This window comes from Silene latifolia, chromosome X (genome assembly GCF_048544455.1).
Source record: "Silene latifolia isolate original U9 population chromosome X, ASM4854445v1, whole genome shotgun sequence".
In the NCBI taxonomy this organism is placed as follows: Eukaryota; Viridiplantae; Streptophyta; class Magnoliopsida; order Caryophyllales; family Caryophyllaceae; genus Silene; species Silene latifolia.
Genome location: NC_133537.1, coordinates 114,840,701 through 114,912,789, shown reverse-complemented (window position 1 = coordinate 114,912,789; position 72,089 = coordinate 114,840,701). Strand labels below are relative to the sequence as shown.

At 39.1% G+C, this 72,089-nt stretch overlaps 2 protein-coding genes and 2 long non-coding RNA genes across 4 annotated transcripts; all 4 read left to right on the top strand.

Annotated features, from left to right (window-relative positions):
* The first annotated feature begins 18,206 nt into the window (after window positions 1-18,206).
* On the top strand, window positions 18,207-21,260 carry LOC141621557 (uncharacterized). Its single transcript, XR_012532441.1, has 4 exons — window positions 18,207-18,432; window positions 18,532-18,599; window positions 19,546-19,632; window positions 21,063-21,260. It is a non-coding gene; the product is annotated as an uncharacterized LOC141621557 (long non-coding RNA).
* A 2,923-nt stretch (window positions 21,261-24,183) lies between these two features.
* On the top strand, window positions 24,184-27,140 carry LOC141621556 (uncharacterized). The gene is made up of 4 exons (XR_012532440.1): window positions 24,184-24,303; window positions 24,403-24,470; window positions 25,417-25,503; window positions 26,943-27,140. It is a non-coding gene; the product is annotated as an uncharacterized LOC141621556 (long non-coding RNA).
* Window positions 27,141-31,015: 3,875 nt separating this feature from the next.
* Window positions 31,016-32,317, top strand: LOC141623545 (transcription factor TCP20-like). The gene has a single exon (XM_074439644.1). It carries the CDS (start codon window positions 31,225-31,227, stop codon window positions 31,975-31,977), a length of 753 nt encoding a protein of 250 aa, XP_074295745.1. The 5' UTR covers window positions 31,016-31,224; the 3' UTR covers window positions 31,978-32,317.
* A 27,982-nt stretch (window positions 32,318-60,299) lies between these two features.
* Window positions 60,300-60,965, top strand: LOC141618143 (uncharacterized). The gene is made up of 2 exons (XM_074435251.1): window positions 60,300-60,511; window positions 60,602-60,965. The coding sequence occupies exons 1-2, from the start codon at window positions 60,300-60,302 to the stop codon at window positions 60,963-60,965; spliced, it is 576 nt and encodes a 191-aa protein (XP_074291352.1).
* Window positions 60,966-72,089: the final 11,124 nt, after the last annotated feature.

Genomic DNA, 72,089 nt, shown 5'->3' with positions numbered 1-72,089 from the left:
TCTCCCTGTGGTGATTTAAGTACTAGTCCTAACCCTGTCCCCCTGGCGTTGGATGCCCCATCTATGAATAGGGTCCATTCTTAGTCTAGGGTTTTATTTTCTAGTTGGTTGACCTCTTTTATTAGGTCTGGTTCCAGGTTAGGGCTAAAATCAGCCACAAAGTCTGCTAGGGCCTGCGATTTGATCGCTGCCCTGGGTTCAAAAGAGATGTCATATGTGCTAATCTGTACTGACCATTTGGCCATCCTGCCTGAAAGTTCAGGCTTACGCAGGACAGATTTTATGGGTAGGTTGGTCTTGACTATAATGGGGTGACTTTCAAAATAGGGTCTCAACTTAGTACATGACATAATTAAAGCTAGAACGTATTTTTCAAGTAGTCCATACCTTAACTCAGCATCTAGCAGGCTTTTACTTACATAGTAGATTGGATGTTGCTGCCCGTCTTGTTCTTTCACCAGGATTGCGCTGACTGCTGTGTCAGTGATAGATAGGTATACTGATATAGGTTCTTCCTTTTCTGGCTTAGCCAGTAAGGGTGGAGATGACAAATAGGATTTTAGATCCTGAAAAGCTGCCTCATGCTCATCCGTCCACTGGAATTGTTTATTTTTCCTGAGGAGGTTATAGAATATTTTGCATCTCTCAGAGGATCTCGATATGAAGCGGTTCAGGGCAGCTACCCGGCCTGTCAATTTTTGGATATCCTTGACAGACTTGGGTGACTGTAGTTCCAAGATAGCCTTTATCTGTTCAGGGCTAGCCTCTATGCCTCTCTTTGTGACCATATATCCAAGAAATTTGCCTGCAGAGACTCCAAAGTGGCACTTTGTAGGGTTTAGCTTCATGTTATATTTTTCTAATATCTCAAATGCTATTTCTAGATGTTTCACATGATCTTCTGCATTCTTGGATTTCACCACCATGTCATCTATGTATACTTCCATGATGTCACCTATCTGGTCTTTAAACATCATGTTGACCAGGCGCTGGTACGTTGCCCCTGCATTCTTCAGGCCGAAAGGCATGGCGGTGTAACAGTATATGCCTCGGACTGTAATGAATGCAGTACTCTCCTGGTCAGTAGGGTGCATCTTTATCTGATTGAATCCGCTGGAAGCATCCATGAATGTTAGCATTTCGTGGCCTGCTGTGGCGTCTACCATGGCATCAATATGAGACAGGGGGAATGGATCTTTAGGGCAGACTTTGTTCAGGTTAGTGTAGTCTACACAGACTCTCCACTTCCCGTTCTTTTTCTGCACAACAACTACGTTAGCCAGCCATTCAGGGTACATTAATTCCCTGATCATCCCCATATCCAAGAGTTTTTCTACTTCCTCATTTATTATGGTGTTTCTTTCAGCTACAAACTTGCGCCTTTCTGCTGTACAGGCTTAAAAGATGGGTCAACATTGAGCTTATGAGTAATTATATCAGCACTAATTCCAGTCATATCAAAATGTGACCAAGCAAACCAAGATGATTTATTTTTAAGGAATTTTACCAGTTCAGGTCTGACACTATCCGGTGCGTCAGATCCTATCAAAACATACCTGTCAGGGTACTCAGGGTCTAGGATTACCTGATTTGTTTCCATTTCTGGCGGTGCCACATAAGTGCTCCTGACAGGGTACTGTAATTACTATGCCAGAGACTTACCTGCCTTGGAAGGTTTCAAGGCTGCTGTGTAGCATTCCTGGGTTGTCTTGTGATCCCCTTTGATTGTGGCTATGCCCCAGTCAGTTGGTATCTTGATACACTGGTGATAGGTTGAAGGTACGGCCTTGACATTGTGAATCCAGGGTCTGCCCAGGATAGCATTGTAGGATGACAGGCAGTCAAGGACTCCAAATTTCTCATAGGATGGGTTGGGAGGTGGATTTCTCCTAAGGTGCTCCTGGTTTCACCGCTGAATCCTACTAGGACGTTGGATTTCTTGATGATTTGATCCTCGTTTATCTTCATGGCTTTCAGTACATCAAGCATGATCAGGTTCATTGAGCTGCCTCCATCTACCAGGATCCTTCTTACCGTGGCTGTTCCAATCTGCATAGAAATGACCAGGCCATCATGATGAACATCAGGAATGCCCACCAGGTCACAATCATTGAAAGTGATTGTTGGGACAAGATCCGGCTTGCAGGGTGACACAGTCCTTGGTGTCCTGGCTATCTTCTTTGCTTCTGAACTTGTCGGCCGCAAATCTCCGAACCGCCGGATATGAATTTTACTTCATAGATTGGTGGTGGTGGAGGGAGACTACGATCCTGCTTGTGCTCCTGATTTTCCTTATCCTGGTTTGCGTTCCTGCCCTTCGTCTTGATCAGGTCTTTTAAGTACCCTGATTTTAACAGGTAGGCTACTTCCTTCCTCAGGGTGAAACAATCATCCGTGGTGTGTCCAATATCCATGTGAAATTCGCACCATTTTGAATTGTCTCTCCTAAGATTTGGATTTTCTGACTTCCTGGGCCATCTAACAGCTGATCCCATTTTGTCGAGTCTCTGGATCAATCCTGCAATATCAACACTGAAGTTATGTTCAGAGATAGGTGGATAAACTTTAACCTTACCTTGATACTCATGGGTCAGGTTAACTTCTGACTGATCTGGCCTGGAATATGGGGAAGGTCTATAATTATTCCCCTTGTTGCTTTTCATGTTGCTTCTTTCATGATCCTTTGGTCTACTGGGTGATCCGAGTTTGTAGCTTTTATCTTCTTCCAGCCTGATGAAAGCAAGAGTCTTGGCCTGAACATCTTCGAAAGTGTGGCAGGGATACTTAGTGAGTTCGTTGTATAAGTCACTGTATGGTAGTAACCCCTGTCTGAATGCCTCCACTGCTGTCCCAACGTCACACCTGGGTATAGACACTTTCTCTTTGTTGAATCTTGCAAGAAATGTCCTGAGAGTTTCATCAGGCTTCTGTGTAACTCGGTAAAGGTCACTGGATCGTTTCTCCAACTCCCCGCCGCTTGCAAAACTGGTTGAAACTATTGATCGAGGTTGGCAAAGGAATGGATCTTGCCAGGTTGGCGGGTTGATGTACCATTGCGGGCGGGGCCGGTCGGTCGTCCCAAATCCCTTGCACATGCATACTTGTCTGAACTCGCTGGGAATAGATGCAGCCAGCATTTTCTGCTTGTAAAGAGCCACGTGATTCTGTGGATCTGTGGTTCCATCATAGACTCTCATGGATGGAATTGTGAACTTTTTTGGTAGGTCTACTTTTGTTATTTCGTCTATGAAAGGCGAATCTGCATAGCTATCAGGGGCAGCTTCTTCCATGCTGGCAGGTACTCCTGGTATCTTATAGAATTTTTCGTTGAGTTTCTTGATCTCCTGAACTACTGCCATCATGATGGCTGCTGCAGATTCATCAGGTTTTTCTTTATCATCATCTTTTGGTTCATCATCACCATCTACGCTAATGACTTTAGGAATACTTGGGCTCCCAAAACTGGAAAAATCAATGTTCTTAATGATTGATGAAAACGAGGTTCCTGGTTGGAATCTAGAGCCTGCCCCTTGGGTTTTTTCCAATTTTTGCTTTAGGGCTGACTCAGATTCTTTCAATTGCAGAATTTCTGCTTCAGTTTGAGCCACTTTTTTCTTTTAGGCTTTCCAACTCAGCGATTTTTTTGAGAGCTGCATTCAATTGTTCTTCAACGGTGGGTTGGGCCATTTTTGTAGGTTTTTGAGTTTTTGTAAGATAAGAAAAAGGGATTTAAAGAGCTAGATGCCCCACGGTGGGCGCCAATTATTTTGTGTGGATTTTGCACAAGGCGAAATCAGGTCAGGGTAGAGTTGTGTAAGGTTAACTAGCTCTAGGTAGTCTGTTGGTCAGGTCGTCAGGGTACAATAATAAGCTGTAAATGAAATAACAACAATAATAATAAGACAAGTAATTTTGTACGTGGAAAACCCTTAAATGGGAAAAAACCAGGGGCACCAAGCCAGGAGAGGATTTCACTATGTAATTTGGGAGAATAATTATATGATAATAACAATCTTTGTATTTCTCTAAGTATGGTGTATGCTTCTTCTTGCGTATGAATGATATATCTTCTAAAATCTTCAAAGTGTTCCTTATATAGTCTCCTTCCCTGAACGGCTGCTTGATCCGGTATTAAAGGCGGAATATTCTCCATAATTGCCAGTAATAATTACTAATTATTCCTCCCTTAATTACTGCATTTACTGCACAATCTTCACACTTAATGCTGCGTATATAATTCCTTTATTATACGCGGATATGGTTTAATATCGTCCTGATATTTTGACCGTTGTCATTTCCATGGCCTGGCGCATATCTTCATGTGTCCTGATAGCCTGACACCTTGACAGCCTGGCAGTCAGGTTCAGGTGAGACACTCATCAGGAAGGTCTGCGGATTTCCAGGCCTAACAAGTACCTATGTCAAACACCGCTTTTTTGCCTTGGTTGACCTAGGTATAAAGTGGATTCGAACATTTTCCAAGCATCCCACAATTGTTTGGTGGCGACTCCGAACATCTCTAATATCGTTTCGAGACCCTTGCCGAGACGAAACTGGCCAATCTAAAACGATCCGGTCTAAAGCATTTAATATGCCACAGAGCGTGGCTTTCAAGACAGTTATACGTCCATAGATTGGCTTGGCGTATAGGTAGGCTCATGTCCACACATTAACATTTCAAAGAACCCAATACAACACTTAAGGACTAAGCATATTGACATAAGACATCATTTCTTACGTGATCATGTGGAACAAGGTCAAATTCGTCTTAAATTTTGTAGAACGGAAAATCAAATAGCCGACATTTTTACAAAACCGGTTGAAAGAGAACAATCGTAAAACTTCGGTTAGAAATTGGTTTGTTGGATTCCGCGTAAAAATTTCATGACGACTTGCCCTATATGATTGACTAGAGTAGATGTTTACATGTTTTTTATAAGTGATTATGTGTTAATTTTACTCAATGAATTAGATGATTAATTTGCATGTAAATCTAATGGGTAAGTATATTGTTCACATGGAGCCACTCAATTACCATCATTATCCATCATATCACACTTTACCTATTTCCCATGCAAAGAGCCGCCCAAACCTACCCTTAGCCGGCTACACTACACCTCCACCTCAACCAATCCAATAAATGAAAACACTATTCACCTCCACCTCATTTACTACATGTAAAATTTTTAATATTTAAATGATGAATCCACTTTTTACTTTCCAAATTTTCAAAAAACTCCATCTTTCCCAAATATTTACCAAAACCGTCAAAAGCCTACCCCTCCCAACCGTTACTTTTACCTTCACTATAAAAGTAATTCCTCCAAAATCAAATAAACCTAAAGCCTTGAAGGAAATCCGAGACTCTTGTAAATCGAAAGCTTCATCGATTGAATCACATACCGAAAGTCTTTGTTCCCAATTTGTTCAAAATCAAAAACCACCAAAGAAACCTAGAGTCTTTGTACCAAAAGCCCAAATGCCGAGAAGGAAATCAGTTGCTAATCGCCCTAAAACAGCTTCCGAAGCTAGGAGATTTTCAAGTCGGGTTTTCAATCAGAAATTCGATTTGAATATGCCACATGCAACCGAAACCAAGGGTGAAGACGGTAGCTCAAGGGTTGTTGATGAAGTTAATGATGATGGTACTCCAATATTTCAAGAAGTTGAGGAAGTTGATGTTGTTGTTGATAAGGAAAAAGAAAAAGAAAAGGAGGATGTTGGTGAGGATGTCGAAATTGAAGAAGAGAAAAATGAAAAAGAAGGAGAGGAAAATGAGAAAAGCATGGAAAAATAAAAAGAAAAGATTGTTGAAAAATCAATTGAAAAAGGTGAAGAAAAAGAAAAGAGTGTTGAGAAATCGGTTGAGAAGAGTGATGGGAAATCAAAATCAAAATCAAAATCAAAATCAAAAGAAAGTGTGAGTAGTGATGTGATGTTGAAGGATATGGTAGTATCTCGAAGGAGAAAGGGAAAAGGGAAAACCGTGTGTGAGGCAAAGGTTGTGGAAACGGAGGTTGATAAGGAAAAATTGAATGCCGTCTTTGAGGATTACGAGTTGTTCAAAGAAGAATCCGTTACCAAACCGAAAGGCAACGCTAAGAGATTTCTCACTCGGTTGACCTCAAGAAAGACAAAAGTGGAGGAAATGGCAAAGGAAGTTGATGATGAATCTAATATTGCTATGATTTCTATTGAGCAACCTCTCGATGAGAACAAGACCAAGGCACTCGAGATTCTTCGTGATTATCGCTTTCCAAAGGTGATCTTTGATTGTTGCAAGCATGTCATTCAAGGAAACTTTAAGTCGGGCCGCCGCTATGAATTCGAATGGTATGATTCCTCCTTTGCTTTTAAGTTCTTTAAAGATACAATTCATACACAAAAGTGAGAGAGTCTTCTTATCTCTATAATCGAGTTTATTTAACGGAGATTGTTCAATTCTATACTACGGTCAAAGTCGATGTCCAATCGGGTAGTCTTACCGTCGTAATCAGTAACAAACCCTTGTTTCTAAATGTTGAGAATGTCGGGAATATGCTCGGTATCCCTATAACTGGGTTGTCTTCTTTCCCAAAGGGTGGTTGGCCGACTATAGATGGTATAATTTCCTTGACCGTCAAAAAGTTCTTATGTCCCAAAGCCTCATCCCCCATCACACTTAAGGCTAGAGAAATCAAAATAAACCATCGGTTCTTTTTAAATTTCATATATATAACCTTGATCTCATGCAATGAGAGCCGGGGAGTGTGTGGTGTGCTAGACATGTGGTTGATCTTTCATCTTGCTAAACACCGTCAAATTAACCTACCCACTTTGATGTTCTTTCACATTGATCATCTTGCTAAGATAGTAGAAAAGCGTAAGGTTGATAGTACCACCGTGTTGGCGTATGGGATGTGGTTATCGGATATTCTTGAAAGAATGGACTTTGTTTACTCGACAAGTTTCGGTGTTGATCACATGTGTGACACTATGACCTCGGGAGTTTTGTCGCAAATGTACTTGAAAATTGAAGATGATAAACTTGCTCGTATTTGGTCGGGTATGAAGGCTACGGATGTTGCCTCCTCCTCCTCTATGAACTCGTCTTCTTTGACACGTCTCACCAAGGATGTAAGAGCTTGGTGGATTTCCAACATGCTCAAATGGGTGAGATTGCGGGTCTTCGTTTGGAAGTGACGGGTTTGCGTAAAGAACTCAAGAAGGTAAAGGGCCAAAATGACGAACTTATTGAAATGGTTCACAGGTTGGTGGGCGAAGAAGAAACCGAAGAAGTGGATGATTAATTTCTTGCTCAAAACCGTGCCAAGCCTATCTTTCGCCAAGCCTTTTGCCATAACCATGCCTAATGCCTAATCAAAACAAAGCCTTTCTAATCTCCTTTTTGCCTTGGCTTTATGTTTGTGATATTATTTGCTAATGTTGGTTATGTTGTTAATTGTTGAACAATTTGTTTTGTATAACTCTAATCCTTGTTTAAACTATGTGTTCTTCCTACTTGATGATGTCAAGAGGGGGAAGTTGTTTAAAATTGCAGGTGGTGATTCAACAACTCTTAGGCTTGCGTTCACCGTAATTATGTTAACTTGGCGATTAAATGTTCTACTTAGGCTAATTAAAAATTTGACCAAATTTAAACGACCATGTATACATGCATCTTATTTTGATCATGTTTTGACTTGTTAACCTTGACCATGGATTAAGGGGGAATGACACACTCAATTTTATTTGTCTTGTCATTGTCAAAGGGAGAAATTGAAGAAACCCAATTTGATTAGTTAATGTTGATGATGCCTTAAGACAAATTAATCTTATTGTTTATTTAATTGTGTGCCTGTTAAGTTTTAACCATGTAGCATGAAGTTTCAATTATCAATTCAAGGTTATCAAGAAAGTCATCAAGAAGATCAAAGATGAAGGTTGTCAATAGTGTTAAAGTCATGTGTTGTAAGGAGATCTTTAACTCGAATTTATGCCTAGGTGCAAAAACAACAGTTCAGTCAACTGTTACTTATGACTCGCCCTTCAAAGAATTATTTCGAAAATATTTGAACTATTATTAAAATGCTTTCAATGTTCACAAATAGTTTTCAGAAAATGCTTTGATGTCTTTGAAGAAATAGAGCTTACAATGTCTTGCTAAAGAGTTTGCTTGCACAATAAGACACTTTCTATAAATGGGTTGTTTGCTTTTTACATTTATGGAAATGTTTATGGTTCCCATAAACACAACCATTTATGCTTGTTTCTTGATGGAAAACCCAACCCATATTTGTGTCTTCACTAACCTGATTTTTTACTTGAGTATACACCCGTTTCTTGAGGAAGAATACTCGGTTTACTTGGAGAAGAATTTCGGTGACTTGTGCATGTTGCCCAAGCAAACTATTTACATTATTTTTATCACTTGGACTAATGGTGTGTGAGGTATTTTAATGTGTAAAGTATACTACTTGGACATTATAAATACCTTGCTTAATTCATTTTTACAAGTGTGCAACAAACGAGTTTTAAACCGAAAAAGACTTAAGCTTTATCGAGTAAATTACCTTTGTAAAATCGTTTATCATTTTCAAATCATTGAGTCACATTTTGCAAGTTTGTTTTTCTTTGAGTCTTTTATTGAGTTTGTTGTGTTGCACCTAGTCATTTAATCGAGTTTGAGGATCCCCTGTTTGTACTTAAACTTTATCTCCTCCGGTCAATTGTACGAACAACATTGAGATAAGTGGAGTCTTGTAACAACCGGGTAGAACCAAACCAAAGTCTTAGGATAGAGTTATCTTAAGCACGAAGTCTTCGAAGCGGAGTAGCTTTTGAGCATGGAGTCTTTCGATGGAGTAGCCCAAAACAAAAGTCTTATTGTGGAGTAGCTTTAAGCATGGAGTCCTTCGGCGGAGTAGCCCAAATCAAAAGTCTTGGAAGCGGAGTAGCTTTTAAGCAATAGCAACCGGATTAGGTTGGGGAGTTGTTTTATTATTCGGGGTGGTCTTAGTTTGTATGATTTTACTTCTAAGACGTTTAATAAAATAGCGCTGGATGTAGGTCGCGGAGTAGTGACTGAACCAGTTTTAAAAACATCGTTTGTCGTGTCTATTTCGTTTTATTTCCGCTGCCACATAAACTCACGTTTTAACTTCAGAAACAACAGTTGAGTACACTGTGACTTCTGTTTTCTGAATCGTTGTTGATTACTTCTAACTCTATAGTTCTTAGTATCAAATTCTCCTTTCATCTAAGTGTTGTCTAAAGTGTTTAAGAGTTTTAAAAGAAGCTTTCATTAAGCTTAAATTTTTAAATAGACACCTAATTCACCCCCTCCTCCACTTAGGTGTTCTCGCCCTTGACTCTTCACACTAATTACTAATTAATTACCCAACCCAAAACCCTCAAAAGTTAGGGTTCATACTAAACATAAAAGGGAGGTTTTAGAGAGAAGGGAGAGGATTTGGAGTGAGAATGAAGAAGATAGAATGAATGAGGATAAGGGTTTAAGATTTCCTTATCTCGTATTCTGACCCAACGTCACTCGATCGAGTGACGAGTCCACTCAATCGAGTGTCACTCACTCGATCGAGTGCCTAGTCCACTCGATCGAGAGATCCTGACATTCACTCGGTCGAGTACAATGCAGTTCTCAACAATGACAAGTTTTTTTAAAACAGTCATATCTCACTCGTTTCTTGGTCATTTTGGGCGTGTGACCTACCGTTGGAATTATAAGATAACAAACTATCATGTCCAATTGGAATCACATCAATACCATGTCTAGATATCATGTTTTGGCAGTTTTAAGATGACCCTTCAATAGGCGGACATTATAACAACTCCACTAAGTCTATTATAGGTTATACTCGATTCACTTTATAGTTATACTTCACTCCCGAGTAGACTCATCAAACCCGAGGGTCCTCTCACGAATCCCAAGGTTCCTTTGCGGGTCCCAAAATATCCAGGTATTACATATGCACACTCTGAATGGGGGATGATACATATGAGTATTGCATGTGGAGTTTGTAAGTTGAGTTACGGTCAGTGAGCTTTTTATATATGTACAATCTGTTGGTCCGTATGACATGTAATACCCCGTATTTTGATATTAATTTATGAAAATAATTTACGTAATTTAATAATTGATTAAAGGCATTTCTAATAATAATAATAATTATAAATAAGACATTAATTAAATAATTAAATAAGTATCCAAGTCGGGAATTAGGCTTAGCTAGTAATTGGACTTTGGGTCGTGTGCCATAGTTATATGGACCGAAATTTATTAACCTAGTATGAGCATGGTCGGGAATTGTTTCGGGATTTAATATAAATAATAATAACGAAATACTAAAATATAAATAAAGGTAAAAGGTAATAATAATTATATCAATGATAATATTAATAATAATAAATGTAGTAATAATAATAGAATTAGTAAAGTAGTAAGTGGAAGTCCTACCTATGGTAAGAATAAATATGTAATAATATTAATTATATTAGTTATTCCTATAATAATTGGAATAAGGAAATAGTTCTTAGTTTCCTAATCAATGTCATATGCTCTCTAATTCGGGACTAAAAATACACAATAATCTGAGAAATAATTTATAAAATAAGAAGGAAGAAATCTAAAGGAAAGAAGAAAGGAATTAAGGAAGAGAAAAGCAAAAGGATTAATTTTTATTCTCGCCTCAAGGTAATATTTTAGACCGTCTTATGTATACACTTTACCATATTATAACTCGATAACTAGACCACCTTATGACTTGCTTTGACCGTGACCCTGGTCGTGGACCACCAGGTGGTTGACCGGACCTTCGTTTGACCACCGTTGACCGTCAGAGGTGGAGTAATTAGTGGGTTTTTGTTGGGTGGTTTGTGGTGTTAAAACCGTGAGTCTTGCACGATTTAGACCTTTGTCTCGCTTGACTTGAGACCAGACCTGGGTTGGCTGGGTCATGGGTGGGTAGTCGACCCTAGCGACGGGGTTGGGATGGCTATAGGTGGTGGTTTGGGTGGTGTCTCGCCGGAAAATCGCGTGAGGGAAGAGTGTGTTGTTGTTGTTGTTGTGGGTGTGGTTGTGGTTGTCGTGGGTAGAGTAACTAGGACACGGTGGTTGGCTGCAAATGGTTGTTTTGGGTCAGGGGGAATTGCAGTTGGTGCTGGTGGCCGTGAGGGTGGTTAAGGGTGAAGGTGTTGTTGGTGTTGTTGTGTCGGGTTTTCGGTATTGTTGTGTAGTGGTTAGGGCAGGTTAGTGTGGTCGTGTGTGGTGGACACTGGGGTGGCAGTGGTAAGGTAGTGCTGGTGGCGGAGGGAGCTGACAGTGGAGGCATTTGGTGGAGGTATGGGTGTCGGGTTGGTGGTGGTTTAAGGGGTGTTTTTGGTTAGTGTTGAACACGAGAGGAGTGTGTCGTGAGTTTTATGGGTGGGTTTTGGGTTTTGACTTATTTGATGTTGGGCGGGTTTTTCTTGGGTGACTCGGGTTTGTAATTGAATCGGGTTTTAATATTATAACCCTTTAACAATAATAAATAAATAAATAAATAATGGGATTAATTAATATAATTTATAAATTAGTAATTAATAGTGGAAGGTAATAATTAATAATGGATGTAAAATTATAATATTTTTGATTAGGTGACGATTGTAAAGAAATTATAATCGGGTAGAATTTCTTTAATTATTTGGATTGCTTGAGCTGCTTAATTGGAATAGCTTGACAGGTAGGGATTATCCTCTTCAGCTTATATTTGTGTGATCGTTAATTTTTTTATATATACGTGGTTGAATTATATATTGTGATTTTGATTACAGATGTGGAATTAAGGACATGGAGTTGGGTTGTTTATGACTACTGGTGATTATCGTATTTTGATTGAAGGGACCGAACTGCTAGTCCTTGTGAGTTATTTATTGAAGGGACCGATATACCGCTAATCCTTGGTTATTATTTGAAGGGACCGGTAGTAGTTGTGGGCGAACTTCGGGACGAAGTTCATTTTAAGGGGGGAAGACTGTAATACCCCGTATTTTGATATTAATTTATGAAAATAACTTACGTAATTTAATAATTGATTAAAGGCATTTCTAATAATAATAATAATTACAAATAAGAAGTTAATTAAATAATTAAATAAGTATCCAAGTCGGGAATTAGGCTTAGCTAGTAATTGAGCTTTGGGTCGTGTGCCATAGTTATATGGACCGAAATTTATTAACCTAGTATGAGCATGGTCGGGAATTATTTCGGGATTTAATATAAATAATAATAACGAAATAATAAAATATAAATAAAGGTAAAAGGTAATAATAATTATATCAATGATAATATTAATAATAATAAATGTAATAATAATAATAGAATTAGTAAAGTAGTAAGTGGAAGTCCTACCTATGGTAAGAATAAATATGTAATAATATTAGTTATATTAGTTATTCCAATAATAATTGGAATAAGGAAATAGTTCTTAGTTTCCTAATCAATATCATATGCTCTCTAATTCGGGACTATAAATATACAATAATCTGAGAAATAATTTATAAAATAAGAAGGAAGAAATCTAAAGGAAAGAAGAAAGGAATTAAGGAAGAGAAAAGCAAAAGGATTAATTTTTATTCTCGCCTCAAGGTAATATTTTAGACCGTCTTATGTATACACTTTACCATATTATAACTCGATAACTAGACTACCTTATGACTTGCTTTGACCGTGACCCTGGCCGTGGACCACCAGGTGGTTGACCGGACCTTCGTTTGACCACCGTTGACCGTCAGGGGTGGAGTAATTAGTGGGTTTTCGTTGGGTGGTTTGTGGTGTTAAAACCGTGAGTCTTGCATGATTTAGACCTTTGTCTCCCTTGACTTGAGACCAGACCTGGGTTGGCTGGGTCTTGGGTGGTTAGTCGACCCTAGTGACGAGGTTGGGATGGCTATAGGTGGTGGTTTGGGTGGTGTCTCGCCGAAAAATCGCGTGAGGGAAGCGTGTGTTATTGTTGTGGGTGTGGTTGTCGTGGGTGTTGTGGGTAGAGTAACTAGGACACGGTGGTTGGCTGCGAATGGTTGTGTCGGGTCAGGGGGAATTGCAGTTGGTGCTGGTGGCCGTGAGGGTGGTTAAGGGTGAAGGTGTTGTTGGTGTTGTTGTTGTGTCGGGTTTTCGGTATTGTTGTGTAGTGGTTAGGGCAGGTTAGTGTGGTCGTGTGTGGTGGATACTGGCGGTGGCAGTGGTATGGTAGTGCTGGTGGCGGAGGGAGCTGACAATGGAGGCATTTGGTGGAGGTATGGGTGTCGGGTTGGTGGTGGTTTAAGGGGTGTTTTTGGTTAGTGTTGAACACGAGAGGAGTGTGTCGTGAGTTTTATGGGTGGGTTTTGTGTTTTGACTTATTTGATATTGGACGGGTTTTTCTTGGGTGACTCGGGTTTGTAATTGAATCGGGTTTTAATATTGTAACCCCTTAACAATAATAAATAAATAAATAATGGGATTAATTAATATAATTTATAAATTAGTAATTAATAGTGGAAGGTAATAATAAATAATGGATGTAAAATTATAATATTTTTGATTAGGTGACGATTGTGAAGAAATTATAATCGGGTAGAATTTTTTTAATTATTTGGATTGCTTGAGCTGCTTAATTGGAATCGCTTGCAAGGTAGGGATTATCCTACTCAGCTTATATTTGTGTGATCGTTAATTTTTTTATATATATGTGGTTGAATTATATATTGTGATTTTGATTACAGATGTGGAATTAAGGACATGGAGTTGGGTTGTTTATGAGTACTGGTGATTATCGTATTTTGATTGAAGGTACTGAACTGCTAGTCCTTGTGAGTTATTTATTGAAGGGACCGATATAGCGCTAATCCTTGGTTATTATTTGAAGGGACTGGTCTGAGCATCCGCTAGTCCTTGTGGCGTCAGTTGATTACTGGCCGCCCCTCAGAGTCTCTTCTCTAGTAGGCTCGCTACTAGGGAGATGTGCACATTCGGAGCTGAGGAAGCGTTAAGACGAAGTTTGGAAGGAGTAGTGGTGATTGGAGTATAACATGGATGGTTGAAGGTTATGGGTGTTACCATAACATGCGTTTATCTTGACTGATTTGGATTTATTATTATTGTACGTTGTTTAGTTAGTCCCTACTCAACCTCGTGGTTGACTGTGTATTCGTGAACACCTGCGGTGAACCATAATGGGGAGCAGATTTGACAGGTACTAAAGATTAGCTGACTTTGGAGCTATGGGATGCGTGAGGACTTGGCCAATCTACCTAGAAGTCTAGACCACATAAAATATTTAATCACTATATTCATTTCCGCTGCGAGTTGTAATTATTTTATATAAAGTTTTAATTGGTTGAGTTGTAATGAACTTGTAATCGCTAAGTTTTAATGTAAAGTACATTGGTGAGTTGGACTTTGTTATTCACTACCTCGGGAAACCGAGATGGTAACAGTCCTATTTATTTGGGAATGTCTAGCTAATGGCTTCTGAATAAATGGGGGTGTTACAAAGTGGTATAAGATCAAAACGATCCTCAGGCCTAACCAATGAATAATAATGAAATTAGGATGTGTCTAAATAAATTGAACCCGGGTAGAAACTGTTAGGAGCCCCTCTTAATACCATTAGGAAAGCGCGCTTAATTCGTACCTTGGCCCTTCCAGTTTTGAACCGGAACCTTGAGAAAATACTTGAGAGTGTGGGGTAATAAATATAGTATATTTCTCTTAGGAATTTTGTTTGTCTTGGTTGCATATTGTTGTCATTGATGATTGCGGTTACGGGGGCGTAACTTTTTCCTTACGGAGGAGGGATGTAACATGATTTATTTTAAGCATTGTTATAAGCATGTTGATATGGGGAAAGTATGTTGGCATGTATGTGGAAGGTGTGAATATGATTAAACATGTAAAGTATTAATTACTGTGTGGACTTGTGAAGAATGTGATTTTGGTTGATTTCCCGAAATTTTTACCCTTGCTTATTTTGGCCGCCATTTACTGCCTGTTTAAAGTTCTATTACGAGATTTTTATGTGTGATACCCTTGTGAGTTAGCTTTCATATGCCACTAGTTTCGTATTCAAATAATATACATTTTAGTAGGAATAAATATTTTAGCGGATAGTGGTCGAAATATTCCTGTACAGTGATGTTTCCGCGCCATGTTTTTGTAAAATTTGTTGTTTAAAAACTACTTATTGATTAGGCATGATTCCAACTCCACTGTTTATACTATTCGTGTATGTTTCTAAATTGATAAGCCACGTTACAAGAAAATATTTTAACAATTTATATTAATTGTTACAAGTTGCCCTAAGTTTCTGACAAGTTGCTGTAAAATTTCTGCTTCGACCAAATAATTTGTAAAATGCATTATAAATTAACCTTATGAGTTTTTGAGTTGATTCTTTTTCTCATGGTTTACTAACTCTCTGTATTTTCTAAAAATTATATGTTCTCAATAAGTAATTATGTTATTATGTATTAATGATTTTAGAAGTTATAACATGTTTTCCTAACCTTGAAAAAGTACAAGTTTTGTTTCTTATCTCTTGCACATTGATATTTTGATGTTGTGAATTATGTGAAGTAAGATGACATGCCTAGTGATATGCGGAATATGTTTCCCTAAGCCTAAATATTTATATTAGTTGCATCCATGTTTAAGTTAGATATCATTATTAAGAAAAGACTAAACAATTATGTGTTTTTTGTTATAGATTATTATTTATCTTGGCAATGTATTCGTCGGTAGTTAAATAAAGTAGTTGAGTTTAAATAAAGTTAGTTCGAGTATACTGTATGTTGTGGTTTGCTATTTAGAACTAAATCAAAGATTTTGTTATTCATTTAGCCATTAATGGGTGTTGTGTTGGAAATAATAGTTGTCTTATGTTACAATGTGTGTTTCATGTGTTGGTGACATTACAACAATGGTTTGGTTGTTCCTATTGTTTGTTATTCCGAACTTCGAGGACGAAGTTTATTTTTAGGGGGAATGAATGTAGTAGTACAAATATTTTGAGTTATTATTTGTATACCTTGTGATATGATTGATGCGGGTGATAATCGTAAATGGATAATTGTGTTGGATTGTAGTCGTTATGAGAAATTTTATAAGTGTTCTGGTAGTAGTTGTGGGTGAACTTCGGGACGAAGTTCATTTTAAGGGGGGGGAGACTGTAATACCCCGTATTTTGATATTAATTTATGAAAATAACTTACGTAATTCAATAATTGATTAAAGGCATTTCTAATAATAATAATAATTACAAATAAGACGTTAATTAAATAATTAAATAAGTATCCAAGTCGGGAATTAGTAGGCTTAGCTAGTAATTGAGCTTTGGGTCGTGTGTCATAGTTATATGGACCGAAATTTATTAACCTAGTATGAGCATGGTCGGGAATTATTTCGGGATTTAATATAAATAATAATAATAACGAAATACTAAAATATAAATAAAGGTAAAAGGTAATAATAATTATATCAATGATAATATTAATAATAATAAATGTAATAATAATAATAATATAATTAGTAAAGTAGTAAGTGGAAGTCCTACCTATGGTAAGAATAAATATGTAATAATATTAATTATATTAGTTATTCCTATAATAATTGGAATAAGGAAATAGTTCTTAGTTTCCTAATCAATGTCATATGCTCTCTAATTCGGGACTATAAATACAGAATAATCTGATAAATAATTTATAAAATAAGAAGAAAGAAATCTAAAGGAAAGAAGAAAGGAATTAAGGAAGAGAAAAGCAAAAGGATTAATTTTTATTCTCGCCTCAAGGTAATATTTTAGACCGTCTTATGTATACACTTTACTATATTATAACTCGAAAACTAGACCACCTTATGACTTGCTTTGACCGTGACCCTGGCCGTGGACCACCAGGTGGTTGACCGGACCTTCGTTAGACCACCGTTGACCGTCAGGGGTGGAGTAATTAGTGGGTTTTCGTTGGGTGGTTTGTGGTGTTAAAACCGTGAGTCTTGCACGATTTAGACCTTTCTCTCGCTTGACTTGAGACCAGACCTGGGTTGGCTGGGTCATGGGGTGGTTAGTCGACCCTAGTGACGGGGTTGGGATGGTTATAGGTGGTGGTTTGGGTGGTGTCTCACCGGAAAATCGCGTGAGGGAAGAGTGTGTTGTTGTTGTTGTTGTGGGTGTGGTTGTCGTGGGTGTAGTGGGTAGAGTAACTAGGACACGGTGGTTGGCTGCGAATGGTTGTGTCGGGTCAGGATGAATTGCAGTTGGTGCTGGTGGCCGTGAGGGTGGTTAAGGGTGAAGGTGTTGTTGGTGTTGTTGTGTCGGGTTTTCGGTATTGTTGTGTGGTGGTTAGGGCAGGTTAGTGTGGTCGTGTGTTGTGGATACTGGCGGTGGCAGTGGTAAGGTAGTGCTGGTGGCGGAGGGAGCTGACAGTGGAGGCATTTGGTGGAGGTATGGGTGTCTGGTTGGTGGTGGTTTAAGGGGTGTTTTTGGTTAGCGTTGAACACGAGAGGAGTGTGTCGTGAGTTTTATGGCTGGGTTTTTGGTTTTGACTTATTTGATGTTGGACGGGTTTTTCTTGGGTGACTCGGGTTTGTAATTGAATCGGGTTTTAATATTGTAACCCTTTAACAATAATAAATAAATAAATAAATAATGGGACCGATCTGAGCAACCGCTAGTCCTTGTGGCGTCAGTTGATCACTGGCCGCTCCTCAGAGTCTCTTCTCTAGTAGGCTCGCTGTAACACCCGCGAATTTTCCATTTTGACGTTTTAAATTTATTAAACCGTTTAATCCCTTTATTATATATTTTTGAATTACTCAATTAAACTAATTTTATGTCAAACACGGTTTTTATAAACGTATTATATAAAAGCTCATTTTATAAAAATACGTACGATTAAATTATATTTTTAAGGCACGATTTATATAATAATTTATGTATACATACTTTTGGTTGGACGATAATAATAACCATAATGATAATAATAATATTTTCCGTCTTAATTTCCGTCTAACTTTAGACCGTCACATTTCCACTAGTAAGACTATTCTTAATCTCGACCTATCAAAATTTCGACAACACTCATACACCTACTCACTCACACCCCACATTTATTATTATTATTATGTACTAATACTATTATTATTATTATTAATATTATATATTATTATTATGTACTAATACTATTATTTTTATTATTATTCTTTGTTGTTGTTGTTGATGCGCCAACCCCACACCCCCTCTTTTATTTTCTCCTTCTTCTTTTGGTTTCACCTGCACCAAACAAAACAACAACAACAATCAACTGAGCCGTACTCACCATTTTGGCCGACACTCAAACCTCAGATCCCGGCCCATTTCCCGATCAAATTCCGTAATTTTTGTACCATTCTCTTCTCCTTTCCTTCCTCCTCCTTTAAAGGTAAGAAAGTCTCCTTTTTGTAGTGGTTTCGTCTTTCGCCGTCTTATAAAAGTGTCGTCTTTTAGCTTCTTTATTCCGTTTTCTTGCCCTTTTATGAAGGATTCGAAGACCCGGGGTGAGGCTCGTGCCTTGTGGACCATTTATTCGAAGAATAAGGGGCGTTTAAGGTAATACGATTCTACCGATCCTATTATTAATATTATTATTCGGGGTTGTATGAAATATGTGCAATTTGTTGTTAATTTATGTGGTCAATGTATTAAAATTTCAGTTTAAGTGATCGGTTAAGATGAAATATTATTGTGTGTATATATATTAGTACTCATACGATTTATGTCACAAATCTTATTCTTTTTGTGAGATGGAATGAGGGTGTATAGCTTATATTACAAAGATGGCTAGGAGATACTCTTTTGGGATTGATTCAATATTTGAGACAGTATGAACAAAGTTGGTACGTATAATTATGAATTGGAATGAAGAACATGGTGTTCGTGCGTATTCGCTGCAAAGTAAACATTGTTTGGGAAACTTGGATCGTCAACCATTTGGAGTAAAGTATATGAATGGAATATATATGATTGTTCTACGGGATTCGAGATAATATAACATAGGATTTGACTGAGGTATGGGAATCGTAATTTTAATTTGGTAGCTGGTGCATTCATTTGTATTATATTGTTAATTGTAGTTTCCTTTGATCGAGACTCGTGGGTGAGTAGCTTGGAGCCTTGCACTCTAAGTGTTGAGCATGGTTCATTATTGAACTTTTGACAATATCGATATTGAAATTGAGATGGAAATCTGGTTACTATGGAGTAATATTTTATAGGACGGAGTAATGAGAGAGATGGGGTAGAGAGTTGAGATTGAATTAATTTTTGGGACGAGAGTGACTTTTATAAGGTTGGCCTAGCAGCGGCCTGGCCGTGGCCTAGGCAGTGGCCTGGCCGTGGCCTAGGCAGTGGCCTGGCTAAGTCGCGAGTTTGGGCCGTATCTATAAATTATTTTGACGCTAGTTTGGTTTATTTAAAATATAATTAAATTAATTTCCGTCTCATATTTTATATAACGATAATTCGTTAATATCGTCCTTTCACATAATTATTTTAGGTGACTCATATGTGGTTGAAGATGAAGAGTAATTTTGGGTTTTAGAAGCTTTCTCAAGTTTATTGCTTGTCTCTTTGCTAGCGTAAGGTAACTATTCCGAGTTACTCGACGAATAAATGTCACATTCTTTGCTTTTTGTATGATTTTGTGAATGTTATATTTAGTATAAGTAGCATTTGGGTAATTTTATGAAATGAGTAATGTTAGTAGTAAATATAGTGTTGATGGTAAAATTATTCTTATGATGGTAGTTGTAATGTTTTGTTGATTGTGCCTAAAACTGAGCCTTAGTCCCTTTGACTGATGCGATGTCAGTTAATTGAGTGATTGGTCACCAATTTGACCTGCACTGCCGCAGGGCTGGGGTTGCGGGTAAAAATTCGGTTGAATGATTTAGATAATCGGCCTTTTTCTTGTTTTAGGCCATTTATCAAGCTTTAGTTCACATGTATAGCTTATTGAATTTAAATAGCTTCTTATTTTGTAGTAATGGCCCTAGATTCCCCTAAAGCCTTTAATATTATTAAAATTGCTAGAATTGGAAGTTAGTATTGAATTCTTATTGAGGACACTGTTGGATTTGTATGCTGAGTAGACTATTATATAGCCTTTCACATGATAGAATGTTAGAATTCATGTTGGTAAGTGGGACTTTTTGCCCTCTTATGGTTAAGTGGGTGTCTTAGTTGACTTGTGTGGTGAGTCGTGTGTGGTGTGGGCTAAAGTATTCAAGTCAGGACTAGTGGGACTAGGTCCTAGGTGAGTATTTCGGCCTTCATCATAGATAGGTCTTTATAGTCTCCGACGAGTATATGTTCACCGCTTGATAGCTTTTGTGTTCTGACTAGTGGATTTATATCCAAGTTGGGGCATGACCTCGGTACTTATTTTGATAGTATGGGGTCAGCTTAAGTACTAGCCAACCCTTCGGTGGTGTCCTTAGGGTACTCACTTCACTTTGTTTTAAAAAAAGTTGTGGGTCTTGGGTGCGGTGGTGTGTATCCGCATGTCTAGGTCTGCGCAGATTTTAGGTTAGGGTTGTGTTGTCTCTTGGCCATGTTTTCTTAATAGTAACCGCTGAGCCAAGATACCGGTTCGATTACCTTCCCTACCTCGTGGTATAGACTCGAGTTACAAAGTGACTATTGACGGTGCTAAGAACTTATGCCTGTCTTTGATATATTGCCCTTTCTTGTATGGTGATTCTATGAATCATAGAAGGTGAGATGCAAGCCGGCTATGGTTGATAGAGTTTGGATTCATGGATGTTATGTGATTCACATGATAGTGTAGTATGAGTCGGTCTAGTATTCACGTGCTAGGACTATGTGTTGTTATATTGTTGTTCACATGATAAGCACGATTGTCTAGCATCTATATGCTAAGGCTATGTGTTATTCATATTCATATTCTTACGTTTACATGTTATATTAATTATGACATTTCGTGGCTGGGAGAACTCGGAGTTACTCCCCACTGACTGTGGCTTTCGTATTTGTATAAAATGCGAATGACAGGTAGGTGATGCATATATGGGGTACATGGACGAGCTAGCGAGCAAAGTAACCTTGGGACCTAGACTGGTTTTATTTCATTGTGACCCTTAAACCTTTTTTATGTCACATACATTTTAGGGACATATGTCTCCCTTTCTCATATTTGGTTTGTATAACTTTCTTTTCGCGACTTTAGCGATGTTTCATTCTTGAGATTTATTTTGGACCTTGCATGTTTGACACCTTCCCTTTTGGATATCTTTATAACAGGTTCAGGTTTTAAAAATTACAGGTTTTTACCCAATTGAACCTATTACAAACATATCCTGTCAGTTTTTCTGTAGAATTACGTGTTTACTTTTCCGCTTTAATTGAGGGTGTCAAAGTTGGTATCAGAGCATATTTGCTCCCGACGCACGTTTGTGCACCCCAATATAAATAACTTGACCTTAAAATAATAAACTTGAGAGATGGGTAAGATGGGTAGATTTAGGATCTTATGTTGTAGTCTCTTTGTGTTTGCTCTTTGTTAGGTACTAACCTGTTTGTTGATTGTCATTTAATAATTGTTGCGTTCTTGGATCAATGACCGTGAGATTATCTATAACTAATGGAGTTATTACCCTTATTATAAAAAAAAAAAATTTGAACTAAAGGTTTTGAAAATATTTTAATGTTTTTCACTAGTTTTAACGTCAATTATTGTTAAAGCTTGTTATTGGAGACGTCTGATAATTAGTTTTATCATTTGTTGGTGTAAAAATATATTTTTATGTCTTTGAATTGGAATATTGATGTTCTTGAGTGATCGCCAAGAGTATCTCCGTTCCATTGAAAGGACACTTATATTTTACGAAGATCAAGATTTAGTGCCTTTTGCTGAGGATTGAAGAATTGTTCAACCTTTGAAGAATGCTTCTACTTCCTTGAAGATGTTTCTCGTTCTTTTTGTATCTCACCTTATTCTTAATCTCTTGGTGCCTATCCTTCTTCTAAACTCTCTATTCTTCTTCCTAGGAAGTTACATTTGTATCCTCTTAACTTGTCCTTTCACCCTTGCTAATCCTCCCTTAACGCCTTTTAGATATTTCTCTTTCTTTTGTGGGGTGTTAACCTTGGTTGGATAATTTGGTTTGTGGAGTTGTTTCTGGTTGACCTATAACCCCGGTTTTGAGAAGTTGTGATATTGGAAGGACTTAGGTAGTGAGGTGAGACGTACTTGGGGATTCTTATACCTAACCCCTTGGTAATGTGAGTATAAGTGATAGGTGGAATTATGTGTGTTAGGAATGAGTTGCCTATGTAATTAAAAGTTATAGAACTTGGCTTTGTTGTTTATGTTTGGGGATTTGAAGGCTTAGTAGGTTGAGCGTCGTCACCCTAGGAGTAAACATGAGATAAGTTTAGAATATGAATTTGGAAGAAAACCCATTTTTAGATGTTAACAATCCCGTATAGATTGGGAAGGTGATTTGGTCGTTTTGTCATGAAGGTACAATACCCTAATAGGCGTTTCCTTGTTGTCTAATTTCCCTTTCTCCTTGATCATGAGCGTTATCGTTCATACCTCCTTTCCTCGCTTCATCTTGCTCCTCCTTTAAGTTTGACACTCGTATCTGGTGAAACTCTATCTTTGACATCCTTGTAAATTTGACTTCAATTCTTATCCCTAGGAAGTTCGTCATACCTCTTTTGTTGGTTAAGCTTGAACCCTCTTAGCATACTTGTATCTATGATGTCTAACTTACTTTTCATTTCACACAATTTCTAAATATTTCAAACTACTATTTTTGGTTCGTTGTTAAAAATTTATGTTACCATTACAAAATTTTCCCTACTTTTAAAGATTTGGAAATGAAAATTTGATTTAATTCCATAATTGTTCTTTGAGTATAGACTTCTTTATCATGGTTTTGAGTTGCTAAACCTGAGATTTTTGTAAATTTTATCCAATTTCTATTCACTTTGATCTAGTATGATGCCTTTGTCAAAGTTTAATATTATATTTCTGGAATTTAACTCCCCTTTTATTTATTTAAAGGTGAAACCTTTATTTCCATTTTGGCTTATGCAAAAGAAAATTTGGGTGGACTACCTTTTCTTTGGATTTTAACGTTAATCGGACGTTATTAGAGACGTTTAATAGCTTGTTCTACTCTTGTCGACGAGTGATTTTCGGTTTTAAATTTGTCTCTGACTTGGAAAGTTAGCGTTCTTGTGTGCACGACAAGGGCAATTTCGTTCCATGAATGAGACTTATATTTTTGAAAACTCTTCATTAATATTTTTGAAGGTATTTTAATTTTTGATTTATATAATGATTTGCCTTTTGACCTTATCTTTGATTTGGAATGTGATGTTCTTGAATACGTAACGAGAACACTTTCGTTCCCTTGATGAGAATCTGGTTCTGTCGGAAAATTTTATTTGAAACTTTTGAAAGAATTTTTATTCTTACGATAAGTGACCTTTTAAATGTTTTAGTTACCGATTTCAATCCCAGTTTCATTTTCATAACCTTTCATTTCTACTTTCAAGTTTCGAGGACGAAACTTTTTAAAAAGTGGGGTGATTGTAACACCCGCGAATTTTCCATTTTGACGTTTTAAATTTATTAAACCGTTTAATCCCTTTATTATATATTTTTGAATTACTCAATTAAACTAATTTTATGTCAAACACGGTTTTTATAAACGTATTATATAAAAGCTCATTTTATAAAAATACGTACGATTAAATTATATTTTTAAGGCACGATTTATATAATAATTTATGTATACATACTTTTGGTTGGACGATAATAATAACCATAATGATAATAATAATATTTTCCGTCTTAATTTCCGTCTAACTTTAGACCGTCACATTTCCACTAGTAAGACTATTCTTAATCTCGACCTATCAAAATTTCGACAACACTCATACACCTACTCACTCACACCCCACATTTATTATTATTATTATGTACTATTACTATTATTATTATTATTAATATTATATATTATTATTATGTACTAATACTATTATTTTTATTATTATTCTTTGTTGTTGTTGTTGATGCGCCAACCCCACACCCCCTCTTTTATTTTCTCCTTCTTCTTTTGGTTTCACCTCCGCACCAAACAAAACAACAAAGAACAATCAACCGAGCCGTACTCACCATTTTGGCCGACACTCAAACCTCAGATCCCGGCCTATTTCCCGATCAAATTCCGTAATTTTTGTACCATTCTCTTCCCCTTTCCTTCCTCCTCCTTTAAAGGTAAGAAAGTCTCCTTTTTGTAGTGGTTTCGTCTTTCGCCGTCTTATAAAAGTGTCGTCTTTTAGCTTCTTTATTCCGTTTTCTTGCCCTTTTATGAAGGATTCGAAGACCCGGGGTGAGGCTCGTGCCTTGTGGACCATTTATTCGAAGAATAAGGGGCGTTTAAGGTAATACGATTCTACCGATCCTATTATTAATATTATTATTCGGGGTTGTATGAAATATGTGCAATTTGTTGTTAATTTATGTGGTCAATGTATTAAAATTTCAGTTTAAGTGATCGGTTAAGATGAAATATTATTGTGTGTATATATATTAGTACTCATACGATTTATGTCACAAATCTTATTCTTTTTGTGAGATGGAATGAGGGTGTATAGCTTATATTACAAAGATGGCTAGGAGATACTCTTTTGGGATTGATTCAATATTTGAGACAGTATGAACAAAGTTGGTACGTATAATTATGAATTGGAATGAAGAACATGGTGTTCGTGCGTATTCGCTGCAAAGTAAACATTGTTTGGGAAACTTGGATCGTCAACCATTTGGAGTAAAGTATATGAATGGAATATATGTGATTGTTCTACTGGGATTCAGATAATATAACATAGGATTTGACTGAGGTATGGGAATCGTAATTTTAATTTGGTAGCTGGTGCATTCATTTGTATTATATTGTTAATTGTAGTTTCCTTTGATCGAGACTCGTGGGTGAGTAGCTTGGAGCCTTGCACTCTAAGTGTTGAGCATGGTTCATTATTGAACTTTTGACAATATCGATATTGAAATTGAGATGGAAATCTGGTTACTATGGAGTAATATTTTATAGGACGGAGTAATGAGAGAGATGGGGTAGAGAGTTGAGATTGAATTAATTTTTGGGACGAGAGTGACTTTTATAAGGTTGGCCTAGCAGCGGCCTGGCCGTGGCCTAGGCAGTGGCCTGGCCGTGGCCTAGGCAGTGGCCTGGCTAAGTCGCGAGTTTGGGCCGTATCTATAAATTATTTTGACGCTAGTTTGGTTTATTTAAAATATAATTAAATTAATTTCCGTCTCATATTTTATATAACGATAATTCGTTAATATCGTCCTTTCACATAATTATTTTAGGTGACTCATATGTGGTTGAAGATGAAGAGTAATTTTGGGTTTTAGAAGCTTTCTCAAGTTTATTGCTTGTCTCTTTGATAGCGTAAGGTAACTATTCCGAGTTACTCGACGAATAAATGTCACATTCTTTGCTTTTTGTATGATTTTGTGAATGTTATATTTAGTATAAGTAGCATTTGGGTAATTTTATGAAATGAGTAATGTTAGTAGTAAATATAGTGTTGATGGTAAAATTATTCTTATGATGGTAGTTGTAATGTTTTGTTGATTGTGCCGAAAACTGAGCCTTAGTCCCTTTGACTGATGCGATGTCAGTTAATTGAGTGATTGGTCAGCCGCAATTTGACCCGTACCTGTCGCAGGGCTGGGGTTGCGGGTAAAAATTCGGTTGAATGATTTAGATAATCGGCCTTTTTCTTGTTTTAGGCCATTTATCAAGCTTTAGTTCACATGTATAGCTTATTGAATTTAAATAGCTTCTTATTTTGTAGTAATGGCCCTAGATTCCCCTAAAGCCTTTAATATTATTAAAATTGCTAGAATTGGAAGTTAGTATTGAATTCTTATTGAGGACACTGTTTGATTTGTATGCTGAGTAGACTATTATATAGCCTTTCACATGATAGAATGTTAGAATTCATGTTGGTAAGTGGGACTTTTTGCCCTCTTATGGTTAAGTGGGTGTCTTAGTTGACTTGTGTGGTGAGTCGTGTGTGGTGTGGGCTAAAGTATTCAAGTCGGGACTAGGCGGGACTAGGTCCTAGGTGAGTACTTCGGCCTTCATCATAGATAGGTCTTTATAGTCTCTGACGAGTATATGTTCACTGCTTGATAGCCTTTGTGTTCCTGACTAGTGGATTTATATCCAAGTTGGGGCATGACCTCAGGTACTTATTTTGATAGTATGGGGTCAGCTTAAGTACTAGCCAACCCTTCGGTGGTGTCCTTAGGGTACTCACTTCACTTTGTTTTAAAAAAAGTTGTGGGTCTTGGGTGCGGTGGTGTGTATCCGCATGTCTAGGTCTCTTGTGACTTTTAGGCTAGGGTTGTGTTGTCTCTTGGCCATGTTTTCTTAATAGTAACCACCGAGCCAAGATACCGGGTTCGATTACCTTCCCTACCTCGTGGTATAGACTCGAGTTACAAAGTGACTATTGACGGTGCTAAGAACTTATGCCTATCTTTGATATATTGCCCTTTCTTGTATGGTGATTCTATGAATCATAGAAGGTGAGATGCAAGCCGGCTATGGTTGATAGAGTTTGGATTCCTGAATGTTATGTGATTCACATGATAGTGTAGTATGAGTCGGTCTAGTATTCACGTGCTAGGACTATGTGTTGTTATATTGTTGTTCACATGATAAGCACGATTGTCTAGCATCTATATGCTAAGGCTATGTGTTATTCATATTCATATTCTTACGTTTACATGTTATATTAATTATGACATTTCGTGGCTGGGAGAACTCGGAGTTACTCCCCACTGACCGTGGCTTTCGTATTTGTATAAAATGCGAATGACAGGTAGGTGATGCATATATGGGGTACATGGACGAGCTAGCGAGCAAAGTAACCTTGGGACCTAGACTGGTTTTATTTCATTGTGACCCTTAAACCTTTTTTATGTCACATACATTTTAGGGACATATGTCTCCCTTTCTCATATTTGGTTTGTATAACTTTCTTTTCGCGACTTTAGCGATGTTTCATTCTTGAGATTTATTTTGGACCTTGCATGTTTGACACCTTCCCTTTTGGATATCTTTATAACAGGTTCAGGTTTTAAAAATTACAGGTTTTTACCCAATTGAACCTATTACAAACATATCCTGTCAGTTTTTCTGTAGAATTACGTGTTTACTTTTCCGCTTTAATTGAGGGTGTCAAACTCGCTACTAGAGAGATGTGCACATTCGGAGCTGAGGAAGCGTTAAGACGGAGTTTGGAAGGAGTAGTGGTGATTGGAGTATAACATGGATGGTTGAAGGTTATGGGTGTTACCATAACATGCGTTTATCTTGACCGAGTTAGATTTATTATTATTGTACGTTGTTTAGTTAGTCCCTATTCAACCTCGTGGTGGACTGTGTATTCGTGAACACCTGCGGTGAACCATAATGAGGAGCAGATTTGACAGGTACTAAAGATTAGCTGACTTGGGAGCTATGGGATGCATGAGGACTTGGCCAATCTACCTAGAAGTCTAGACCACATAGAATATTTAATCACTATATTCATTTCCGCTGCGAGTTGTAATTATTTTATATAGAGTTTTAATTGGTTGAGTTGTAATGAACTTGTAATCACTAAGTTTTAATGTAAATTACTTTGGTGAATTGGACTTTGTTATTCACTACCTCGGGAGACCGAGATGGTAACATTCCTATTTATTTGGGAATGTCTAGCTAAAGACTCCAGAATAAATGGGGGTGTTATATGAAATGTTTATCTTTTATAATTGTTAGAGTGGTTTTGCCTTTACTTAACCTTCTGGTTGACGGATACTACTTTTATCCATCCTTTTGTCTCTGTTTTGTTGGGCTTGTTATGACCATTGCGGTTCTCACCCTTATATGTGAGCAGTCCTCACATGCACATGATTGGACGTCGTTGATTGTTGGTTGTTTGTACGGGATGGCTGAGTTTAGTTTGGCTTTTAGTTTCACTACCTTAACTCGATTTAGCAATAAAGGATTTCTAGATAATTCACATTATTTCAGTTTGTTTTTTAAAGACTTCCTTTGTATTATATACCATTTAGTTTGAACTTGGAATTATGTAACTCTTAATAACTTAAGTTAACTTGGTTGTTCAGTTGAGGTTGTTTAAATTGGTTTCAGCGTCACGGATTATTCTCTGTTGGTGACACACTCAATCGTCACGGATTATTCTCTGTTGGTGACACACTCAATTATCCTGGATTGTTTTGTTTAGGCACTTGGACAATCAAGGGTGTTACACATCCATCTTTAATGCCACCATAAAAACAACCTTGTAAACAACCACGGCCCTAAAATTAACATCCCCCCCCCCCCTTCCAAATTAATTGGGAAATCTTGGGGTTTGGAAAAAGGGACGATTGATGACGAATGAGGGATGACATACGACGACGGTGGTCGGCAACTAGAAGGATGAACGAGCTCTGTGGTAAGGAGGATGCACGAGGTTGGTCGTGCCTCTGCTTATATCTAAAAAAACAAAGTGAGCAAGGTAGGGGAAGAGGAGGCGGGAGTGTGGGTGGCGTGAACGGTGGTGTATTGACATTGTGGTCCTGGTAGTGAACGGTGGTGGAGGTTTGGGGTATGGTGGTTCTAGTGTGATATAGGTGTCGATTATGATGGTTATGGTGTAGGTTTAAGTGATGGTTGTTAATGGAGTGATTAGTGTTCTTTGAAAAAAAAGATAGGTCTCACATGAGCACTTTTAGCTAATTTTATAGGGGAAATATTATCTAACTGCAGCATAAGAAGTTGGGGCAATAGTAAAGCTTATAGTGGATTAAAATGATGTTTGAATTATATGGAGAACATGACAGCGTGGATTATCGCGGTTAAATAATCTTAAAAATTTCGCATGTGAGATACGAGTATTTAGTAACAATTGTATTCGTAATTACTATCTTTTCATTAGTTACCCATTAAGTGTATCAAAACTAGACCATCGAGTAAGACTCGTGGAGTGGCTAGTGCACTAGACCATCGAGTAAGACTCGTTGTCCGAGGCGTGATGCATGGTGAAAAACTTTTATCGATGGCAAAAAAAATTTCTTCTCACCATGCACCAAGCCTCGGATAGTGGGTCTTACACGATGACCGAGTGCACCAGTCGCTGTAGTCAGCGATGCTCACAACCGTCATAGAAGGTGCAGCAATAAACACTCAGGTTAGATCATATTGGACAGGTCGCTTCGATTACTGGTCAAGTTCGGATCCTCAACTCAAGTATCGAAACGAATACAGGCCAAGTTAATTAATGTACGCTGAACTGAGCTTTCTAAAATCTCCAAACATGATGTCACATTATTGTTGCATATCTTTGTCCACTTGTAATTAAATTATTAGAGACTAGTTTGTTACATGGGACTATGGGAGGGTGTGAGGAAAAACTTGTTATCATACAGATTAACACAAATACGCAGTTATATACTTATATCGACTCATTAATAAAGCCTTTTTATCATTATAATCTTACTCGTCTCAAAACCGGAAAGAAATGGAATACAATTTCGAATTCAAAATTCAATGAACCAATTTCATTCTCTTTTAATTGTCGAGACATTATTATGAAACGATCAAACAATCCTAATTTTGTTCTAAAACGAAACTATTTTATGAGATGGAAAACCAATAATAACTTAAACAACAATTCTCTTGTACGACGGTATTTTCCGTGTTTTTTGTTAATAAAAATATCCCTTTTTTTTGTTATATAGTGACCTCTTTTTGGTAAATAGTGAACATTTTGAAAAAAATGTCATTTATAGTCATTAAATATGGTCACTATTTACCCAATATCGGTCATCGTATAGTAGAATTTGCGTAACTTTAATTCGAAGGATCCAAACTCTTTGCCCCTTTGGAAACAAAAACACACAAAGGAGTGTTAGAACTTTTTTTTTTTTTTTTTGAAATTGTCATCTCATTAATAATCAACTAAGCGTAGGTTACAATGAAGATAACAAATAGACAAAGGAAAATCAAGATTGCTAACGTAAAAAATACATTCAAAATAACTATCTAAATATCGTAATGGCTGCTACCGCTCCAAAATCATAAATTTCTTGAATCTATGAATAATCGATGTCTTTGCATCCTTCTTGATGGAGGGAAACAGTGTAGCCGTCTTGATGTATTCATCCACGAAACAAATCTGATAATCTCCCCGTCGATTAAAACTTATTATATTGATAACAATCCCACGAAAAAATGGAAAAACCCCGAAAGAAGGGACGGAACAACAGATCTCACCAAAAGGGAGACAATTATTGAAAATAAGATAGATTTGCATAATATTAGTTGTTTAAGAAAGCTTTTGTGGGGCTTACCATCGATGGATGATCGATGGAAGCCCCCGAATAATAATGGAGGCTAGGTTTTTAGAGAGGGTTTTTTTTGGAGAATTTTTATTTTTTTCTCCTATTGAGTATAAGGAGTGTTAGAACTTTGAAGTAGCATAAATTCTCATTATAGACGGAAGATATCCGTCTATAGATATAAACGGGTCAAATACCCACCCATTTTAAGCATAAGACAAGCAACAAGTTGCATGTTGGAGCCCAAAAATGTCACCACTTTAAACATATTTGACCCGTCTTTTATTTTAGACGGATATATCCGTCTATTGTGAGACTAATTGTAGAAGTAGAGTTGGCCAAATGAACGAGTCAATTGGGCCCGACCTGGCACGGGCTGGATTCGGGTTCCAATTTTTAAACCTGGCCCGCCCTTTGGCCTGCTAATTTAGGAAAAAAATAAAAAACAAAAAAAACAAAAAACTAGTAAGGCCCGACCCCTTTTCACGGGCCAATTGTTAACCCGACCCGGCTTGAATCCGCCCCAAGCCCTGGCCAGCTCTAGTTAGAAGTTAGAACTTAGAAGTTTCAAGTTTGAACAGAGAAGAAACTGCCTCCTTGACAATTATGACAAATACCCTCTCCTTATTTTCGTCAATCATACACCAACATCAAGGCCATCAGCTTTCAACCCCCAGTCCCCCATAAACCCTTCCTTCAAATTTAACCCCCTTCTTTTTCAAAAACTCACCCAAAAAAAAAAACCCTCAAAATTCATAAATCACCCTTCAAAAAATGGCCTGTTTCATGAATCATCTTGAAACTCAACAACAACATCATCAACAACAACAAGAAAAGCCATACTTGCTAAATCTCAAAGAACCAGAACTTGTAAACCCAAATCCCATACAAGTTGAAAACTTTGATGAGAAACCCACAAACAACATCAAAAAACCAAACCCACCAAAAAGAAAATCAAACAAAGACAGACACAAAAAAGTTGATGGGAGAGGTCGAAGAATTAGGATGCCAGCTCTTTGTGCTGCTAGAATTTTCCAATTAACTAAAGAATTAGGTCATAAATCTGATGGTGAAACTATTCAATGGCTTTTACAACAATCTGAAAATGCCATTATTGCTACTACTGGAACTGGTACCATCCCTGCTTCCTTCTTATCCGGTTCCGGCTCGTCGGTTTCTGAACAGAGTAGCTCTGTTTCTGCACCAATTTCCGGGTCCGGGACTTGGAACTTGTTTGGTAGTAATCATTTGCCTCCGGGTTCGTGGGGATACGGGTTCAATTCGGGTCAAGATGCCGGGTTTTCGAACACGAAAATGGAAGTGTCAAATTTGAACATGGGTTTGGTGGGTTTTGGAGAGTATGGGAATAGTAGAGATAATTTGGAGTTGGGTTTATCACAAGATATTTTGAATTATGGTGCTATTAATCAATTTTATGAACAGATTAGGAATAATAGCAGATCAAATGTTGGCATTAACAATGATCATCATCAGCAAAAGAAAGTTCCTGATCATGCAGCAAGTTGAAGTGGGAATTTTTTTATACGAAGTATATTATTATTAAAAAATGAAGCTTTTTTAGGTTGATTTGTGAGTTTATTGTAATCATATTAGTGGTAGAAAATTGAGATAACGTCACTCAGTTATATTAAATTTGGTCATAGACTAATAGGTCTTACCAATTCTTAGTACCGCAAGATGGCGCTCTATTATTCTTAGTTAAGTGGTAACTGGTAACTAAGTTTAAGTTTAAATCATGTTTTTTCTCTTTAGTTTCATCTTTTGTATTCTTGAAGAGATTTAATGCTTTGTATCAGCAGTTTTGAGTGGCAGACAAAAGAGGAAGTTACAAGTTTGAACTTTGAAACTTTGAGATATTTGAGTTTGCACCTTTGTTTTCATATGTTTCTTTTTCTGTTGAATTCAAAAATTTGAACTTTTAAAAATAGTGTTCACACATATAGCGAGTGACTTAGAATTAGGGATGGCAATGGGTAGGGTTTGGATAGGGTTCACCTAGACCCGGACCCGACCCGATATTTTCCCTTTGGACCCGTACCCGACCCAGCCCCGCAAGGGTCTAAAATTTGAGGACCCATACCCGGACCCTATGGGTAAGGGTAGGGCTGGCCTCACCCGCATGGTCCGAGTTTAAACACTTTAAGAATAAGATTAACAAATGTACTAAATTCCGCAATCGGCCCTCAAGGTGGGCGAATAACCTGTTTCCGAGTACTTTGCTTGCCATGCTTCTTCCACCTTTATGATTTCCACAAGATCCTTCATGGATTTCGATAATATCTCGCTCAACTTCTTATGGCTCCAGCATCCGAGGTATGGCCCAACCTGCGATTTCTTAAAAAGCACGTTGTTAATAATAGTATATGAAGCGACTTTTATTTTTAGTGCTCTCGGCATCTTGCTTATTTAGGGGAAGGATTCCTGTTGTAGCCATCATAGTAAGGTTTTGTCCAAAAATTGGCAACATAAATTGGGAAACTTTCATCTTGTTTATTTATTGCAAGTTCTAATAAATGTACAATGGGTATTTTGTCGAAGTCAAGGGACTGTTGGATCCTAGGCCGGCTAAGGCGTCGGCCAGGTATTCAAGTCCCTGGGAATTTGGTCAATATTAAAATTGCGGAATTTTGATTTTAAAATTTGAACAATTTCCAAATAAAGCATCATTTTTGAGTATTTTGCGAGATATATTCCGTTTACTTGGTTGGAAATAAGAAGGGAATCGGTACGTACCTTTAGGTTTTGCACACCAAGGTCAATACATACCTTTAATCCAAATATTAAGGCTTCATATTCGCCTCATTGTTGGTAGCCTCAAATGCACACTTATAGCTGTACTATTTTATCCCCACTGTGCGATTTTAGTACTACCCCAGGCTGTGCCCTCATGTTGGCTGCACCATCGACAAATAGGGTCCATTCTAGGTCCGTTTGGTCATTTGATCGGTTTATTTACTTCTTTTATTAGGTCGGGTTCTAGGGTTGGACTAAAATCAGCCACAAAGTCCGATAGTGCTTGTGATTTAATTGTTGTCCTTGCTCAAATGTTATGTTGTATGTGCTCAAATTTGGATGACTATTTGCACATTCGTCCAGGACAATTACGGCTTCCTAAGTACGGACTTGATAGGAAGGTTGGTTCGACTATTATAGGGTGGCTTTCAAAGTATGGTCTTAATTTTGTGCAACTCATAATTAAAGCTAAAACATAATTTTCAAGTAGGCCATACCGATCTCTCGCATCCGAGTAGGCTTTTACTTACGTAATAGATGTGGTGTTGTTGTCCGTCCGCTTCTCGACCAAGACCGCACCGACAAAGAAGTTTTTACTGATCGATGTATACTTGTCAGGGGTTCATCTTTGACTTGGTTTTGCCAAAAAGAGAGGAGAGGATAGATATGTTTTCGGTCTTCAAAGGCACTGATGATCGGGGTCCATTGAAAGTCCTTGTTTTCCTTAGCAGGTTTATAGAATAATTTGCACCTCTCGATGATCTTGAAAATGAATCTGCATTGGGCCGCTATTCTTCCAAATCGGCTTTTGTATGTCTTTGACCGTCTTTGGTGGTTCTAGCTCCAGGATAGCTTTGATCTGTTCTGGGCTGGCTTCTATTCCTCTTTTTGTCACCATATAGCCCAAGAATTTGCCTGTTGAGACTCCAAAGTGGCATTTTTGTGGGTTGAGCTTCATATTGAATTTCTCCGATTTTTGAAAGGCTATTTCCAAGTCTTTGACGTGATCTTCTGCCTTTTTTTGACTTGACTACCATGTCATCTATGTAGACTTCCATGGTATCTCCTATTTGGTCTTTGAACATCATGTTGACTAGCCTTTGATAGGTTGCACCCGCATTCTTTAATCCAAATGGCATAGCAAAGATAACAATATATACCTCTTTCAAGAATGAAAGTCGTGCTTTCGATCTGCGGTGCATCTTTATTTGATTGAATCACTGGAGGCATCCATAAATGTTAACATTTCGTGGCCGCAGCGGGGCATCCACCATTGCATCGATGTGTGGCAGGGGAAATGGATCTTTTGGGCAGGCTTTGTTTAGGTCGGTGTAGTCTACACAGACTCTCCATTTGCCATTTTTCTTTTGGACGACTACTACGTTTGCAAGCCAGTTAGGGTACATTACTTCCCTGATCATTCCCATGTCCAGTAGTTTGTCAACTTCTTGGTTGATGATTTCATGCCTCTCTGCAGACAAATTTTCTTCTCTTTTCTTTGTACAGGCTTAAAGGATTTGTCAATATTCAACTTATGAGTTATAACATCGGATCTATACCAAATACCATATCAAAATGTGACCAAGCAAAACAAGACATTTTAGTTTTGAGAAAGCTGACCAGATTGGGTCTGACCGAGTCTGGTGCATCTGACCCTACAAGTACTTTCCTGTCAGGGAATTCTGGGTCCAATATGACCTCTCATGTTTCCATCTGTGATTGCGCTATATATTCTTCCCTGATAAGTGACTTTAATTGCTATGCAAGGGACTTACCTGACTTTGAGGGTTTCAAAGCCTGAGTGTAACATTCCTGAGCCGTCCTCTGTTCTCCCCTGATGGTGGTTATCCCCCATTCTGTTGGAATTTTCACACATTGATGGTATGTTGATGGGATTGCTTTGACATTGTGGATCCATGGTCTGCCCAGGATTAAGTTATATGAGGATAGGCAATCCATTACTCCAAATCTTTCATATGAAGCCACGCCTTCCACATAGGTTGGCAGGCTGATTTCTCTCAGGGTGTTCTTTGTTTCTCCGCTGAATCCAACCAGGACGCTGGATTTCTTGATGATCTTTCCTTCATCTATCTTCATAGCTTTCGGACGTGAAGCATCACCGTTGATTGAACGCCTCCGTCTATCAGGATTCTTGATACCTTAGCTGTGCCAATTTGCATGGTGATTACCAAGCTGTCATGGTGTAGATCTGATATTCCCTGCAGGTCCGAGTCATCAAAAGTAATAGCGGGCAATGAATTGGACCTGGAAGGGGGCTGAAGTCTGGATTCCCTGGATATTCTTTTGGCGGTGAAATGAGCTGGTCGGACCACGATTTCGATCCTCCATTTATGAACTTGACTTCATAGATGGGGGGAGGAGGAGGAGGATCTCTGCCATTCCCTGAATCTCTCTTGTTTTGTCCTTCATCTTTGTTCTTTGGCTGCTGGATTAAGTCTTTCAAATAGCCTTTCTTTAGAAGATATGCCACCTGTTTCCTGAGTTGGATGCATTCTTCTGTGGTGTGCCCGATGTCCTGATGGAAGTCACACCATCTCGTTGGGTCTTTCCTGGGGTTGTCGGACTTCTTAGGCCATCTGACCGTATCTCCCAGGCTTTCCAAGCGTTTGATTAATCCTGCAGTATTAATAGAGAACTTATATTCAGGAATAGTTGGAAGGCTAGAAAGGTTACCTTTATGTTCTTGTGCCATGTTGACTTCAGATCGTTCAGGCCTGGAATAGGGTGCTGATCTGGGGTTGCCTCCTTTCTGGTAGGAGCTTTTCCTGTTAGTGTGTCCATAACCTTGCTTCCCCCTGGATGAATTAGTCCTGAAGTTGAGATCTTCCTCCAATCTGACATGTTCTAAGGCGATGGATTGAACAGTGGCAAAGGTTGGGCAGGCTTTCTTGGTTAAGTTTGCATAGGTGTCGCTATCAAGCAGGACTCCTTGCCTGAAGGCTTCTACTGCTGTTTCTTCATCACACCTGGGAATGGCCACCTTCTCTTTGACAAATCTGGCCAGGAATTCTTTGAGAGATTCTTCAGGAAGTTGCTTTACCCTGAACAGTTCTTTGGTCTCTTGGCCATATCTCTGCTGCTTGCGAATTGTTGATTGAAGGCATTGATCAATTCTGCAAAATTCTTGATACCTCCATTTGGGAGATTAATGAACCATTGTAATGCTGCTCCGGTCAGGGTTGTACCAAAGCCTTTGCACATGCAGACCTGACTGATTTCACTGGGTATTGAGGCAGCCAACATCTTCTGTTTGAATATAGCAATGTGATTTTGTGAATCAGAGGTTCCATCATAAGTTCTCATGGATGGGACGGTGAATTTCTTGGGGAGATCGATCTTTGCAATTTCATCTGCAAAGGGCGAGTCAAAACAAAGCTATCAATTTCTACTTCACCACGAGTGGTCCGTACTCCGGGTATATTTTCTATTTTGTTGTGGAGTTTTTGGATTTCTGAAGCATAGCCATCATTATTGCTTTGCTTGATTTTGTTTGTTTCATCATTGGAAATGATTGGGGTACCGGATAATGTATCCTTCTCCGGGGTTCCAAAATTGGAAAAGTCTATGTTTTTGATAATGGATGAGAATGGGGTTCCTGGTTCGAATCTGGTCTTGGAGCCCGGCCCGATTTTCCAATTTTTCCTCGTGGCTAGACTCAGATTCCTTCAGCCTATAGATTTCTGCTTCTGCCTGGGCTGCCTTCTCCTGGATTGTCTCCAATTCCTTGATCTTGGCCAGGGCAGCCGCTAGTTGTTGTTCTGGGGTTAGTTCTACCATTTTTATGTGTAAATGTTAAATGGAAAATGATAAAGGGAATTTTATTGATTGAAGAACTAGATGCCCCACGGTGGGCGCCAATTGTTTTAGCAGGATTTTCCCTGAATGGGTCCGGCTTGATTAAAGAATAATTTGGGTATCTAGTTCTATAGGTTTGGACTATTGTGAATGAATAACAAGGAAAGACTAAGTATAAAGAATAATGTTTATATTACTTTGATAAGCTAAATACAAATTTGTGTAAATAATTGGATATTCGGGAAATGTGGGATAAATTATCAAGTAACTCAATGAATCATGAATGAATTTACAAACGTCAGTTTACAATATTTATAATCATACAAATATGAACGTTGTACTGATCTCCAACGTCCTGCCCTTTTGTCGGAGTTGTTACCGGATTAATAGGGCACATTCCCTATTAATTCGGTTGACTCGTTCTTCTTTGATTGATCCTTAGCTTTTTCTCCTCTTGCACGTCTAGGTTCATGGGTGATATAGTCTCATAATTAGACTTGGTCTTCCTTGAGAATAGGACATGAATATTCATCTTTATATAACTGTTTTGCTGCTCTTTAGTTTAATCCTACCGCTTAGGTGTCTTTGCCAGCTATTCCGTGCTTTACCATCAGGCCTTCCTTCTGGGATTAAGTAGCATATTCATCCTGTAATACTCTTCATCTACCAAATAATGATTAGATTTGTCCGGTCTTTGTTTGCCTTAATCAGCCTTGTAAGGTCAGGCCAGGTTAGAGTCAGACCAGGCTAAACTGGGCCTAACATGGTCTATAATATTAAAAAAAAAAAAAGGATTTTCTACAAGGTAACCCCGTCTTTTCTCAAATCCTACGAGGTAACCCTGCCTTTTTATTCAACACACATGGTAACCCTGTACTCTATATAAACTTATTAGCGTGACCTCTACTTTCCATTCCGTCAAATTGTGACGTTAAGTTGATGATTTGGCAAATTTTTCATGTTGACATGACACTTACTAGACAATTATTAATGAGTAAGCAATGATATGGAAACTCAAATAGAAAAAAAACACTTAGCCACTCCCTTTCATTACGATCAAAACACAAATAATATTTCACATGCTCCTCTATCTCTCCAAAAATCCCCTCTTACTTCTCATATCCAGGTTTCTGAACCCAAAAAAATTCATCATCTGCTGCTTCCATCCTTATTCTTTTAGGTATAAATCATTATTCCATTTTTAATTTCGTTTCCAAATTCCAATTAATAGTGTATTGAGTAATTCGTATTAGTCTGATTTTATTCTTTGTTAATTGTTGTTATACTTGGCCAAGATGAGGACTTTTAACTCAATAAGATTTGTATTTGGATGAAGAAGGATCTTATGGAAATCTTGTTGGGAAGAAAATTAATTAACATTTGTGTTGTCGTAAAAGAGAAAAATCCTTTGACAAAAAAAAAAAGAGAAAAATCCTTGTGTTTTTTTGTGATGGATGCAAATGTACTGAATTTAATCTCAGCTCTGCCAATATAAAATGGCGGTTCACATACTTTTGTTGCTTGATTGGTTTACCTTTCATTTAGCAGAAATGTTCATTTACTTTGAATACTGTATAAAGTTTGGAAATCAAAAGGAAGACGGAGATGAAGAATTGTGGAAAATGAGAAATTGAGGTTGAAAATATAGAAGGAAATGAGGATGTGAGAGAAATGGGTTAAATTAGAGGGAAAATAAAATGAACAAGAGAGGAAATTAAAAGGGAGTTATTAATAAGGGGGTTTCTATGTCAGCATATAAAATTATCCAAATCATTATATTTAACAGATCAATTTGATGGAAGGTAAAGTAGAGGTCACGCTAAAAAGTCTTTATACAGTACAAGGTTAGCACGTGTGTTGAATAGAAAGGCAAGGTTACCACGTAGAATTTGAAAGAACACGGGGTTACCTTGTAGAAAATCCCAAAAAAAAAAATTATACTACTTTAACATTATGAGTTTATTAATCTGCCGTTAATGGTGGTTGTCGGTCGCCGGCTATTAGAGGGGTGGTTGTCAGTCGCGTATCAGTGCTGTGGTGCTGGTTTTCTTGTGTCAGTGGTGGTATTGTCAGTGGTTGTGTTTTATCACTTTATGGGATGAGGGAAGATAAAGATACTTTAGTTGGGTTTCTACAGTCTGTCAGTATGAATTCAAAAAACTTGTAATTTTGATTTATTTTTCTTTAATAAAGGGTCTAAGGGTCGGGTATGGGTCTCATAACTTAGACCCGGACCCGAAATATTTTCTTAAGACCCATACCCGACCCATACCCATTGGGTCTGAAAAAATGAGACCCATACCCGACCCATTAGGGTCCGACCCTCAGGGTCTGGGTCGGGTCCCCGACCCACTGCCATCCCTACTTAGAACGTTTTTCCATCTGGCATCATCATTCCCCCTCTATTTCACCAAAAAAATCTAGGATAAGACGGTGTATGTGATGGTCTTTTTCTATAAAAATTCATTCATTTATTGCTAATAAAAGAGTGATTTTTATATAAATGAACCGTTTTACGAATTGAAGCAGATGTTTCTTTTTGTGTTGAATTTAGCAAGTAAAGTTGTTTGTAACATAGAACAAGGTAAGTGCGTCAAAGTTTGATTAAACTAGACTGTGAAGTATGTACATGTACTATTTTTATTTATTTATTTATGGATGCAAAAATAGACTAAGGGCATCAACAATAGAGGTTTGTCAACAAAGATTTGTGTACTTTTTAGAGGTTTGTTGACAAACCTCTCTATTGTTGGGAATGGGGGTTGAGGTTCATATATGAGAATGGTTACAATTTTGTATACAAGTTTGTGTTTTTCGTTGTGAGTGATAATGGACCCATATAGTATACTTTTATGAGGTTTGTCTATATTTAAGAGGTTTGTCTATTGTTGTATTGAGGTTTGTTGTTAGAAAGGTTTGTATGTTGAGTGATGTGGCATTAGACAAACCTCATTTGGGGTTTGTCTATTGCTAATGCCCTAAGAAGGCAGCAACTTTTACTCCAAAATGGATCCTCTCCATTTTTTTCTCTCCATTTCCTCTCTTAAACTCATTTAATAATATTTTTTCCACCAAACCTTATTATCCCTTTATTTTTACTCATTAATTTTGAGCCGTTCGATAATGTCAGAATATGATACAGACCACCAAAAGAAAATGGCCTCTCCTCTCCATTTCTTTTTAGGAAATGGAGAGAAACCCTCCTCCTTTTACTCTATGTAAAAACGAGGACGAATTTGAAATGTAGAGACAAAAGAGTACTGATTGCTTTGACTCTGACACTGCTGACTACTTCTATAATCCAAAAATAAGAGTTACAGTACAACTTACAACTGACCTTGTTTGTACGAAACTTGAAAAAGGTTTAATGTCTTTGAGGAAACTTTATGATTATTTTTAAAGGCTGAATTCTTGTTTAAGACGGTGATATTCATCTTAAGTTTAAGACAAGTTAAATATACTTATGTGAGATTAATAAGACAAAAGGAGAATGCATGTGAAAAAAAGCAAAAGACTAGCTGATTTTGTACTCGGCAACTCTTTAATCTGGTTTAGTGAATAGATTATTTAGTTTGTACTCACATGCTTCAAACTTACGTTGTTATACTATCGAGTTTAACAAAACATTTAAGTTGACGTCTGCTTGGTGAACAATTTGTGCCTAGAGGTAGCATATGGGTGGGTAAGTTTGAGTACGAGTTTACTCGTGTCCGCAGTTGGATTATATATCAAATTCTGAGTTCCGACTGTGTCACATTCAAATGGTGACTTGACTGAGTTTGGTTAGGATTGTGCTCGTGCCGAGTCATCATTTGCATGTTTGGTTCATGTCCGGGGCGGATTCAGGATCCAAATGTACGGTGGGCTAGAAAAGTCAATGATAATTTTTTCTTTTTAAAATGATATAGAAACTTTGGAGTTTGTAATCACACACGTTTTACCCTAAACTGCAGCATTTTGTTTACGGTTTTATTGCAATTGTTATTGTGATCTAACCCATGTTTGTTACGGCGCCGCTTGGATAAGAAGTTTCTTTCTCTTATCTTTGTTTGTTTATTTATGCTAGAATAACAAAATGGACTCACATGTTTAAATCACTTGACGAAGTTATGTGCATTTAAACCACTAAAATTGTTTTCACATGTTAGTGTTTAAAATGAATGGATGCATACGACAAATACTAGTTCAGTTAATATTGGCTATTCTTTGACATTAGTAGAGGCCGTTGTTTACAACGGGCGGGGTTGGGTGTTTGAACGAGCTTCCTAACACGTAATTTCATACGAATCCTTTTTCTCTAAAACGGTTTCTGTGTTTTCCTTAAAATTCGGTGGCGACTCTTTGTGTTTGAAAACCCCCTGTGGATACATCAAATTCTCACATCCACATTTTGGTGACTCTGTTGGGGACTAGTGTAACTCGAAAAGTTAAATAGTGGCCAATAAATTGAATTAGTATTTGTCAACATATTTCATGCATAAACCCAATTGAGACTTTAAGGATCGGGCCATCTCCCCCTCGGGTCGATTTCAAGATAAAGAGATGACATCCACTGCGCCTGGTTTAAATATCAAGGTGGTCTCTACTGATTCTTCAAGTACTTGTTCTACCATAAGCTACGGGCTTATGGGGGGCTTAACTTCTTAGCTGAAGTGGGATCATTGGCATAAACCCAATTTAGAAGACCGACCGAGAATTAGTTGAGTCTAGGATTCATGCATTCATGCTTTGAAGAGTCTATCACGGTCGAAATACTCGAGAGGAGGGGGGGGGGGGGTGAATTGAGTATTTAAAAAAACTTATGCCCGCTTTTTATTTTATATCAATCCAATTAATTACTTAAAGTTTATTGATTAAACTTTAACTAATTAACTAAGTGATTATGAACGTAATAAAATGAACAAAAAAGAAAACTGCAAAGACACACGATATTTAAAGTGGTTCAGCTTCACACGTCGAAGCCTACGTCCACTATTCTCGATTAATAATTTTAGTACCTTTCTCCGGATTACAAAATTATCAACCCAACTCGTATAGCTAACTCTAGTTATAACTCAATTTGAATATCACTAGATATTCGATTTTGACTATCTTAAGTTACTAAGAAAGCACTTGATTGTTCTTCTAAGTGTTCACACAATTTGAACGAGTAAGAAACAATATTAAGTACTATTATCTTATAACGTAACCTTAAGAATAATATGCAAATTAAGAGCACGACTTTTCGTAAAAGATTTTCAAATGCAAAACAATAAAATACTTGATTAAAAATAAACTCAAATTGTTTGCAAGGAATTTTTATACTTCGAAAAGCTTATTTGAATTTATGAATATCACAAGTATATATAGTAGAGAAGAGACACTAGGGTTTTGATCGAAACCCTAGAAGTGTCGTGAGGCAAGGTAAGTTGTTCTACAAGAACCAAATCTTATCTTTCCTTAATTTAATCTACTAGATATTTTGATTAAGTCAAATAAGGTAAATCTAATATATTTGATAAGATATAAGAACATCGTATGGCAATATAGAATAGATTTAACCTAACAAGAAATACTCAAATAGGGAGCAAGGTCGGCCACCACACGGCTCAAGCCCACCTTGGCCGAAACCCTAGGTCAAAACATCAAGGAGTAGATTAGGGTTAGGTTTAGATAATTTAGCAAACCCTAGGTAGCATGACGACTCATAAGTCGTTTTACTAACCAATAGGATAATGAAAATTATTCATTCTAAACAAACCAAATTAAGTCTCTATCATATATACACATGATTTCGAAACATATTTGAAGAAATTTATCTTTTGAAAAATTATTTTAAAACTATTTAAAATCGTGCCTTCAAATGCAACCCAAAGTTATATTACAAATAGTTATAACTTTAAGTTTGGCAAGGAAAGTTATAGGTGAAATAGCTATAACTTTACCTTCCCAATATGTCTTCTTAAGATATCGTTATTAGATGAAGACCTATACTAGCTAATCTTCCTGGAGATATTCAGTGATAGGATCTTGTATGAACCTTGATCATAAGCTCTTCATATTGAGCTAGTTATAGACTTGATCGAGCCTTTTGCTTGAATGATCATCATACTTGAAACTTGTTACAGTTACTATGACGCTTTAAGAATCTTCAATGTTATAGCTCAAGCTGCTATAACATTACTTGAACAATGCTTCACAAATCATCAATGTTATAGCCAAAGTTGCTATAACATTACTAGCTAAACTTGTAAACTGAAGTCAATCTATTAAAGACTAAACAAACGATTACGAGCAAGAGTATATATAACACGAAGCACAAACTTGTCATTATCAAAACTCAATCATATATCTATATGGTCCAGCATGCTTGTATGCGAATGACTACTTGCTACGTGAATCCCGTGTCAAGTCTTTTTTCTTTTTTTTGAAAACCACGTTTTTTTTATAAAAAAAACCCCACTTTGTTTTTCGAAATTTGAGTCGTGTTCAAACCCAATTTTTTCGAAAATCCTTGGTCCATTTTTCAAACCCGAACTTTTGAACTTACCTCTTTTGAAAAAAGAATGTTTTAAGTTGGAATGCTGCCCAATTAAGATTAGAATTTTGACCAAAATAAGCCTTTTATAGCCGGCATGCTGCCCATTTAAAAGCTCATTTTCATTTAATCCTCTTCTATTTTTAAAATTCAAATGAACCATGTTCCGAACTTAACCCAAACCTAGAATAGAGTTTGAGTCAGTCGGGTCAAGTTTAGCCTTGTTAGGCTTACGTTTGTTTGTGTTTAGTCATGTCTAGTCTAGTCTAAGGTTCAAGTGAACCATGTATTGTCTAGAACACGACCCAGTTGGGTCACCCAAGCTCACTATTGGGTCCGAATCATGCCTGTCGACCAAGTGGTCCGAGTCAGAGTACAAAAAAAACGTCCATTAGGCCACACTAGGCGTTTTTCACGAGTCCATGGACCATGTTTGGTTCAACCACGGGTCAGTCACACCGAGTCGATGTCAAGTCTAAGTTTGTGAAGTCGGTTTGAGTCAATTAGTAGCCCTTGTTAGGTCTAAGACCCCCTCCACACGTGAGACCCTTCGCAAATGAGCCACTTAGTTCATTTCCTGGGTCTAAGCCTGTCATTGAGTCATGTCTGAGACAATGGTCAAATCCGTGAGTCGAGTCTTTAACTGTGCAGGTGGTTTTTGTTCACGTATTGATTAGTTTGGGGTTTTTCTTATAGAAAGGCCACCTATGACCAGAGAGAAAGCAATGGAAGCTCTAGTGACTAAGATGAATGATACTTTGGAACAAGTGATGGCTCCTTTGATTGTTATTGAGACCAAGCTCGTCGTGGAAGAACCAGTGACCCCTCCACCTACTGAATTCGGGAAAAGGCTTAAGTTGGTTGAAGACCAGATGAAGCTCTCCGGAGGAGAGAACATCCACTTCGAAAATACTAGGACCTATGCTCCGGTTTTGGACAAGTTACCTACCAATCTTGTGCTCACAGACATTCCCAAGTTTAAGGGCACAGAAGACCCATTTCATCATGTTAAGTCCTACAAGGAATACTTGGCACTAAGGGGAGTACCTGCTGATATGCTTACCCAAATCTTTGCCCAATCTTTAGAAGAACACCCGAAGGCGTGGTTCTATAATCTTGAGCTTAAGAACTTCCCTACATTCAAAGATATCACAGTGGAGTTCTGTAAGCACTATGCCGATAATGTTGAAATCCGGACCAACATGAGAACACTAGAGGTTATGACGCAAAAGGAAAATGAGGGATTTACTGATTTCCTTGCAAGGTGGCGTGCTGAAAGTGTGAAGTTGGCTAAGAAGCCAGATGAAACCGAAATGGTTGATAGGTTCGTGAAGAATGTTCGACCCACCTATCGAAATGAAATCAAGTATCAAAACTTTGGCTCGTTTAAGGAACTTATTCGAGTCGGGATAAGAATCGAGGCCGATTTGGAAAAATGAGACAGAAAAGCCTAAGGGATACGAAGGTGCCTCATCATCTAAGGCAAAGACCCCGGCTTCTACCAATCATATTCAAGCAATTAGTTTCTCGGGAGGAACTCCTAGGAAACCGCAACGCACTGGGCCAAGAGCATTCACTGATATAGGGTGTACTTACGCATATGCCCTTGAAGGACTTACGGCCTAAGGGAAACTGAGTCCTATTGGTCCCTCTCAAGAACCACCGTTGGAACAACGGAAAAGGTCCCATAACTCTGAAGCTTATTGTGCCTTCCACCGAGGCAAAGGTCATGATACGGAAAATTGTTACCGTCTCAAACATGAAATTCAAGATATGATCGAGAATGGAACGCTCCCGATTCCAACTATTAAGCCTAACAATATAACCAACCCATTTGATGATCACGCAAATGGGATATTTGTCGAAGAAAATATCGATTTAACCTACTTGATTCAGCCAGTCTGCCGTCTTAATGGGTTCTTTGTGGGGAAGGAATTCATCGATTGTTCGAAGTACCTTCCAAGTTTAAGTAAGGAGATTCGAGTCGGGGACTTTGCTATTGATCGTACCCAACATATCCTCCGGAGTGCCACAGAGATTAATGGCATTTGGAATGATAATGAAGATGATGTGTACATGGCTAAAGGTACGACTACCCCACACATTCGGGATGAAATCACGAAGTCGAGAAATGAACGATTCGATCCATCTACCCTCATTACCGATGTAGATCCTCAGAGGACTACCGCGGGGTGGAGGAAAACTGTCAAATGGACCGACAATAGAGGGTTGCTCTTCAAGTTGATAAATCGGAGAAGGAGAAATGTTTATGCTAGATGATGATTCCGAGTCCGAGTCTCGATGAGAGTCCAAGGATTAAGTCTAAGGAGTCGGTGTTGAAGCCACCCCTCCCCGTCTTTTCTTTCGTTATACCCTCTCCTAGTTCTGTATTCGGGGCTGTCTTGGATACCTCTTGTTCCACCACCACCTCGATCGGTTGGCCCAAATGTTAGCGCATTTTGCATAATTTCAAATCAATAATAATATGAACCAGTTTGCTTACGACTTATTTTATTTACATTGCAATTCAATTTTTGAAAATAATTATTTTAGTAGTGACATTGAGAATGAGGCCGAAAGCGAACAGTTTGAAGAAGAGGAGGAGGTGGAACCACCTCCACAATTGGTTAAAGGGTTGGAGGAATACGACCCGAGAGAAGCTCGGTAATCGAAGATACCGAAACCATTAATGTTGGAACCATAGAAGAACCACGGGAACTTAAGATAGGAACTACCTTAGATCCCGCAGAGAAACAGGGGTTTGTCGATCTTCTGGGAGAGTTCAAAGATGTGTTTCCATGGTCTTACAGAGACATGCCGGGAATTGATAGGGAAATTGCAGAGCATAAAATCCCGATCAACCCTACGGTTTAAACCGTGCGAAGCTACGCAGAATGCGTTCAGAGTGGTCTTTAAAGGTCAAAGAAGAAATTGATAAACAGTTCAAAGCCGGGTTCATCAAGGTGTCATATTATTCGGTTTGGGTCGCCAATGTAGTGCCAGTGCCGAGAAAGGATGGTAAAGTTCGCGTGTGCGTGGACTTTCGGGATCTGAACAAAGCTAGTCCGAAGGACAACTTTCCGTTACCTCACATCGATATCTTGGTTGACAATACCGTAAATTATGCATTACTGTTCTTCATGGATAGATATGCAGGTTACAATCAGATAAAAATGGCTGAGGAAGATATGCATAAGACAACGTTTATGTCACAATGGGGAACCTATTGTTACACAAAGTAATGCCTTTCGGTTTGGTAAATGCCGGGCGACGTACCACGTAATAGAATAAGCAGCGACGTTGCTACATGATATGATGCACAAATAAGTTGAAGTTTATGTCGATGACATGATACTCAAGTCAATAGAACGTAGTGGCCATCTTGGGGCGCTACGAAAATTCTTTGAAAGATTGCGAAAGTACAACATGAGACTGAATCCGCAGAAGTGTGCTTTCGAGGTCACCTCTGGCAACCTTTTGGGCCACATCGTTAGCCATCGTGGTATCGAAGTCGACCCATCAAAGATCAAAGCCATTTGAAAATGCCCCATCCCGAAACCAAGAAAGAAATTCGAGGTTTCCTGGGAAGATTTCAATACATAAGCCGTTTCGTCGCGAAGTTGACGATGATTTGTGAACAGATCTTTAAGAAACTGAAGCTCGGAGAGCACGTTATGTGGGATGACCAGTGTCAGGCCGCATTCGATAAAATAAAGGAAGTGTTATCTTCTCCACCAGTTTTAAGCCCACCAAAGTAGCGGGCTGCCGTTATCATTGTATCTAACTCATTACGGATACGGTGATGGGGGCTATGTTAGCCCAAACAATTGACAAAGAAGAAAGAGCTATTTACTACATCAGTAAAAAGTTCTTAGACTATGAAGTAAAGTATAAACCTCTTGAAAAGATGTGTTTTGCCCTAGTCTAGGCAACGAAGAAATCAAGACATTACATGCTTAGCTACAGTGTGAGTGTCTACTCCAAGAAGGATCCGATCAAGTACTTGTTTGAAAAACCAAGCAAATGGAAGAATGTCGAGATTGACCGTCATGTTATCAGAGTTCGATCTCAAATATGTACCTTTGAAAGTAATCAAGGGAAGGGCGGTTCCCGATTTCCTCGCCGACAATCCAATCGAAGTAACAGAAGTCATCGACACTTGGTCATTTCCCGACGAAGACATGGTACACGTCCAGAATGACGCATGGGATTTGTATTTCGATGGAGCATCGAACTACATGGGATATGGAGTGGGAATTCTTCTTATCTCGACAATAGGTGAACACGTGCCCGTGTCCATCAAGCTAGATTTCAATGTCACGAAAAATGCCACTGAATATGAAGCATGTTTGCTTGGTTTACGCAGTGCTCTAGACTTAGGTGTGAAGAAATTGTTAGTACATGGAGACTCGTCTCTTGTGATCAATCAAGTGGGTGGGTCATAGAAAATTAAGAGCCAAAGTTTGGCCCTATATCAAACTAGAATCGAAGAATTGGAAAAGTACTTCGAGGATATTCAATATGTTCACCTCCGAGAGAGGAAAATCGGTTTGCGATCGTTGTCCAAGCTAGTCGCCTTGATCAACATTCCCGACCACATAGATAGTATGCCAATATGTGTCGAACGAAGATCATTGCCTGCCTATGTTAATGCAATCGATGACGCTGAGGAAGGTGAAACCGAACCTTGGTACACATCCATTTTGAAATACAAGGAAACAGGAGAGTATCCTCCCGACCTTGACACGCGTGGGAAGCGCGCTCTGCGAATGTTATCCGATCAATTCATCAGGACCGATGATGGGCAATTGTACAAGAAGACGGCTCAAGGTGTTCTATTGTGATGCATTGATAAACCGACAACTGAAAAGGTTATGGAGGAAGTCCATGACGGAGAATGTGGGACACACATGAATGCCCGTATGTTAGTCCGTAAAATCATAAGGCTTGGTTATTATTGGACAACGATGGAAACAGATTGTTGAAAAGGCTCGTCGTGGAAGAACCAGTGACCCCTCCACCCTACCGAATTCGGAAAAGGCTTAAGTTGGTTGAAGACCAGATGAAGCTCTCCGGAGGAGAGAACATCCACTTCGAAAATACTAGGACCTATGCTCCGGTTTTGGACAAGTTACCTACCAATCTTGTGCTCACAGACATTCCCAAGTTTAAGGGCACAGAAGACCCATTTCATCATGTTAAGTCCTACAAGGAATACTTGGCACTAAGGGGAGTACCTGCTGATATGCTTACCCAAATCTTTGCCCAATCTTTAGAAGAACACCCGAAGGCGTGGTTCTATAATCTTGAGCTTAAGAACTTCCCTACATTCAAAGATATCACGGTGGAGTTACTCAAAGCACTATGCCGATAATGTTGAAATCCGGACCAACATGAGAACACTAGAGGTTATGACGCAAAAGGAAAATGAGGGATTTACTGATTTCCTTGCAAGGTGGCGTGCTGAAAGTGTGAAGTTGGCTAAGAAGCCAGATGAAACCGAAATGGTTGATAGGTTCGTGAAGAATGTTCGACCCACCTATCGAAATGAAATCAAGTATCAAAACTTTGGCTCGTTTAAGGAACTTATTCGAGTCGGGATAAGAATCGAGGCTGATTTACGGAAAAATGAGACAGAAAAGCCTAAGGGATACGAAGGTGCCTCATCATCTAAGGCAAAGACCCCGGCTTCTACCAATCATATTCAAGCAATTAGTTTCTCGGGAGGAACTCCTAGGAAACCGCAACGCACTGGGCCAAGAGCATTCACTGATATAGGGTGTACTTACGCATATGCCCTTGAAGGACTTACGGCCTAAGGGAAACTGAGTCCTATTGGTCCTACTGAAGAACCACCGTTGGAACAACGGAAAAGGTCCCATAACTCTGAAGCTTATTGTGCCTTCCACCGAGGCAAAGGTCATGATACGGAAAATTGTTACCGTCTCAAACATGAAATTCAAGATATGATCGAGAATGGAACGCTCCCGATTCCAACTATTAAGCCTAACAATATAACCAACCCATTTGATGATCACGCAAATGGGATATTTGTCGAAGAAAATATCGATTTAACCTACTTGATTCAGCCAGTCTGCCGTCTTAATGGGTTCTTTGTGGGGAAGGAATTCATCGATTGTTCGAAGTACCTTCCAAGTTTAAGTAAGGAGATTCGAGTCGGGGACTTTGCTATTGACTGTACCTAACATATCCTCCGGAGTGCCACAGAGATTAATGGCATTTGGAATGATAATGAAGATGATGTGTACATGGCTAAAGGTACGACTACCCCACACATTCAGGATGAAATCCTGAAGTCGAGAAATGAACGATTCGATCCATCTACCCTCATTACCGATGTAGATCCTCAGAGGACTACCGCGGGGTGGAGGAAAACTGTCAAATGGACCGACAATAGAGGGTTGCTCTTCAAGTTGATAACTGGAGAAGGAGAAATGTTTATGCTAGATGATGATTCCGAGTCTGAGTCTGATGAGAGTCCAAGGATTAAGTCTAAGGAGTCAGGTGTTGAAGCCACCCCCTCCCCAGTCTTTTCTTTCGTTATACCCTCTCCTAGTTCTGGTATTCTGGGGCCTGTCTTGGATACCTCTGTCGTTCCACCACTGACCTCTGATCAGTTGGCCCAAATGTTAGCGCATTTTGCATAATTTCAAATCAATAATAATATGAACCAGTTTGCTTACGACTTATTTTATTTACATTGCAATTCAATTTTTGAAAATAATTATTTTAGTAGTGACATTGAGAATGAGGCCGAAAGCGAACAGTTTGAAGAAGAGGAGGAGGTGGAACCACCTCCGCAATTGGTTAAAGGGTTGAAGGAATACGACCAGAGAAGCTCGGTAATCGAAGATACCGAAACCATTAATGTTGGAACCATAGAAGAACCACGGGAACTTAAGATAGGAACTACCTTAGATCCCGCAGAGAAACAGGGGTTTGTCGATCTTCTGGGAGAGTTCAAAGATGTGTTTCCATGGTCTTACAGAGACATGCCGGGAATTGATAGGGAAATTGCAGAGCATAAAATCCCGATCAACCCTACGGTTTAAACCGGTAAAGCAGAAGCTACGCAGAATGCGTTCAGAGTGGTCTTTAAAGGTCAAAGAAGAAATTGATAAACAGTTCAAAGCCGGGTTCATCAAGGTGTCATATTATTCGGTTTGGGTCGCCAATGTAGTGCCAGTGCCGAGAAAGGATGGTAAAGTTCGCGTGTGCGTGGACTTTCGGGATCTGAACAAAGCTAGTCCGAAGGACAACTTTCCGTTACCTCACATCGATATCTTGGTTGACAATACCGTAAATTATGCATTACATTCTTCATGGATAGATATGCAGTGTTACAATCGAGATAAAAATGGTGAGGAAGATATGCATAAGACAACATTTACGTCACAATGGGGAACCTATTGTTACACAGTAATGCCTTTCGGTTTGGTAAATGCCGGGGCGACGTACCACAGAATAGCAACGACGTTGCTACATGATATGATGCACAAATAAGTTGAAGTTTATGTCGATGACATGATACTCAAGTCAATAGAACGTAGTGGCCATCTTGGGGCGCTACGAAAATTCTTTGAAAGATTGCGAAAGTACAACATGAGACTGAATCCGCAGAAGTGTGCTTTCGAGGTCACCTCTGGCAACCTTTTGGGCCACATCGTTAGCCATCGTGGTATCGAAGTCGACCCATCAAAGATCAAAGCCATTTGAAAATGCCCCATCCCGAAACCAAGAAAGAAATTCGAGGTTTCCTGGGAAGATTTCAATACATAAGCCGTTTCGTCGCGAAGTTGACGATGATTTGTGAACAGATCTTTAAGAAACTGAAGCTCGGAGAGCACGTTATGTGGGATGACCAGTGTCAGGCCGCATTCGATAAAATAAAGGAAGTGTTATCTTCTCCACCAGTTTTAAGCCCACCGAGGCGGGCTGCCGTTATCATTGTATCTAACTGATTACGGATACGGTGATGGGGGCTATGTTAGCCCAAACAATTGACAAAGAAGAAAGAGCTATTTACTACATCAGTAAAAAGTTCTTAGACTATGAAGTAAAGTATAAACCTCTTGAAAAGATGTGTTTTGCCCTAGTCTAGGCAACGAAGAAATCAAGACATTACATGCTTAGCTACAGTGTGAGTGTCTACTCCAAGAAGGATCCGATCAAGTACTTGTTTGAAAAACCAGTGCTAAATGGAAGAATGTCGAGATTGACCGTCATGTTATCAGAGTTCGATCTCAAATATGTACCTTTGAAAGTAATCAAGGGAAGGGCGGTTCCCGATTTCCTCGCCGACAATCCAATCGAAATGTAACAAGTCATCGACACTTGGTCATTTCCCCGACGAAGACATGGTACACGTCCCGAAATGACGCATGGGATTTGTATTTCGATGGAGCATCGAACTACATGGGATATGGAGTGGGAATTCTTCTTATCTCGACAATAGGTGAACACGTGCCCGTGTCCATCAAGCTAGATTTCAATGTCACGAAAAATGCCACTGAATATGAAGCATGTTTGCTTGGTTTACGCAGTGCTCTAGACTTAGGTGTGAAGAAATTGTTAGTACATGGAGACTCGTCTCTTGTGATCAATCAAGTGGGTGGGTCATAGAAAATTAAGAGCCAAAGTTTGGCCCTATATCAAACCAGAATCGAAGAATTGGAAAAGTACTTTGAGGATATTCAATATGTTCACCTCCCGAGAGAGGAAAATCGGTTTGCGGATCGTTGTCCAAGCTAGTTTGCCTTGATCAACATTCCCGACCACATAGATAGTATGCCAATATGTGTCGAACGAAGATCATTGCCTGCCTATGTTAATGCAATCGATGACGCTGAGGAAGGTGAAACCGAACCTTGGTACACATCCATTTTGAAATACAAGGAAACAGGAGAGTATCCTCCCGACCTTGACACGCGTGGGAAGCGCGCTCTGCGAATGTTATCCGATCAATTCATCAGGACCGATGATGGGCAATTGTACAAGAAGACGGCTCAAGGTGTTCTATTGTGATGCATTGATAAACCGACAACTGAAAAGGTTATGGAGGAAGTCCATGACGGAGAATGTGGGACACACATGAATGCCCGTATGTTAGTCCGTAAAATCATAAGGCTTGGTTATTATTGGACAACGATGGAAACAGATTGTTGAAAAGGCTCGTCGTGGAAGAACCAGTGACCCCTCCACCTACTGAATTCGGGAAAAGGCTTAAGTTGGTTGAAGACTGATGAAGCTCTCCGGAGGAGAGAACATCCACTTCGAAAATACTAGGACCTATGCTCCGGTTTTGGACAAGTTACCTACCAATCTTGTGCTCACAGACATTCCCAAGTTTAAGGGCACAGAAGACCCATTTCATCATGTTAAGTCCTACAAGGAATACTTGGCACTAAGGGGAGTACTGCGATATGCTTACCCAAATCTTTGCCCAATCTTTAGAAGAACACCCGAAGGCGTGGTTCTATAATCTTGAGCTTAAGAACTTCCCTACATTCAAAGATATCACAGTGGAGTTCTGTAAGCACTATGCCGATAATGTTGAAATCCGGACCAACATGAGAACACTAGAGGTTATGACGCAAAAGGAAAATGAGGGATTTACTGATTTCCTTGCAAGGTGGCGTGCTGAAAGTGTGAAGTTGGCTAAGAAGCCAGATGAAACCGAAATGGTTGATAGGTTCGTGAAGAATGTTCGACCCACCTATCGAAATGAAATCAAGTATCAAAACTTTGGCTCGTTTAAGGAACTTATTCGAGTCGGGATAAGAATCGAGGCTGATTTCTGGAAAAATGAGACAGAAAAGCCTAAGGGATACGAAGGTGCCTCATCATCTAAGGCAAAGACCCCGGCTTCTACCAATCATATTCAAGCAATTAGTTTCTCGGGAGGAACTCCTAGGAAACCGCAACGCACTGGGCCAAGAGCATTCACTGATATAGGGTGTACTTACGCATATGCCCTTGAAGGACTTACGGCCTAAGGGAAACTGAGTCCTATTGGTCCTACTGAAGAACCACCGTTGGAACAACGGAAAAGGTCCCATAACTCTGAAGCTTATTGTGCCTTCCACCGAGGCAAAGGTCATGATACGGAAAATTGTTACCGTCTCAAACATGAAATTCAAGATATGATCGAGAATGGAACGCTCCCGATTCCAACTATTAAGCCTAACAATATAACCAACCCATTTGATGATCACGCAAATGGGATATTTGTCGAAGAAAATATCGATTTAACCTACTTGATTCAGCCAGTCTGCCGTCTTAATGGGTTCTTTGTGGGGAAGGAATTCATCGATTGTTCGAAGTACCTTCCAAGTTTAAGTAAGGAGATTCGAGTCGGGGACTTTGCTATTGACTGTACCCAACATATCCTCCGGAGTGCCACAGAGATTAATGGCATTTGGAATGATAATGAAGATGATGTGTACATGGCTAAAGGTACGACTACCCCACACATTCGGGATGAAATCACGAAGTCGAAAATGAACGATTCGATCCATCTACCCTCATTACCGATGTAGATCCTCAGAGGACTACCGCGGGGTGGAGGAAAACTGTCAAATGGACCGACAATAGAGGGTTGCTCTTCAAGTTGATAACTGGAGAAGGAGAAATGTTTATGCTAGATGATGATTCCGAGTCTGAGTCTGATGAGAGTCCAAGGATTAAGTCTAAGGAGTCAGGTGTTGAAGCCACCCCCTCCCCAGTCTTTTCTTTCGTTATACCCTCTCCTAGTTCTGGTATTCTGGGGCCTGTCTTGGATACCTCTGTCGTTCCACCACTGACCTCTGATCAGTTGGCCCAAATGTTAGCGCATTTTGCATAATTTCAAATCAATAATAATATGAACCAGTTTGCTTACGACTTATTTTATTTACATTGCAATTCAATTTTTGAAAATAATTATTTTAGTAGTGACATTGAGAATGAGGCCGAAAGCGAACAGTTTGAAGAAGAGGAGGAGGTGGAACCACCTCCGCAATTGGTTAAAGGGTTGGAGGAATACGACCAGAGAAGCTCGGTAATCGAAGATACCGAAACCATTAATGTTGGAACCATAGAAGAACCACGGGAACTTAAGATAGGAACTACCTTAGATCCCGCAGAGAAACAGGGGTTTGTCGATCTTCTGGGAGAGTTCAAAGATGTGTTTCCATGGTCTTACAGAGACATGCCGGGAATTGATAGGGAAATTGCAGAGCATAAAATCCCGATCAACCCTACGGTTTAAACCGGTAAAGCAGAAGCTACGCAGAATGCGTTCAGAGTGGTCTTTAAAGGTCAAAGAAGAAATTGATAAACAGTTCAAAGCCGGGTTCATCAAGGTGTCATATTATTCGGTTTGGGTCGCCAATGTAGTGCCAGTGCCGAGAAAGGATGGTAAAGTTCGCGTGTGCGTGGACTTTCGGGATCTGAACAAAGCTAGTCCGAAGGACAACTTTCCGTTACCTCACATCGATATCTTGGTTGACAATACCGTAAATTATGCATTACTGTTCTTCATGGATAGATATGCAGGTTACAATCAGATAAAAATGGCTGAGGAAGATATGCATAAGACAACGTTTATGTCACAATGGGGAACCTATTGTTACACAGTAATGCCTTTCGGTTTGGTAAATGCCGGGGCGACGTACCACAGAATAGCAACGACGTTGCTACATGATATGATGCACAAATAAGTTGAAGTTTATGTCGATGACATGATACTCAAGTCAATAGAACGTAGTGGCCATCTTGGGGCGCTACGAAAATTCTTTGAAAGATTGCGAAAGTACAACATGAGACTGAATCCGCAGAAGTGTGCTTTCGAGGTCACCTCTGGCAACCTTTTGGGCCACATCGTTAGCCATCGTGGTATCGAAGTCGACCCATCAAAGATCAAAGCCATTTGAAAATGCCCCATCCCGAAACCAAGAAAGAAATTCGAGGTTTCCTGGGAAGATTTCAATACATAAGCCGTTTCGTCGCGAAGTTGACGATGATTTGTGAACAGATCTTTAAGAAACTGAAGCTCGGAGAGCACGTTATGTGGGATGACCAGTGTCAGGCCGCATTCGATAAAATAAAGGAAGTGTTATCTTCTCCACCAGTTTTAAGCCCACCAGTAGCCGGGCTGCCGTTATCATTGTATCTAACTGTTACGGATACAGTGATGGGGGCTATGTTAGCCCAAACAGTTGACAAAGAAGAAAGAGCTATTTACTACATCAGTAAAAAGTTCTTAGACTATGAAGTAAAGTATAAACCTCTTGAAAAGATGTGTTTTGCCCTAGTCTAGGCAACGAAGAAATCAAGACATTACATGCTTAGCTACAGTGTGAGTGTCTACTCCAAGAAGGATCCGATCAAGTACTTGTTTGAAAAACCAGTGCTAAATGGAAGAATGTCGAGATTGACCGTCATGTTATCAGAGTTCGATCTCAAATATGTACCTTTGAAAGTAATCAAGGGAAGGGCGGTTCCCGATTTCCTCGCCGACAATCCAATCGAAGTAACAGAAGTCATCGACACTTGGTCATTTCCCGACGAAGACATGGTACACGTCCAGAATGACGCATGGGATTTGTATTTCGATGGAGCATCGAACTACATGGGATATGGAGTGGGAATTCTTCTTATCTCGACAATAGGTGAACACGTGCCCGTGTCCATCAAGCTAGATTTCAATGTCACGAAAAATGCCACTTGAATATGAAGCATGTTTGCTTGGTTTACGCAAAGGCTCTAGACTTAGGTGTGAAGAAATTGTTAGTACATGGAGACTCGTCTCTTGTGATCAATCAAGTGGGTGGGTCATAGAAAATTAAGAGCCAAAGTTTGGCCCTATATCAAACCAGAATCGAAGAATTGGAAAAGTACTTCGAGGATATTCAATATGTTCACCTCCCGAGAGAGGAAAATCAGTTTGCAGATGCGTTGTCCAAGCTAGCTGCCTTGATCAACATTCCCGACCACATAGATAGTATGCCAATATGTGTCGAACGAAGATCATTGCCTGCCTATGTTAATGCAATCGATGACGCTGAGGAAGGTGAAACCGAACCTTGGTACACATCCATTTTGAAATACAAGGAAACAGGAGAGTATCCTCCCGACCTTGACACGCGTGGGAAGCGCGCTCTGCGAATGTTATCCGATCAATTCATCAGGACCGATGATGGGCAATTGTACAAGAAGACGGCTCAAGGTGTTCTATTGTGATGCATTGATAAACCGACAACTGAAAAGGTTATGGAGGAAGTCCATGACGGAGAATGTGGGACACACATGAATGCCCGTATGTTAGTCCGTAAAATCATAAGGCTTGGTTATTATTGGACAACGATGGAAACAGATTGTTGAAAAGGCTCGTCGTGGAAGAACCAGTGACCCCTCCACCTACTGAATTCGGGAAAAGGCTTAAGTTGGTTGAAGACCAGATGAAGCTCTCCGGAGGAGAGAACATCCACTTCGAAAATACTAGGACCTATGCTCCGGTTTTGGACAAGTTACCTACCAATCTTGTGCTCACAGACATTCCCAAGTTTAAGGGCACAGAAGACCCATTTCATCATGTTAAGTCCTACAAGGAATACTTGGCACTAAGAGGAGTACCTGCTGATATGCTTACCCAAATCTTTGCCCAATCTTTAGAAGAACACCCGAAGGCGTGGTTCTATAATCTTGAGCTTAAGAACTTCCCTACATTCAAAGATATCACAGTGGAGTTCTGTAAGCACTATGCCGATAATGTTGAAATCCGGACCAACATGAGAACACTAGAGGTTATGACGCAAAAGGAAAATGAGGGATTTACTGATTTCCTTGCAAGGTGGCGTGCTGAAAGTGTGAAGTTGGCTAAGAAGCCAGATGAAACCGAAATGGTTGATAGGTTCGTGAAGAATGTTCGACCCACCTATCGAAATGAAATCAAGTATCAAAACTTTGGCTCGTTTAAGGAACTTATTCGAGTCGGGATAAGAATCGAGGCTGATTTCTGGAAAAATGAGACATAAAAGCCTAAGGGATACGAAGGTGCCTCATCATCTAAGGCAAAGACCCCGGCTTCTACCAATCATATTCAAGCAATTAGTTTCTCGGGAGGAACTCCTAGGAAACCGCAACGCACTGGGCCAAGAGCATTCACTGATATAGGGTGTACTTACGCATATGCCCTTGAAGGACTTACGGCCTAAGGGAAACTGAGTCCTATTGGTCCTACTGAAGAACCACCGTTGGAACAACGGAAAAGGTCCCATAACTCTGAAGCTTATTGTGCCTTCCACCGAGGCAAAGGTCATGATACGGAAAATTGTTACCGTCTCAAACATGAAATTCAAGATATGATCGAGAATGGAACGCTCCCGATTCCAACTATTAAGCCTAACAATATAACCAACCCATTTGATGATCACGCAAATGGGATATTTGTCGAAGAAAATATCGATTTAACCTACTTGATTCAGCCAGTCTGCCGTCTTAATGGGTTCTTTGTGGGGAAGGAATTCATCGATTGTTCGAAGTACCTTCCAAGTTTAAGTAAGGAGATTCGAGTCGGGGACTTTGCTATTGACTGTACCCAACATATCCTCCGGAGTGCCACAGAGATTAATGGCATTTGGAATGATAATGAAGATGATGTGTACATGGCTAAAGGTACGACTACCCCACACATTCAGGATGAAATCCTGAAGTCGAGAAATGAACGATTCGATCCATCTACCCTCATTACCGATGTAGATCCTCAGAGGACTACCGCGGGGTGGAGGAAAACTGTCAAATGGACCGACAATAGAGGGTTGCTCTTCAAGTTGATAACTGGAGAAGGAGAAATGTTTATGCTAGATGATGATTCCGAGTCTGAGTCTGATGAGAGTCCAAGGATTAAGTCTAAGGAGTCAGGTGTTGAAGCCACCCCCTCCCCAGTCTTTTCTTTCGTTATACCCTCTCCTAGTTCTGGTATTCTGGGGCCTGTCTTGGATACCTCTGTCGTTCCACCACTGACCTCTGATCAGTTGGCCCAAATGTTAGCGCATTTTGCATAATTTCAAATCAATAATAATATGAACCAGTTTGCTTACGACTTATTTTATTTACATTGCAATTCAATTTTTGAAAATAATTATTTTAGTAGTGACATTGAGAATGAGGCCGAAAGCGAACAGTTTGAAGAAGAGGAGGAGGTGGAACCACCTCCGCAATTGGTTAAAGGGTTGGAGGAATACGACCAGAGCTCGGAATCGAAGATACCGAAACCATTAATGTTGGAACCATAGAAGAACCACGGGAACTTAAGATAGGAACTACCTTAGATCCCGCAGAGAAACAGAGGTTTGTCGATCTTCCGGAGAGTTCAAAGATGTGTTTCCATGGTCTTACAGAGACATGCCGGGAATTGATAGGGAAATTGCAGAGCATAAAATCCCGATCAACCCTACGGTTTAAACCGGTAAAGCAGAAGCTACGCAGAATGCGTTCAGAGTGGTCTTTAAAGGTCAAGAAGAAATTGATAAACGATTCAAAGCCGGGTTCATCAAGGTGTCATATTATTCGGTTTGGGTCGCCAATGTAGTGCCAGTGCCGAGAAAGGATGGTAAAGTTCGCGTGTGCGTGGACTTTCGGGATCTGAACAAAGCTAGTCCGAAGGACAACTTTCCGTTACCTCACATCGATATCTTGGTTGACAATACCGTAAATTATGCATTACTGTTCTTCATGGATAGATATGCGAGTTACAATCGATAAAAATGGTGAGGAAGATATGCATAAGACAACATTTACGTCACAATGGGGAACCTATTGTTACACGGTAATGCCTTTCGGTTTGGTAAATGCCGGGGCGACGTACCACAGAATAGCAACGACGTTGCTACATGATATGATGCACAAATAAGTTGAAGTTTATGTCGATGACATGATACTCAAGTCAATAGAACGTAGTGGCCATCTTGGGGCGCTACGAAAATTCTTTGAAAGATTGCGAAAGTACAACATGAGACTGAATCCGCAGAAGTGTGCTTTCGAGGTCACCTCTGGCAACCTTTTGGGCCACATCGTTAGCCATCGTGGTATCGAAGTCGACCCATCAAAGATCAAAGCCATTTGAAAATGCCCCATCCCGAAACCAAGAAAGAAATTCGAGGTTTCCTGGGAAGATTTCAATACATAAGCCGTTTCGTCGCGAAGTTGACGATGATTTGTGAACAGATCTTTAAGAAACCGAAGCTCGGAGAGCACGTTATGTGGGATGACCAATGTCAGGCCGCATTCGATAAAATAAAGGAAGTGTTATCTTCTCCACGGTTTTAAGCCCACCAAAGAGCTGCCGTTATCATTGTATCTAACTGTTACGGATACAGTGATGGGGGCTATGTTAGCCCAAACAGTTGACAAAGAAGAAAGAGCTATTTACTACATCAGTAAAAAGTTCTTAGACTATGAAGTAAAGTATAAACCTCTTGAAAAGATGTGTTTTGCCCTAGTCTAGGCAACGAAGAAATCAAGACATTACATGCTTAGCTACAGTGTGAGTGTCTACTCCAAGAAGGATCCGATCAAGTACTTGTTTGAAAAACCAGTGCTAAATGGAAGAATGTCGAGATTGACCGTCATGTTATCAGAGTTCGATCTCAAATATGTACCTTTGAAAGTAATCAAGGGAAGGGCGGTTCCCGATTTCCTCGCCGACAATCCAATCGAAGTAACAGAAGTCATCGACACTTGGTCATTTCCCGACGAAGACATGGTACACGTCCAGAATGACGCATGGGATTTGTATTTCGATGGAGCATCGAACTACATGGGATATGGAGTGGGAATTCTTCTTATCTCGACAATAGGTGAACACGTGCCCGTGTCCATCAAGCTAGATTTCAATGTCACGAAAAATGCCACTGAATATGAAGCATGTTTGCTTGGTTTACGCAGTGCTCTAGACTTAGGTGTGAAGAAATTGTTAGTACATGGAGACTCGTCTCTTGTGATCAATCAAGTGGGTGGGTCATAGAAAATTAAGAGCCAAAGTTTGGCCCTATATCAAACCAGAATCGAAGAATTGGAAAAGTACTTCGAGGATATTCAATATGTTCACCTCCCGAGAGAGGAAAATCAGTTTGCAGATGCGTTGTCCAAGCTAGCTGCCTTGATCAACATTCCCGACCACATAGATAGTATGCCAATATGTGTCGAACGAAGATCATTGCCTGCCTATGTTAATGCAATCGATGACGCTGAGGAAGGTGAAACCGAACCTTGGTACACATCCATTTTGAAATACAAGGAAACAGGAGAGTATCCTCCCGACCTTGACACGCGTGGGAAGCGCGCTCTGCGAATGTTATCCGATCAATTCATCAGGACCGATGATGGGCAATTGTACAAGAAGACGGCTCAAGGTGTTCTATTGTGATGCATTGATAAACCGACAACTGAAAAGGTTATGGAGGAAGTCCATGACGGAGAATGTGGGACACACATGAATGCCCGTATGTTAGTCCGTAAAATCATAAGGCTTGGTTATTATTGGACAACGATGGAAACAGATTGTTGAAAATATGTCCGACACTGTCATAATTGTCAGATATTCGCAAATGTGAAGCATGTGGCACCTTCTATGTTATACACCATGACGTCACCATGGCCATTTTCAACAAGGGGAATCGACATCATTGGAAAAGTAAACCTATCAGGAACTGTAGGGCACTGTTTTATCCTAGTTGCAATTGACTACTTCACGAAGTGGGTAGAGGCTAAGTCTTATAAAGTGCTAAAAGCGAAGCAAGCAACATAGTTCATTCAGAATGATATCATTTGCCGGTACAGAGTACCACACGAGTTCATCATGTTGGAGCTTGTGTCCTCCACAAATTAGTGTGATAACATTTGTAAATCTCTAACAGGTTCACAAGGGTATACTTCGTATTTTAATCAGTTGATTAACGATTACCTAATAACGGTTGGCTTGCTAGAAATTTTGACGTTATTATCATACAGATGGCGGTGATCAACTGGTCCCTAAAGGTCACACCTATAGGATGTGTTTGAGAGATGTGGTTATAGAAATATGATCACATTGATGCCTAATATGACTAAACAGTTAGTCAATGTGTTGATGAGACAATTATTTAATGAAGATTAAATAATATTAGTTGAGACAATTAATCAATTCGTAAATTGAATATAATAAGTTATATTTAATTAAATGTATGTAATGTTAGCTTGGACGAATTAATCTGTTAATTCGTAATTAAATGTAATCGGTTATATTTAATATCAACAAGATGAATGTGTCATAGTGGTAATAGTGAGGGTACACAAACCAAGAGGTCATGGGTTCGATCCTCACTAGATGACAATTTAACACATTTTATACATTTTTGGAATAACCGAAAATAAGGAAATTGTACTCCTTATTTCGGTGAAATGGGCCGAGAATTAATTGAATATGATCTACCCTAATTACTTCCTAATACACGGTTTATAGGGGTGAGGGAGAAAATTATTCTAACCTAATTTTTTCTACTCATTCTCTTGCCTCCTCTCATCGAAAGAAACACAAACAAAACCTAAAAATTAATCTGTTAATTTTTGGATTGATTCTAGCATAATCAAAGGGTATTTCTCGGAGCATCTTGGGTGCAACTAATAGGCGAATATCATTGCGATATTGTTCTTAGGCCGAATTTGCTAGGACCAAAGGTTGTTTCTTCATCCTCTTCAATTTTGTTTATGCAATTTTATTTTATGACTAGTGATCATCTTTATAAAATTCGTTATAATCCTTTAAATTAAAGGGATGCATACAGATAAATCCCACAAGTGGTATCAGAGCCAAGGCCACGAATTTTATTTTGATGATTTTCATAAAATTGTTTGTAAATAATTATTAGGGTTTGCGAAGAAAAAAATATAATCGGCTGTTTTTTTTAGCCGTGGAATTTTTTTTCTTTCTATTTCTGTACTGTTCACGGATGAACAGTAATTTTTTTTTTTTAAAAAAAAAATTCTGTTTTTTTTTTCTTTTCGGTTTTTCCTGAAAAACCGATTAAAGTTTTTTTTTGCGGCTGTTTTTGTTTATGCCGATTTGAAAAGCATCCGAATTTTTTTTTTTGTCACTGTTCACGTCACTGTTACTGATCACAGGGCATATTATAAAAAAAAAATTTGATTGTTTTGTTTCGGTTTTTACAGAAAAACCGTGTTTAAAGAAAAGTAACGGGTTTTTTTTTCTGTTTTGCCGAGAAAAGAAAAAAAATTTATTCTTGTTCACGTCTCGATTCTTGTTCACATCCAGCAGCATTATAAAAAAAAAAAAAAAAAATTCTGTTTTTTTTCCCTTTCGGTTTTTGCTGAAAAACCGAGGAAACGTCTTTTTAATGGGTTGTTTCGGTTTTTTACCGAGATAATTTTCAAAAGAATTTTTTTTTTGTTTTTTGGCAAATTAATTATTGTGAAGCGGTTCATAATTAATAGATACCTAATTATTTTAAAGAAGTTTAAAATATTGATGGATTAAATTCATATTACAAGTTTAATGTGAATTAAGATTGAAATTAATGTGATTAATTGAGGAATTGTCACTTAATTTGATTTAAATAGGTGGTTTGGATAAATTAATCAACGTAATTAAGGAATTGTGTCATGTATGTTTAATTTATTTTTAGTTGATGCATTTTATTTTAGTTGAATGAATCGATTGAATGAATTTAATTTACGTATTTTTGCAATCAGTTGTAATTTGTAATACTTAGTGTGGCCTTAGTTAATTATGTTTTCGTAATGAAGGAAACATAATTTTTATGTAATTATGAGATCTCGAATCTCCTTTATTTTTCTTTAGTTTTGGGTTTTGAAATTAGGATGTAATAAATAGGTTTATTATGTAAATTTTATTTATTGTATTTTTCAAAAGAAGACTAAAGATGGAGATTGGAGCTCACTCCCGCTACATGGATCAAGATGGAACATCAAGACAAGCTTCTCGGGTCCAAGGATGGATTCCAAACTTGTATTTAATGTTTATTTTGATAGGATAGGCCACACTAGGACTTTTATTGTTTTACGTTTACATTCATTTTGTTTTTCATTCACATGTTAGTTTATACATCATATTCCGCTTAAAACCAAACCACCTACTACTAAAATGCATGAAAATTGACTCATATAGGTTGTATGTTAGTTTTCATGGACATACAGATGTCACAGTCTTATTAAGCCATCACCTTAGTTTATTCATTCTCGCATGCTAGATATTCGTTCACTTAAAATGAATTAAAATAAAGTTGATGGGATCTTCCTCTAAAACGGAAATTGAGACTAGTCTTTATAAGGGCAAACAACTATAAATCCCTTCTTCGTCGGTAGGCATAATATGACCCCTTCTACGTTGGGTAAGTAGTTGTGTTGACTCGCTTATAGTGACTTCGTTCTGGAAGCGGGTGCGATAAAGAACGTACTCATCTTTGCAATGGAAACCAATTTGCAGAGACGCTTCATTGCTCAGGGTGCAAACAAGATTTTCACCACGCTCACTAACGAGTTCTCAAAGGCACCGAGAATCGTTACTTATGAGCATACCTGTCGCTTCTTTGATGCAAAACTCCAGAAGGGCCAACCGGTTAGCCCACACATTCTTCACATGATTGAGAATGTCGAGAAGCTGGAGGCACTTGATTGTAAAATCAGTGAGAGCATTGTCATAGACCGAATGCTTCATTCTCTTCACGATGGTTTTGCCCTTTTTAGGGCGAACTACTACATGAATGACTTGAAAAAGAGTCCTCATGAGCTACACTCCCTTCTCGTACAGACCGAGAAGGATATGAAATTGAGTGGGAGCATGAAGCAGGATGTTCTCACGATTTACAACAAGGGTAAAGGTAAGGGCAAGGCTTATGGCGACCTAGCTGTAGGTAAGACAAAGTTTAAAAAGCTAGGAAACGGTAAGAGTGCGCCTGGTGAGACTAGTGGCTCACAGGGCAAGGCAAAGAGCAAGAGCGGTGACATTGAGTGCCACCATTGTCACAAGACTGGACATTGGAGGAGGAACTGTCCCGTGTACCGTGAGGACATCAAAGCGGTGCGTCGTTCTGTTGGTATGTCATCTTATATTCATATGATTGAGATTAACCATGCAAGTTTCGGAACTTGGGTACTAGATACTGGTTGTGGTTCTCATCTGTGTAATCATTTGCAGGGTCTAAAGAACATCATACCTCTCGAAAAAGGTGATGTGGACCTGCGAGTCAGGAATGGAGCACGAGTTGTTGCTGTCTCGAAGGGAACATACGTAATCCAACTCCCTAGTGGTTTTGAGTTATTTTTATATAACTGTTACTATGTACCCAGTTTGTCTAAGAACATTATTTCAGTTTCCGTACTTGCTAAAGACGGTTTTGCATTTTCAGTAAAGGATAATAGCTGTATTTTCTCTTTCAATGAAATGATTTATGGCAAAGCGATTTCCATGAATGGAATTTACATCTTAGACCAAACCACAGAAGTATTACACGTGAATAATAAGAAAATAAAGGTTGGTGACAAAGATCAAACCTATCTATGGCATTGTCGAATGGGACACATAAATGAAAAACGCGTGAAGAAACTCGTCGATAATGGGACTATTCCCGCATTCGATTTTTCTACATATGGCACGTGTGAATCATGTCTCATTGGCAAGATGACTCGAATTTCCTTCAAAGGTGTTGGAATGCGCGCTAGTGACCTATTAGGACTCATACATACTGATGTTTGTGGACCTATGTCAATTACCGCTAGAGATGGCTATAGATATTTTATCACTTTCACGGACGATTTAAGTAGATACGGATATGTCTACTTAATGAAGCATAAAAGTGAGTCCTTTGAGAAATTCAAGGAATACCAGAACAGGGTACAGAACCAACTGGGTAGAAAGGTTAAAGCACTCCGTTCAGATCGGGGTGGCGAATATCTTTCAAATGAGTTTGATCAACACCTTAAAGACTGTGGAATCGTTGTACAGTTAACTCCACCTGGAACACCTCAATTAAATGGTGTGTCCGAACGGAGAAATCGAACCTTACTTGATATGGTTCGATCCATGATTAGTCACACGGTAGTGCCTGATTCATTATGAGGTTTTGCTCTTTTGTCAGCTGCTCTTATACTTAACCGAAGTTCGTCTAAAGCTGTCGACAAGACTCCATATGAAATGTGGAAGGGAACGGTCCCTAACTTGTCCTTTATTCGGGTTTGGGGCTGCGAGGCTTATGTCAAGTGGAGACACGAGGATAAGCTCGGCCCGCGATCGGTCAAGACATACTTTATAGGTTATCCAAAAGGAACATTTGGTCATTACTTCTATTCGCCCACCGAACATCGAGTTTTTGTTTTGGCTAGTGCGACGTTCTTAGAGAAAGAATTTCTCGAGAACAAGACGAGTAATAGAACCTTTGAGCTATCGGAGATTCCAGAACCAACAACCGAGGAACGGATGGAGGAAGTTGTTCCTCCAACTGATGACACGGTTCATATTCCTGAGGAAACTAGGAGGTCGGGTAGAGTCTCTCATCCTCCAGACAGATACATTGGTATGGTCGAGGAGAATGACGTTTTACTCCTAGAAAGTAATGAACCCGCTACCTATAAAGGTGTTATGACCTGTTCCGACTCAAAGCTATGGCTCGAAGCCATGCAATTCGAGATGGACTCCATGTATGAGAATGACGTATGGGATCTAGTTGATTTACCTAATAAGGTAAAACCTCTACAATGTAAATGGCTTTACAAAATAAAGCGTTTTGTAGACGCGCAACCAGATACCTATAAGGCATGACTTGTGGCAAAAGGTTTCACTCAAGTGCACGGATTGCATTATGATGAGATTTTTGCACCTGTAGTCATGCTACGTTCCATTCGGATAATCTTAGCGATTGCCGCATTTCATGATTATGAAATTTGGCAAATGGATGTGAAATCCGCCTTCTTAAATGGTTATTTGGAGGAAGAGTTGTACATGGTGCAACCCGAAGGTTTCATAGATCCTGAACATCCTAAGAAAGTATGCAAGCTTAAGCGTTCCATTTATGGACTTAAGCAGGCTTCTCGGAGTTGGAATCATCGTTTTGACCAGGTGATAAAAGAGTATGGTTTCACTCGATCGGTCGAGGAACCATGCTTATATATCAAGTCGAGTGGGAGCAAGATTGTATTCTTGATATTGTATGTCGATGACATACTCTTGATTGGGAATGACATTCCTCTCCTATCTTCGGTTAAAGGATGGTTGAAGAACCATTTCCAGATGAATGATCTGGGTGAGGCACAGCGCATTTTGGAAATCCGTATCTACCGAGATAGATCACGACGGACGTTATCACTTAGTCAGGAGTCTTATTTAGATAAGATTCTTGAGAAGTTCAGCAAGACCAACTCCAAGAAGGGGAACCTTCCAATGACGACTGGGATGCAGTTGAGCAAGTCTCAGTCACCCACGACGCCTGAAGGGGTTGAACGCATGAGTCATATTCCTTATGCATCTGCAATAGGATCGATCATGTATGAAATGATATGCACACGTCCAGGCGTGGCATATGCATTGAGTATGACGAGTCGGTACCAAGGCAATCCAGGCGAAACACACTGGATAGCTGTTAAAAACATCCTCAAGTACCTACGGAGGACTAAGGATTGGGTATTGAATTATGGAGGAGATACTAAGCTATGCGCAATCGATTCTGTGAGATGCTAGTTTCCAAACGGATCGAGATGATTCAAAATCTCAGTCCGGGTTCGTCTTCACTCTTAATGGTGTTGCGGTCAACTGGAAGAGTTCCAGACAGAGTGTTGTAGCAGATTCTACTACTGAATCGTTGAATTATGATAACCATGTAGGGCACGTTATTTCAATGGGAATTAAACGTGTTCTTGAGTTGTAATAGTTGATTATGGATTTGATACATTATCGTTTCATATACTATTTATAATTTCATCGTTTTAATATATAATATTTTGTTTTTCATGTGGATTGTACTGACAACATTGAACGCCACAAAGTGAACTGAATTACATTATATTTGTTTGGTCCGTAATCGCCAATGTGAGCTGATAACTCCGGTTATTATATTGTGCAGTCGATTGATGGTGGGTTCAACGAGCCATAAGTCAAGCAGTTGACTGATCGATCACAGATGCGAGATTATAACGATACCTCGTAGGACAAATTTTTGTGACAACGTAATGGAGTCCTAAATATTTAAAAACATTCGGTGCCGGGTCGTGGATTGGACGTCCATTGTGTTCCTAGAGTCGATTCTTTTGACTATCGATCTGTCTCTTGAGATTAAGGCGCTTTTGGGTGACTTTGGTTTCTTTCTCACGATCTGCCGTAAATGGAGGCTAAGTAGATTTTTTCTGGGTCATTTCATCTTGTGCTTACATCTGCAGGATTCGAGTTGAGGAAAATATCCAACCTTTATCGGTATAGTTATTTCTCACGACCACTCGAGGAGTTGTAACTGAAATGCATGGCCATGCTCGAATGATGAATTCGTTTATCAATTAAGTTACTCTCTAGTCGGGGAAACCACTCTTGATGCAGATCACTTGTAAAATACGACCTTTGTGAATACGGAATTTGCAAATTGTTTTACATTGAGTGGGAGAAATTTTAGGATATGAGAATCAGTTATCGCACATACACTTGTGAGGACAAGTGGGAGTTTGTTGGAGCTTGTGTCCTCCACAAATTAGTGTGATAACATTTGTAAATCTCTTACAGGTTCACAAGGGTATACTTCGTATTTTAATCAGTTGATTAACGATTACCTAATAACGGTTGGCTTGCTAGAAAGTTTGACGTTATTATCATACAGATGGCGGTGATCAACTGGTCCCTAAAGGTCACACCTATAGGATGTGTTTGAGTGATGTGGTTATAGAAATATGATCACATTGATGCCTAATATGACTAAACAGTTAGTCAATGTGTTGATGAGACAATTATTTAATGAAGATTAAATAATATTAGTTGAGACGAATTAATCACAATTCGTAAATTGAATATAATAAGTTATATTTAATTAAATGTATGTAATGTTAGCTTGGACGAATTAATCTGTTAATTCGTAATTAAATGTAATCGGTTATATTTAATATCAACAAGATGAATGTGTCATAGTGGTAATAGTGAGGGTACACAAACCAAGAGGTCATGGGTTCGATCCTCACTAGATGACAATTTAACACATTTTATACATTTTTGGAATAACCGAAAATAAGGAAATTGTACTCCTTATTTCGGTGAAATGGGCCGAGAATTAATTGAATATGATCTACCCTAATTACTTCCTAATACATGGTTTATAGGGGTGAGGGAGAACATTATTCTAACCTAATTTTTTCTACTCATTCTCTTGCCTCCTCTCATCGAAAGAAACACAAACAAAACCTAAAAATTAATCTGTTAATTTTTGGATCGATTCTAGCATAATCAAAGGGTATTTCTCGGAGCATCTTGGGTGCAACCAATAGGCGAATATCATTGCGATATTGTTCTTAGGCCGAATTTGCTAGGACCAAAGGTTGTTTCTTCTTCCTCTTCAATTTTGTTTATGCAATTTTATTTTATGACTAGTGATCATCTTTATAAAATTCGTTATAATCCTTTAAATTAAAGGGATGCATACAGATAAATCCCACACTTCAGCGATCACGGAACTCATTTTCAGGCTGAGACTGCAGCTATACTTGAAAAGTATAAAATCAAACATCACAAGTCATCACCATACGACCACAGACGAATGGTGCGGTAGAGGCTGCTAATAAAACAGTTACAGTCATTTTGAGGAAGATGTCTGACAACTATAGGGAGTGGCCAGAAAAGATACCGTTTGCGTTATGGGGGTATAGAACTTTGATCAGAACAGCCACGGAAGCAACCCTGTATTACTTGGTTTATGTAATAGAAGCAGATCAACCAGTTGAGCTGGAAGTACCATCCCTTCGAATCCTACTCGAGAGCCAGGTTCCGGAAGTGGATTGGGTTTAAGCCAGATATGACTCACTTATTATGCTTGATGAGCGGCGTTTGAATGTGTTGTATCATGTCCAACTCTATTAGAAGAGGATAGAGAGAGCTTTTAATAAGAAGGTGAAATCACGAGAGATTAACGAAGGAGATTTAGTTCTCAAGTCAGTTAGAGTTGTGTTACCAATTGACCCTAGGGGTAAGTTCAAACCAAATTGGGCAGGCCCATATTTGGTGAAAAAGATATTGATAGGAGGTGCTGTTTGGTCGACAGATTTGGATGGGAACGACTTCACAAATCCGACGAATTTGGACCAGTTGAAGAAATACTATCCTTAAGGATTCATTCTCAAATGTTACGAACTAATGTTTGAATTGCATATGTATTTGGAATAAGTTTTAAGCCGTTGCCATTTGCTGACGCTGCAAAATCACTTTTACGGGAGAACTACAAACAGATACGTAGGCAACTCTTTGTTAAGAGTTCAACCGGACCAATGTAACAAAAAAATGAATTTTCGAATGTAGAAACTGGGGATTTTAATAAATAGTAATAGAGTTTTATTCATTTATTCTAATTCCGGGCGAAGCCCATTACACACATTCTAAGAAAGGAAAGCACACATAACGATAATAGTAATGGAAAATAATACGAGTTGAAAACTAAAGTTTGCCTTTGCCCTTGTCATCACGTTCGCACGGCCCATCTCGAAGAGATGAAGCCTCACTTATCATCACTTTGGCCCTTTTCTTGGGAGGAATGGATCTTTCTTCTTGAGGGCCCAGTCTGTCCTTCACGCTCGGTCAAGGACCAATCCTGTCTGAAGTGTCAAACCCGTGTCAACCCTTGGACCTAGCCGTTTCCATACATTTGAAACCATAGGTTCAGTCTTAGAATCCTTGTCAGTCGAAGACTCAGGCTCAGATGAAATCGGGGTCGAGCCAGCGAAGAATGCCTGGTTCTTTAGCTTTTCGTTGTGATATTTCCAGTCTACGACATCATCTTTGCATAGTTTCGCTCTAGCTCCGATCGAGGTCTCGGTAGTCCACTTCAAGTAAGAACGGGAGACCCAGGTAGTAGGGAATGGTTCGAGAATGTGCCAAAGGGTCCTGTGGTACCATGCGTGGAGCCAAGACTGGCATTTGGCGTGTGAAACACTAAAGCTGCAGCCCCGAGTGGCTTCGATGGCAGGTACTGTTTGTTGACGGCCGAATTGTCGAAGTACTCGGTCAAGATAAATATAGACAGAACGTTCTAAGCCCAACAAAGTGATATGCCTTGTTCTATCGGTGTCAGGTAGTCCTGTAAGTGAAGGTAATTTGAGCCAAGGAAGAGCCCAACGAACATGGGCTCCGATGCCTGAATATAGTTCCTTGCGCCATCGGTCTGTGGTTAGGTCCAATACACACTTTGGCCGGCGAGATACAAATCCTCGCGCATGATACTTGGCAGGACTTGCTGGTTGACTTATTAGGCCAAGTCTTTCGAAGAGCCACACCTGGCAGTGAAAGATAGGTTAGCGCAACAAAATGAGTAAAAGTCCGCTGAAAAGAAAGAAGGCGGAGGCAAAAAAAAAAAAAGAAAAGACAAAAAGGAAAAAAGAAAAGAAAACAAATGAAAAGAAAAGAAAAAAAGAAACGAAAAAGCAAAAGCAAAAGAAAGAAAAGAAAGAAATGAACACCTGCAGAAGACGGGTCGATCCAGTATAAGCAGCAGTAGGGTCGGCCTTTCGAGCATCTAACCCTCGGATAGTCTCGGCCGGAATGATCCAAGCGGGGTTTGAACGGGCCTCCATTTTTTCTACGACTTCAATGAGTCTAGCATCACCTCGACAAGACGGGACCTCCATTCTACCTTCAAAGCAATAGAGATGTAACAAGACAAGCCCGAAGGCGCGCCGACGGTACCTAGTTGGAACGGCCGGGTCATAAGCAGTTCAAAATCGGTGAACCAAGACGAGTAGGTTCACTCGTTCTCCATCAACAATGTCACGGGCCTCGTCATCTGACAAGCCCAAGTATTCGCGGTATTTTCTAGTCCAATTCTGCTGAAAGTCGGGAACTGCGGGCTCTTGTGTGATTTGCCATCCTCCTAGGACGGTGAACTCTTCGGGAAGTGGACAGATTTCTCCTTCCATAAAAGCAAAGACATGGTGGGTAGGATCCCACATCTTGAGGCACTCATCTAGAAAAGCAATTCGGGGCACGACTTGCTTAAGTGGAAGGTTTTGTTGAATGCCGGCATCAATCAGGACCTGTGTTTCTAGCTTCTTGAATTGAATGGCCCATATCTTCATGACTCCGTGTAGAGGAATCATGATTTGAAGATTAGTATAGAAAGGAATAGAATTGAGAGATATGATTTTCTCTCGACCTTAATCCCCTTCTATAGGAAAAATAAGGGAGGTATTCCAATTAAAATTAGGAAATTTTTCCATATCAGAATTAGGAAAGCTCCTTGGTTGGCTTTTGGGAAGCCGTGCACAGCTAGGGCAACGTTCCCTTCGTCGTTTCTTAGTTGATTCC

Excerpts from the sequence above, each read along its gene's own strand:
- LOC141618143 (XM_074435251.1), top strand. The coding sequence starts at position 60,300 with ATGGTACACGTCCAGAATGACGCATGGGATTTGTATTTCGATGGAGCA. Across the intron at positions 60,512-60,601 it reads GACTTAGGTGTGAAGAAATT|AATCGAAGAATTGGAAAAGT; the intron begins GTTAGTACATGG and ends ATATCAAACCAG.
- LOC141623545 (XM_074439644.1), top strand. The coding sequence starts at position 31,225 with ATGGCCTGTTTCATGAATCATCTTGAAACTCAACAACAACATCATCAA.